The 62,375-nt window shown below is 38.6% G+C and overlaps 2 protein-coding genes and 1 pseudogene across 2 annotated transcripts; 1 reads left to right on the top strand and 2 right to left on the bottom strand.

The window, feature by feature from the left end:
- Positions 1-18,476: 18,476 nt before the first annotated feature.
- Positions 18,477-39,669, top strand: LOC111019831 (Tetratricopeptide repeat (TPR)-like superfamily protein). Its single transcript, XM_022296324.2, has 25 exons — positions 18,477-18,684; positions 18,788-18,861; positions 18,956-19,017; positions 19,664-19,756; positions 20,265-20,337; positions 20,436-20,744; positions 20,949-21,016; positions 21,144-21,275; positions 22,011-22,052; positions 22,140-22,664; positions 23,363-23,520; positions 25,290-25,809; positions 25,885-25,947; positions 26,045-26,146; positions 26,671-26,985; positions 27,581-27,673; positions 27,776-27,877; positions 28,237-28,341; positions 28,508-28,641; positions 29,211-29,394; positions 34,117-34,248; positions 34,453-34,565; positions 35,309-35,396; positions 36,339-38,630; positions 39,367-39,669. Exons 2-24 carry the CDS (start codon positions 18,798-18,800, stop codon positions 38,454-38,456), a joined length of 5,595 nt encoding a protein of 1,864 aa, XP_022152016.1. The 5' UTR covers positions 18,477-18,684; positions 18,788-18,797; the 3' UTR covers positions 38,457-38,630; positions 39,367-39,669.
- A 6,598-nt stretch (positions 39,670-46,267) lies between these two features.
- LOC148210053 (secreted RxLR effector protein 161 pseudogene) lies at positions 46,268-47,098 on the bottom strand (annotated as a pseudogene).
- A 5,325-nt stretch (positions 47,099-52,423) lies between these two features.
- On the bottom strand, positions 52,424-52,852 carry LOC148210052 (uncharacterized). The gene has a single exon (XM_088126236.1). It carries the CDS (start codon positions 52,850-52,852, stop codon positions 52,424-52,426), a length of 429 nt encoding a protein of 142 aa, XP_087982362.1.
- Positions 52,853-62,375: the final 9,523 nt, after the last annotated feature.

Genomic DNA, 62,375 nt, shown 5'->3' with positions numbered 1-62,375 from the left:
CCTGTACTCGCATCAACCAACCTACGTGGTTCCACACTATCCATCTATCAAGTAGTTGACAATAAAATGATGAAGAGAACTAAAATGATGGTTGGGAGCACCAAAATGACCTTCTACATGGCGTGAAAGAAATAGGTGAACAAGAGCTGAGGTATAAGAGATCCTCATCTCCCAATGAGGATCAATAGCATGATAAAGCCTCGGCCAAGCTCAAATCTTGTTAGAGACCAAGCATAGGTATAACACCTTGGAACCAGGCCACATGCATGCTCAGACCTTGACAAAAGACGGGTCGAGGAATATATCTGAAACTACGTATAACCACCATCGATCTAATTGTTACCGCGAAAATCATGCATCAATGAAAAGCAACAAGTAAGTGAGGGCCATAAATTTACGCATATAAATACAGAAACCCACTCCAATACACATGTAAGAAATTCTAATTGTTCATCTTTAAAGTGAATACTTCGAATGGTAAATGATTTGAACATCGAAGCCGTTTCTCTTCTCTATACAGGTTCCACGCATAGCTTATTAGCAAGTTCGCACATGTTCATAAAGTGATCAGAATTCGGTAAAAACAGTGATTAATAATGTTTAAGTTGGACAAATAAAGTACAAATTCAAAAGTTTAAATATCAAAATGGAATAAATCTAAAACTTAGAAACTAAAATAAAAATTTGAAAAAATTAGGAATCAAAATAAAATAATTTTTGAAAGTTCTTAGGAATATTGTCAATGGTGGTTGGGTAATCAATGACTCTTTTGGTTTGTTCATCTTTTTAGAATAGATACAGAATGGAGGAAAACCTAATACTAGTATATAAAAGACTACCGTGGGAAACTGTCTCCACTTATTTTTGACAAGTTATTTAGTTTTGTTTTATTGACTATTTTAGTTTATTTTAATTGTTCTTTTTTCATTTTCATTTTCTTCTTTATTTTTTATTGTTTTTATTTTATCTTTCTGTTCTTGTTTACTTTATTTGTATTAATTATATTTAATGTGAATTTTCAAGATCAATCCATTTCAGTCTCTAGATTTTTCAAATGTTTATTTTAATTTATGAACTTTTTAGTTTCCTTTATTTGGGTTTTTGAACTTTCAAAGTTCCAATTCTAGTCTTTAATTTTTTTTTAAAACAACTATTTTAGTCCTGAATGTTAGTTTGAATTTGACAGGTAGATATCATGACTTTGAATATATCTTGTTTATGCAAGGATATGCACAACAGTGTATTTTTTATTGCAGCTCGAACTCGGCCTCCGGACCGATCTGAATACTTGGGCGGACCTGCACAAAAAGGTGAGCACTCTGACGATCAAGTCAGTATAGGTCGGATTCCCAGTTTAGTTCGAGGTCAGAAAATCATCGTACCTGATCGTGGAGTGAAGTCCTCTACTTATGGGTGGTAGTCCCGCTAATCTTGCAACGGTTAGACCCGGTAATCTCGGGACCGTCGGTTACTCCCGGTAATCTCGGGACCGACGGTTACACCCGATAATCACGCCGCTGACAGTAGCTCACATCGGCCCCCACCGAGCTTCCCGGTAGGTCGGACCTCAGCCAGGTTCACCTCGGCCCTTATACTTAGCATCTGTCAACGCTAGTGGTGGTGATCTCGGCGGTCCGAGCTGGGCATGACTCATGAGTCATCTTGGAGCACCAATAGGGGTCCTCCACGTGTCCAGGGTATTCTCTTCCCCAAACATTGACCCCCTCTCTGTTTGGTCCGATCTCGACCTGGCAGAGAAGTTCATTCGACTTGCTTTGGACGCGTGGCGACTTCCTATTCGTGGGAAAATATAACCGTTGCGGTACATTTATCGTCGGGATATTCAAATATTCCGACGCTTCGGATCTTAGGGAGGATCCCAGCCGTTCGTTGATTACACGTGTACGGTGGGGAAATTTTTCCGACGGGCTATAAATGCCCCCAATCTTTCAGGTCATACCTTACGTTCCCTGAATTCTTGGAGTTCGATCTGAAGGCAGCTCGAACCCTTGGTAGGCCGGTCTCTTCCCTCACTTTCTCTTTCGAACGTAGTTGCCATGTCGTCCTCTTTTAGCAGCAACTTAGGATCCGATGAGGATTTAGCTCATAGGTTAGAGTCCGAGCTCGAGGAGATAGAAAACTTTAGATTCTCCAATGACGGGGAGGATAGTGACGCCTCCACCTCGGGTCAGGGTTTGGAATATCCTTCTAGGATACCTGAGCACTACCTCGGATCCCTTCGTAGGGGGTTCGCTATCCCTGAGAACATCCTCCTCAGGATTCTGGAGGAGGGGGAGAGAGCTGACAATCCTCCAGAGGGATGGGTCACTCTCTACTTCAAAATGTTTGAGTACGGCCTCAGACTTCCCCTTCACCCTTTCGTCCAAGAATTTCTCTTCCGGACTGGGTTGGCTCCGGCTCAAGTGGCCCCCAATGGGTGGGGTGTCATTTTCGCTTTGGCCATCCTTTTTTGGCTACGAGCTCGGGATAGTGAGGAGGCCGAGCTGTTGGACGTAGACCAGCTCCTTGCGTGCTTCGAAGCGAAAAAGATAGCTAAGAAGCCTGGTCGGTTCTATATGTGCGCAAGGAAAGGCGCAGACGGTATAGTTAAGGGGCCGACCTCTATCAAGGGATGGGTGAGGAAGTGGTTCTACGCTTCTGGGGAATGGCTTGCAAAGGACGAGTCAGGTCGTTCCTTCTTTGACGTCCCCACTAGGTTTGGGAACCTAGGTACGAAGTAGTTCTTGCTTTTTGTGATTTTCTTTTCTGTCATTCAGGTCTAACTCGGATTTTGTCTTCGTGCAGTTTCAATCTGACCAGTCCCCGAACTTACGCAAGCCTCCTTCGACACGTTGAAATTTTACAAGGAGCGTTTTCCGAGGGGTAGGAAGGTCGGAACCCTAGTGACCGACGAGCTGCTGCTTGAGTCCGGGCTGCTAGATTACAACCCTGCAGTTCGTCCCATTGAATCCTCAAGGCCGAACTCCGAAGTTGGTATGCCGAGCTTGCTTCCCCCCTTTTTCCTCTAACCTTGTGTTGACCCCTGCTTTTATTTTGCAGCCATGGTTTGCGGATTTGCAAGCAACGTGAAGCGCAAGTCCAAGGGCTGAGCCCATGCTCTTGAGGCCGCCCAGAGTTCGAAACCTGCCACCCCTGCCGTGGCAGAACCTGCCTTGGAAGATCCAGCCCCAGTGATCGAGCTAGAGTCTTCTGGGGGTCCCTCGAGGGAGAAGCGCCCTAGGGATCAGACCGAGGTGGCGAACGCCTTGCCCTTGGGCGAGGAGGTGAGGGAGGAAGTCCCTCTGAAGCGAAGGAGAAAGAAAAAGAAGACGACCTCCCCCTTGGAGGTCAGAGCTTGTGGGGTCTTGCCTGCGAGCTTCGCAGATCGGGTGGACGATCCTGAGGCCAGGATGGGCAGGACGTCTGATGTGACGGCACGGTTCAGAGTTGAGCCGTCAAGTTCCGGGGTGAGGAACCAGGTGTCCCGCATCTCGGCTGCGAGTTTGGACCGCTGCTTAAGGAGGGCGTCCAAATTTGTGAGCGACCCAGGGTCCGTTCTGCAGAGGACCATCGACTACGCCGCTGAGGTAAGACTAGTGTCTCCATTTTTGCTTAATTTACCTAACAGGTAGCTCGGTCTAACTTTCTTCTTTGTACCTTTTTCTCAAGCGTTTGTTGCTTCCATTCAATCGGCTCTGGTTGTAAAGGCCGAGCTGGATGGGAGGGAAGTTCTGGCAGCGAGGGAGAAAGAGGAGTTCTCTGCTGCCTTGGAGGCTGCTTCCTCCACCATGAAGGATGAGCTGCTGAAGGCTCACTCTGAGGTGGAAATTTTGAAGGCCGAGGTGGAGACCAAGGCCGAGCTGTTGAAGAAGGAAGAGGACAAACGCAAGGCTCAGCTCCGAGCTGCCCATGCTATCACCAGGGGCTTGGAGAAGGAGAAGTTCCAACTCCTGAAGGAGAACGACGACATGTTCCAGGCACTTGAAGCGAGGGATAAGGAGCTGAGGCATGCGACTGCCGAGCTGGAGACGGCGAAGGAGCGTCTCAGCAATGGAGTCCTATTGGAGGAATCGTTTAGGCAACATCCTGACTTCGATGGATTTGCCAAGGACTTCTCTGACGCGGGCTTCAAGTTCCTCATGAAGGGCATTGCTTCCGACATGCCTGACCTTCAGATCGATCTCAGTGGTCTGAAAAAGAGGTATGCCGAGCAGTGGGTGTCTGGGCCTAGCGGCACCCCTGGCCCCCAAGCGTTGGTGGATAAGTATGTCAGAGATCTGGACTCTGACGACTCCGATCTCGAAGAGGACCAGGTCGGCACCACACAGGAGGGCGCTCCTCAGGCGGGCTCTTAGGCGATCATCCTTCATGAGGCCTTTCTCTGTCTTTCTTCTCTTCTCTTTTGTTTGTAAGTGTCAGGGCAGAGCTGCAAGGTCTATAAGCCTTGGCTCTGCTTTCCATTCAATAAAGAGGCTCCCATTTGTTTTTACTTTGTTGTCGGCAACATCTTTCCTTTGCTTTTTCTTTGAACTGCAGCCAATGTCACCTCGCACCTCTTACTTTTGAGGTCGCGCCTTCAATCAAAATAATTTGAAAGTTTGAATTTGAATCTCTGTCTAGCATTCAATGCATTGCACCAACTCTGGATTTTTTTAACATCGCACCCTTAACTTAAAAACGTTAAAAGGCTAAAATCTTAAGTCCGTAGCTATTCTTCACATCGCTCCTCGTACCCTCAAGTTCGGAGGCTTGACCATTTTGAACTTTTCACATCGTCCCTTTACCGTGAAGGTTTGAATTGTAAGTTCATCAGTGGTTTTGGCATCGCACCTCGTACCCTTAGGTTTTGGAGGATTGAATTTTAACCGACTGTTGGAATGTGATCGCGTGGGAGTCTGTGGCCCCCATTCAATTTCTGGTCGAACTCGGAATCATGAAATTAAATCATCACATTTATTCCGATCATAATTCTTTTGAAACAGTGTTTACAGATCCATTGAAAATCCTTCTGGCATTTCAAGGATAATAACGCTTCAGGTGCTCCGCGTTCCACGGGTGCGCAAGGACGTCCCCTTTCAGATCGGCCAATACGTACGTCCCAGGTCGGACTATGCCCTTGACCTCAAACGGGCCCTCCCAGGCCGGATCAAGGGCACCCACATGGGTTTGGACCCTCCTTAAGACCAGATGTCCGACCTGAAAGGTCCGAGGTCGAACGCGGGCGTTGTAATGTCTGGCCATTCTGCCCTGATATTCCGCCAGGCGTAGCTGGGCCATTGCTCTTCTTTCTTCCAACAAGTCGAGGTTGAGGAGCAACTCTTCCTCATTTGTCGTAGGCTCGTAATGCTCTACTCTGTCAGATGGCATGCCGATCTCAACCGGGACTACAGCTTCTGAGCCGAAGGCCAGGGAGAACGGGGTCTCACCCGTCGATTCTCTTTGGGTGGTCCGGTACGACCATAGAACCTCTGGTAGCTCCTCGGCCCACCTGCCTTTCTTGGAGTCCAGTCTAAGTTTGATGCCTCGCTTGATGATCTTGTTGACTGCCTCCACCTGCCCATTTGCTTGCGGATGTGCGGGGGACGAGCTAAGGTGACTTATGCCGAGCTTGCTGCAAAAGTCTTTGAACTTGGCGTTGTCAAACTGCTTCCCATTGTCTGTCACAATGGCCTGCGGTATACCAAAGCGACATATGATATTTGTCCATACGAAGGACGTGACTCTGGATTCCGTTATGTGGGAGAGCGCCTCGGCCTCGGCCCACTTTGTGAAGTAATCCACAGCAACCACAGCGAACTTGGTCTGGCCCTTGCCCAAAGGGAAAGGACCAATGATATCTACCCCCACTGCGCGAATGGCCACGGGGCCGAGATGGGGGTGAGCAGCTCGGGAGGTTGGTGGATTATGGTTCCGTAGCGTTGGCAATTGTCGCAAGTTCTAACGAACTCCTTGGCGTCCTGGCTGAGGGTCGGCCAATAGTATCCTTGTCGGATCACTTTGGCTGACAGCGACCGGGCGCCTGAGTGATTGCCGCACACTCCTTCGTGGATTTCTCTGAGCACGTACAGGCCCTGTTCAGGGGTTAGGCATCTCAATAGAGGCAGGGAAAAGCCGCGTCGGTACAATACTCCACTTCGGACCACGAACCGAGCTGCTCGCCTTGCCAACTTTCTGTGCTCCTTGGGATCTTGTGGTGAGTTGCCCCTAATGAAGTCCGCAATCGGGTCCATCCATGAGGATTCTGGAGTGCCGATCTCCATCAGATCTGGCTCTGAGATCGATGGATTATCTAAGATCTCGACGGGGACCGACCTAGCCAGGTCGGTCTCGTACGCCGATGCTAACTTGGCCAAGGCGTAAGCATTAGAATTTTCTGTTCGGGGAACCCGACTTACTTCGTAAGTTCGAAACTGGGCGAGGTACGATCTGACCTTGCCCAAATACTTCTCCATTCGGGAGTCTTTGGCTTGGTACTCTTCCTTGACCTGGCTCACAACCAGCTGGGAGTCGCTGAAGACCTTAACACAAGAGGCCCCCAATGCTCTAGCGATTCGCAGGCCGGCAATAAATGCTTCATACTCAGCCTCGTTGTTAGAAGTCCGGAAGCCGAACCGCAAGGCATACTTAAATCGCTCGCCTCCTGGTCCGAGCAAGAGGACCCCGGCTCCACACCCCTTCTCATTAGAGGATCCGTCGACATAGATTGCCTACGGTAGGTCGGACTCGCTCAGCTCGGAAGGTGGTGTGAGCTCGACTATGAAATCTGCCGCTGCTTGTCCTTTCAACGCAGTTCTAGGTTCGAACTGGATGTCGTACTCACTTAGCTCCATTGCCCACTTCATCAGGCGTCCAAAAGCTTCTGGCTTATGGAAGATGCTTTTTAGGGGCAAGTTAGTGAGCACCACCACCGTATGGGCTTGGAAGTATGGTCTAAGCCGTCGGGCCGAGGTGACTAAAGCGAGAGCCAACTTCTCCATCTGAGGGTATCTAGTCTCAGCTTCGGTCATAGCCTTGCTTGTATAGTAGACCGGGTTTTGCCGCGCTTCCTCTTGCCTGATTAGGGCCGAGCTGACGGCACTGTCAGACACTGCTAAGTACAATTGGAGCTTGTCCCCCGGCATGGGCTTGGCGAGCAAAGGTGCCGAACAGAGGTAGCTCTTCAATTGCTGAAATGCTTGTTCGCACTCCGCTGTACATTCAAACGGCCCTTTCTTTCGTAGGACTTTGAAGAAAGGAAGGCACTTATCTGTCGATCTTGAAACAAACCGGTTCAGGGCCGCAATCCTGTCATTGAGGCACTGAAGCTGCTTCAGCGTCTTAGGTGCCTCCATCTCGATCACGGCTTTAATCTTTTCGGGGTTGGCCTCAATTCCCCGGTTGTTCACCATGAAGCCAAGGAATTTTCCCGAAGAGACTCCGAAGGCACATTTAGCTGGGTTGAGCTTCATTTGATATGCCCTCAGAACCTCGAAGGCTTCGGTCAGATCGGAGAGATGCGACTTAGACTGCTTACTCTTGACAAGCATGTCGTCCACGTACACTTCCATATTCCGGCCGATCTGCTTGGCGAACATTTTGTTCACCATTCTCTGGTAAGTCGCTCCTGCGTTCTTTAACCCGAAGGGCATGACCTTGTAACAGTACAGACCTTGGTCTATTATGAAAGCGGTATGACCTTGATCTAGGACATGCATCTTGATTTGGTTGTACCCAGAGTAGGCGTCCATGAAGGTGAGCAGTTCGTGCCCGGCCGTGGCGTCCACGAGCTGATCAATCCTCGACAGTGGGAAGCAATCTTTCGGGCATGCCTTATTTAAGTTCGAAAAATCTACGCACATTCTCCACTTTCCGTTAGATTTTTTAACTAATACAACATTGGAGAGCCACTCGGGATACGAAATTTCTCTTATGTATTCAGCTTTCAAAAGTTTGCTAACTTCCTCAACAATTACATCACTCCTCTCCTTGTTTATAGGTCTTCTTTTTTGTTTCACAGGTCGGAATGATGGATCTATGCTGAGGCGATGCGTCATAATTCGCGGGTCAATGCCAGACATGTCCTCATGGGACCACGCAAAGACGTCCGAGTTGGATCTGAGGAAACGGATTAGCTCCTCTCTGTCGGTGGCCCCCAACTTGGTTCCTATGCTTACCTGCTTCTCGGGACTAAGCAAAGGAACAAGCTCGAGCTCCTCAGTGGGTGCGGCAAACTCCCTCCTCGGCAGGTCGGCCTCGAACTCGAGCGTCCCATCCCTACCGGCCAGAGTTTCGAGGGCGCAGACCGAGGAACCTTTGAGTGCGGAGGCATAACACTCCCTCGAAGCGGTCTGTTCTCCTCGGACCGTGCCCACGCCATTGGGGGTGGAATACTTCAAAACTTGATGAAGTGTCGAGGGAATGGCCCGAAATGAGTGGATGATGGGTCTCCCAAAGATGGCGTTATAGGCCGATCTACCGTCAATTACCACGAACTCGGCCATTTGGGTGACCTGAGTTCGATCCTGCCCCAGCGTGACCGGCAAGTCGATGCAACCCTCTAGAATGACTGATTCTCCAGAGAACCCAACCAGCGGCGTCGGGCTTTTCTTCAATTATGACCTCGTCCATCCCAGGGCGAGGTAGGTCGGTAAGGACAGGATGTTAGCAGATGCGCCTCCGTCTACCAGCACCCTCCTGACCACCACATGATCAATCAAGGGAGCGATCACAAGTGCATCATTGTGGGGCAGGTGGACTTCCCCCAAGTCTGCACCGTCGAAGGTGATTGGGTGGGTCGGCCCCTGCTCCCTGATGATGCACACTTCGCGCCTGGCTGCACGAGCTAACTCCTTTCTTTTATGTCCGGACTGACCCCCGCTTGGCCCTCCGAAAATGGTATTGATGACTGCAGGTCGGTCAGTGCGCTGGGGCGGCGTCCTTGAACGCTTTCGCTCTTCCTTTTTCTCTGCCGAGCTGGTCCTGGGCTTTCCCACAAATTTCTTGAAGTAGCCATCTTAAATTAGATCCTCAATTTGGCGCTTCAACTCCCAGCAGTCCGACGTGTTGTGGCCGTGCTCCCGATGGAAGCGGCAATACTTGTCCTTGCTGCGCCTCTCCGGGGCTCCCCGAAGCTTCTCAGGACGCTTGAGTAGTTTTTCCATTCCAGACTCTTCGATGTTCGTTAGGATCTCGGAAATTGGAATCGTGGTCGGGGTGAAGCGTTCGTAAGGTCGGCTCCTGGTAGGTCCGTTCTCCGCCCTTCGATACCCAGCTCGGTCGCTGGAAAAGGATCCCTTGTCCTTGGACTTGAGATCTGCCCTTTCTATATCTTTTCCACTTCTGCCCCGGCCGATCTTTCGCTCCGGTCGGCCGGTTTTGGTTCGGAGGAGCTCCTGTCCATCGATGACCTTCTTCGCCTTCTGAAGCACCTCGGCGAAGGTGGCCGGGGCCTCCTCTCCAAGTTTCACCGTGAAGGCTTCGTCGGCTAGACCGGTGAGAAAGTAGCACATGGCCGAGTCATCGGAGCAGTGTGTGACCTTCAACTGCTCCTCCTGGAATCTGGTGACATATTCCCGCAGCGTCTCACCCTCCTTCTGTCTGATGGTGGCGAGATGGGTCGCTGTTTCTTTGTCATAATGCCGAGAAGAGAACTGGGCGAGGAACTCCCTTCTCAGCTGAGAGTAGGTCGAGATCGACCTGGCTGGCAGTCTCCGATACCACAATCGCGCGCTATCAGTAAGCGCGATCTGAAAGGCGCGGCATTTGATTGTGTCTGATGCCGCTTGGAAGTCCATGAGGCCTTCAAAGACCTCAACATAGTCCTTGGGGTCCCTCGACCCATCATAAGGCTTCACGGTAGGAGCTTTGAACTTCGGAGGGATCGGTGCTTCCAAAACGTCCGAGGTGAAGGGCGATTCTCCCAAGTCGCCATCGTTCAGTGAACCTTCTTTCTGCTCACATTTGGCTTTTAAGGCCTCCACCTGAGCATCGAGCTTGCCCCTCAGCTGGTCGAACTCCTCCCTTGTGATCACCCCTGCGGGAGTTGCTGGGTTGTGAGAGGATTCAGCCTGCTGGTTGGAGCTCCTGTGTGAGCGGGATGGTGACTGTCCTTTTCGGAGAGATGAGCCTCTCTTTTTGTTGAGATGCTCACGGAGGTCTCCCTTCTGGCGAGTGTGTCTCTCGCTCTCGTTGTCTTCGGGACGTTCCTCCTCGGCTGGGCCGAGGTGGGAACCCCTTTGCTCGCGTACGTCCACACGCGTCACTCGATTTTCAGATCGGGACCCTGCGCCTGCAGCTAGTATCATTTCGTTATACATTTCCTCCATGGACCGCATTTGTGTGCGCATTGCCTCCATTTCTCTCTGGAGTGCGTCAAAGTTCTCACTTGTTGGAGCCGGGGCTGGACCCTGGGTGCCCTTCTTAGAGGTCCCACCTCGGCCACGGGTGGCCTTGGATGTCCTCGGGTGCGCAGGCGGTAGAACAGGCGCGGTGATTAGTGCCGACCTGCGGAGGGGTTCTGTTGCTAGGCCGTCGTGACCTTGCCCCTCTACCGCTGCTGCTCCGACCTCCCTCTGGTGGGCATCGCTGGCAGCTAGGGTCCTTCGGTCTGCCGTATTGGTCGAGTTTGCGGGTTGAACCATTTTCGCTCGCATATTGGTTTAAAAGGATTGGGATGACTTAGATTGTCGTCCCCACAGACGACGCCAAATGTTTATGCAAGGATATGCACAACAGTGTATTTCTGATTGCAGCTCGAACTCGGCCTCCGGACCGATCTGAATACTTGGGCGGACCTGCACAAAAAGGTGAGCACTCCGACGATCAAGTCAGTATAGGTCGGATTCCCAGTTTAGTTCGAGGTCAGAAAATCATCGTACCTGATCGTGGAGTGAAGTCCTCTACTTATGGGTGGTAGTCCCGCTAATCTTGCTACGGTTAGACCCGGTAATCTCGGGACCGTCGGTTACTCCCGGTAATCTCGGGACCGACGGTTACACCCGATAATCACGCCGCTGACAGTAGCTCACATCGGCCCCCACCGAGCTTCCCGGTAGGTCGGACCTCGGCCAGGTTCACCTCGGCCCTTATACTTAGCATCTGTCAACGCTAGTGGTGGTGATCTCGGCGGTCCAAGCTGGGGATGACTCATGAGTCATCTTGGAGCACCAATAGGGGTCCTCCACGTGTCCATGGTATTCTCTTCCCCAAACATATCTGTTAATGTGCTGGAAATATATTTGAATCATACAAATTGGTTGAGACAAATATTAGATGAATGGATATTAGGTGGAAATTTAATGTAAAAGATAAAAATCATTATTTTTAAAATTTCATGGAATAGAATGGACATCTTGAGAAAATGGTTTTTTTCTAAAGTTATGTACAAAAATTGACATTTTAATTTTTAATCACAAAATGGAATAAAATCAAAAGTTCATATACTAAAATAAAATTTAAAAAAAAATTTGAATGCTTATTTTGTAATTATGAACAAAAATTAATATTTTAATACTTTAAAGGCAAAAATGAATAAAGTTGAAAGTTCGAACAAAAATTTGAATGGTGACTATGTTGTTTGGAAAACACTTCTAAAAATAGTTTTATAATTTTAAAATAAAATAGATTTCTGATGTTGAAAATTATATGGCTACATAGTTTCTAAAGACAATATCCAAAACATGAATGGCAGAAAACATAAATGGTATTTTGCTATTTTCACGTGTTTTTATATTGTTTTGTTAAGTTTACTATTCACATATAATAATTAATGATTTTTTAAATATAATTTGATTCCCACATTTATATTTTCAAAGTAATTATAATGAATAAATAAAAATCCAATAACAGACAATATTTTAAATTTCAATATCAATAAAAATGTTGAGGTCTCGGTTTTATGAAATATCAATAAAGATGTTGAGGTCTCAGTTTTATTAAATATATATTTCTAAAAAATGTGTAAAAAAATTTAATTAAAAAAAGAGCAGTTAAAATTTTTTGTTATTAAGATTATGTCTGTATCGGGGATATTTTTTTATATTTTGTCAATTTTTTATAATATAATGAAAATGTCATTCACCCACACGTTGATGTCAAACCATGAATATATAAATGGACAGTTGTAAATATGTCAAGAACATTTAGTAAAATTAGTAAAATAACAACCACATTTAGTTTTTTCAAGTATAGCACTTTAAAAAAAACAGATGTTTATGCAAAGATGTGCACAACAGTGTGTTCCTGATTGTAGCTCGAACTCGGCCTCCGTACCGACCTGAACACTTGGGCGAACCTGCACAAAAAGGTGAGCACTCCGACGATCAAGTCAGTATAGGTCGGATTCCAAGTTTAGTCCGAAGCCAGAAATCATCGTACCTGATCGGGGAGTGAGGTCCTCTACTTATGGGTGGCGGTCCCGCTAATCTCGCGACGGTTACATTCGGTAATCTCGGGACCGTCGGTTACACCCGGTGATCTCGGGACCGACGGTTACGCCTGATAATCACGCCGCAGACAGTCGCTCACATCGGCCCCTACCGAGCTCCCCGGTAGGTCAGACCTGGGCCAGGTTCACCTCGGCCCTCATACTTAGCTTTCGTCGGCGTTGGTGGCAGCCATCTCGGCTATCCGAGCTGGGCATGACTCATGGGCCATCTTGGAGCACCAATAGGGGTCCTCCACGTGTCCAGGGTATTTTCATCCCCAAACAACAGAGGTCCAATTTTAAAATGACAACTTTACCCGAATGATATACATCTATCATATATTTGTAATATATTTGTAATATATCAAACTACTGATACATGTATATGGCCAAAACGAGCATAGCTCAGCGGTAATTGACATATACTGATATACATCTAATATACTACTGATATAAGTGAAACTTTTTGCTATATTTGAAAATTTAAAAAGTAGTAATATATTTTGAAATACATGAAAGATTTTTGCTACCTAGTGTAATTTTCCATATATAAAAGTGTACACATATCAAAAAAAATTTTAATACTCTCACCATAAAATATATTTTATTTTTTAGTAATAGTTATTTTGAGTAATCTTAAATGAGCGTAGACCATATACCCCAACTAATTATAAATTCTGTTGTCAGACTTCTTACATTTCTAAAATCAAATCGTGGCTAGTAAATTTTCACTTGCATAAAATCATAAAATTTTCAATAAAGTTTTCTCGGAAAAACGGATCTAACACATCAGAGAAAGAAAATATTTACATTTCAAATATTTAATCCACAATGACAACAAAGTGTGCGTCATCACACGCTATTTCAGAAACTATTCTATTAATCAAAATCATATAAAATTTTAAAGTAATGTACGTCATAAAAAGAATCTGAAGATCTTCCTTTTGGTGGCCGACTTGAAGAGCTCCTCTAAGGGCCGACCTAAAGAGCTCTCTGAGAGCTAACCTGAAGGTCTTACCTGAAGAGCTCCCTGAGGGCCGACCTGAAGGCCTTCCCTAAAGGCCGATCTGAAGGTCTTCCCTGAATATCATTCAAGGGAGGAACGACCTTCCATACTTAGCCAAATTCCAGATGATAAGAGTATGAACTGGAACAGCTACTCCCAACATGCCGACCTTGGTCCCGACATGCTCAACCGCTGGTCGGATTCCTTGTCGGGTACCTCAACCTATAAATAGGACACTTCACTCTTCAGTTAGATATCGTATTCTAGCTCGGCCTTCATACTAAGGTCGGACTCAAAACTGAATTGAGCGTCGGAGTGTTTGTTCCCTTGTGCAGGTCTTTCCTCGCCAAGTGGCCTTCAGCTCATCCCAGTCAGCCGACGTTGACTCTTTGAGCTGGTCATCCCTTTCCAAGGATACTCAAGCTCTTCCCGCGGTCATACCTGGAGCAGGTCAAGCTCTCCCGACGGTCATACCTGGAGTAGGTCGAGCTCTTCCGCATGGCCAACCTTGGCCAGGTCATACCCCGTCACATTTTTTGCATAAACATTTGGCGCCATCTATGGGGAAGGACATTTGAAGTCATTCCTACCAAACAAAGCTATGACACGCACGAAACCATCCAATATCCACGTTTCAATGAAGATCTCTGAGATGTTTTCAAGGACCGAGCTAGGCGATCGACATGTAAACAATGATAGCTCAACCTCGCCTAGAGGAAGAGCTTCATCTCAACTCTACCCCACCTAGAGGAAGAACTTCATGTCAGATAACTCAACCTCGTCAAGAGGAAGAGTTTCATCTCAGCTCATCCCCGCCTTGTGGAAAAGCTTCATCTCAGCTAATCTCGGATAGAGGAAGAGCTGCCATCAGATAACCCAACCTCACCAAGAGGAAGAGTTTCATCTCAGCTCATCCCGGTTAGAGGAAGAGCTGCCATCAAATAACTCAACCTCGCCAAGAGGAAGAGTTTCATCTCAGCTCATCCCGGTTAGAGGAAGAGCTGTCATCAAATAACTCAACCTCGCCAAGAGGAAGAGTTTCATCTCAGCTCATCCCGGATAGAGGAAGAGCTGCCATCAGATAACTGAACCTTGCCAAGAGGAAGAATTTCGTCTCAACTCATCCCGGTTAGAGGAAGAGCTGCCATCAGATAACTGAACCTCGCCAAGAGGAATAGTTTCATCTCAGCTCATCTCGGTTAGAGGAAGAGCTGCCATCAGATAACTCATCCTCGCCAAGAGGAAGAATTTCATCCCAGTTCATCCCCTCCTTAGGGAAGAGCTCAATCTCAGCTCATTCCGACAAGAGGAAGAGCTTAATCTCAGCTCATTCCGACAAGAGGTAGAGCTCCATCTCAGCTCATTCCCACCTAGAGGAAGAGCTCCATTTCAGCTCATCCCCACCAAGAGGAAGAGCTTCATTTCAGCTCATTCCCGCCTAAAAGAAGAGCTTCATCTCAGCTCATCCCTAGCAAGAGAAAGAGCTGCCATCACCATAACTCAACCTCACCAAGAGGAAGAGCTCGATCTCAATTAATTCTCGCCTAGAGGAAGAGCTTCATCTTAGCGTAACTACACCTAGAGGAAGAGCTTCATTTCAGCTCATCCCCGCCAAGAGGAAGAACTTCATTTCAGCTCATCCCCGCCAAGAGGAAGAGCTTCATTTTAGCTTATTCCCGCCTAGAGGAAGAGCTTCATCTCAGCTCATCCCCGGCAAGAGCAAGAGCTGCCATCATCATAATTCAACCTCGCCAAGAGGAAGAGCTCGATCTCAACTCATTCCTGCCTAGAGGAAGAGCTTCATCTTAGCTCAACTTCGCCTAGAGGAAGAGCTTCGTCTCAACTCATCCTCGGCAAGAAAAAGAGTTGTCATCATCATAATTCAACTTCGCCAAGAGAAAGAGCTCCATCTCAGCTCATCCCCGACTAGAGGAAGAGTTGCCATCAGGCAGATCACCCTCATCCAAAGGAAGAACTTTGATTGTTTGATCATATTTGATCCACCATGGCAGATCCAACTTAGGAGCTGTCGACCTACATTCCAATGGGGGTCAAGTACTCCCACATGGCATAAGTGCCAAGGTACAATTAAAAACCAAATTCAAGCCTCTAAACTTCCGAGTTCGAGGTGAGATGTAGTCTTATAAAAGAAAATTCAAACCTCTGAACTTACGAGTTCGAGGTGCGATGTAATTCCATAAAAGAACATTCAAACCTCTAAACTTACGAGTTTGAGGTGCGATGTAATTTGATAAAAGAAAATGCAAACCTCTAAACTTATGAGTTCGAGGTGCGATGTAATTTGATAAAAGAAAATTCAAATCTCTAAATTTACGAGTTCGATGTGCGATGTACGAAAAATTACGACAAGTTCAAAATTACAAAGATGAGATTGAATTCACCCAATATAAAGTATGTAGGTCCTACTCCAACTCCTAAGCGCCTAGCTTAGGCCGAGCTTTTCAGCTCTTACTCCAACTCCTAAGCATCTAGCTTAGGCCGAGCTTCTCAGCTCCTACTCCAACCCTAAGCGCCAAGCTTAGGTTGAGCTTCTCAGCTCTTACTCCAACCCTAAACGCCAAGCTTAGGCTGAGCTTCTCAGCTCTTACTTCAAACTTTTGAGCGCCCAACTTAGGTCAATCTTCTTCAAATACCAAACTTAATCAACATGGCAAGTCTAAGTTGAGTTTCTCAAAGTTGGCTTAAGTTATGACCATAACATTGTGTTCGACGTCCGACCTACTATATATTGTTCGATGTCTGACATATGATCTACTTCAATTTTGAAAGATGGAAAGTCACCACTTCGGCAGATTTTCAAACCCAAGAAAAACTTCTCTGCCAGGTCGAACTCGGACCAGCTAGAGAGGGGGTCAATGTTTGGGGGTGAAAATCGTACAGCCACGTGGAAGACAGAAAAAGGTCCAACTTTGGAGGTCTTCCCTTTGGTGGTCTGACCTGGAGGTCTTCTTTTTGGTGGCCGACCTGAAGATCTTCCTTTTGGTGGTTGATCTGTAGTGGCCGACCTGAAGAGCTTCCCTAAGGGTCGACCTGAAGAGCTATTTGAGGGTCGACCTGAAGGTCTTGCCTGAAGAGCTCCCTGAGGGTCGACATGAAGGTCTTGTCTGAAGAACTCCCTGAGGGCCGACCTGAAGGTCTTGCCTAATGGCCGACCTGAGGCATTCCCTAAAGGCCGATTTGAAGGTCTTCCCTGAAGGTTATTCAAAGGAGGAATGACCTTCCATACTTAGCCAAATTCCAGATGACAAGAGTATGAACTGGAATAGCTACTCCCGACAGGTCGATCTTGGTCCCGACATACTCAACCGCTGGTCGGATTCCTTGTTGGGTACCTCAACCTATAAATAGAGCACTTCATTCTTCAGTCAGGTATCATATTCTAGCTCGACCTCCATACTAAGGTCGGACTCAAAACTGACTTGAGCGTCGGAGTGTTTGTTCCCTTGTGCAGGTCTTCCCTCGCCAAGTGGCTTTCAACTCATCCCAGTCAGTTGACCTTAACCCTTTGAGCTGGTCATCTGTTTCCAAGGATACTCAAGCTCTTCCTGCGGTCATACCTGGAGCAGGTCAAGCTCTCCCGACGGTCATATCTAGAGCAGGTCGAGCTCTTCCGCGTGGCCGACTTTCACCAGGTCATATCCCGTCACATTTTTTTGCATAAACAGAATTGACAGAATGTGGCAACAAACACTATGTTTAGATTAGATCAACGAACCAAAAAATAACTTAAAACTTATTCTTGACTTAATTCCTTGTACCATAAAATCTTTTTTGGCCCATTAACCTTGATTTTATCTCTGGACAAACTCTTCCTTATTCAATGTCATGTCAAATTAGCATTTATTAGTGAAATCAACATGCCACAATAACTTTCAAAGTAATCGTATTAACAACTTGTACCTTCTATTAAAAATAAAAATTGAAAACTTAACAACACAATTGAAGCTTTCTTAAAATTAAAAAATAGATATACGTAATAAGTCAACGTTGAGGGACTAAACCCATGATTTAACATTTATATGATGACCAGTTACTAGTTTAATTCTCAAATTTCTCCTTTCAGCTTAAGAAAACAACTATTTTTATTGATAGTATTATTATTGTTTATTTAGTAAGAGTTGGAGGGATGAAAACAGACATTTTAAAAGTTATTTTAGGACAAAATTGAGATTTAAACCTGAATTATTGGTTTAGAATTGAAACATAATTTAAATGTGTTGATTAGAAGACGATAATTGCACAACAGAGGTCGCATTTTGAAATTTGATTATTATTATTTATGGTTGGAAAATAAAATTTTCAAAAGACATTAGAGTTTTGATGGGTGATCTGACTTGTATTTTTTATTTTTAGTGTTTTTAAGATACGTATTTGATAATTTTGAAATTTAATATCAATTTTAAAATTTGTTCCATGATGTTTAGTAATATATTTATAAAGGTTACTAACTAAATATTTAATTCAATCTAAAATAATAAATATATTAACATTTTTTGTTATAAATTTGGTAGAATTATTATTTTATAATGGATAATATATTATATTTTACATGTTCTAATTTTAACAAACAAAAAAAAATCGAGTTTATAACATAAAATAATATATTATCAAAATTTTTATCTTTTTTAACGTAATTCTACATTTTAAAGTTTCAAATTCATACTAAAAAAGTTTCAAATTCAAAATCTAAAAAAACTGAATTTATTACATCAAAAATAGTTTTAAAAAACAAATCTACAAGTATATTCACTCACCCACCAAAACATCCTCCTCATTGCTGCTGGTCCAGTGGGGCCCACTCCTAATCCCATATCTTAATCTCTACCTTTCATATGGCAGCATCCATGCCTCACTTCTCCATCTCAATTTAAACCATTTATTTATTTTCATTTTTAATTTTATATATATATATATATATATATATATATTTCTTAATAGTAAAAATTTAGAAAAAAAAAGAAAAAGATAATTTAGAGACTACTACAGAAGCAGGTCACAAAATGCCAAGTTTCTCATTCTGACTCTTAAATCTCAACCCTTCCTTCCTTATCACACACTCCCTTTTCCCTCTCCATTTTCCCTCTATCTTCTTCTCCTCTATTTGTATTGTTTGAGAGCTTCGTTTCGAAACTCCTCTCCATTTTTTTCCGCTCTTCATTATCCAGTCCTCCCAAATCTCGCTCTCTCCAACTCTACACCGCTCTGAACCCCTTCTTCATTCTTCGTCTTCGTCGTCGTCTCGTTCGAGTAATTGGTAATGGATAATTCTTTGTTGTTGTTCTTCTTCTTTCTCCTCATTAATGGCTTACTCAATAGTAATAAACTTCTCCTCCTCCTTCTATGGCCTCTGTTCTCAGGTGGACAAAAATGGCCCCAAGAAACAGCCATGGCAAGCCCAAGGCAGACAAGAAGAAGAAGAAAGAAGAGAAGGGTAATCTCGTCATTTCACCTAACTTCATTCATTTCCTCTCCAGCCCAGAAATTATTGGCTTTTATTTTTTTAATTTCGGTTTTGTTTTTTGCAGTTCTTCCAGTTGTTATGGACATCTCTGTTCTCCTTCCTGATGAGACCCATGTTGTCCTAAAGGTTCTTTATTTATTTATTTTTAATTTGCGTTTTCTTTTTTCTTCTTCTTATGTAATTTCCATGTCTCATGTTCTTACCATCTTTTTTTTTAATACAAAAAATTATGTGAGGACCAGTTGAGTAACAAGATGCTTTAAACATTGAGCTTATAAAATATTATAGAATTATCTTTCTCAGTACTTTTCAAATGTTTATTAACTCCACTTTTAGCATGTTTTATTCCTAATCCTAATGGTTACAAATTTTATTTATTCGGTGGGATTTGATACATTATTTTACGAATTCAATGATTTCCGTATGATTTGCGAATATAATTCTTTTTTTTTTGACATATGCGAATATAATTCTTGGGAATTGCTACTTATTTAATTGTTATTATGTTGGGATATTTGTGAAGAGAATTATTAATGGCGAGTTGAAAATATTTATATATTGGTGATATTAAATTTAAATTCTCTTTTCTTTGTTAGCGTTATTCTTTTTTTTTAATTACTAGTGCTGACATTTTTTTTTTAAATTTTCGGTTACTGAAAAGTTACATCTCTTCTGTCCTTTTTCCACTTTTTTATTTATTTATTTTGAATACCATTTTTTTTAAATTAATGGGGAAAAATATAATTACTATATAACATTACTTTTAAAGCAGGGAATATCTACGGACAAAATAATTGACGTCCGTCGCCTATTGTCCGTCAAGACCGAGACTTGCAATATTACCAATTTCTCCCTTTCTCATGAGGTAATTTACATTATTTATTTCTTTTGGTTGTGAATATTTGTTCTTAATTTTGATCATTATAAAATGATATATATATATTTTCTAAAATTTGGGAGGAAAATAGATTATTTTTCATATTCAATCAGAAGAATAAGAATAATTCTTTAACCTTTCTATCAATTTGATTAAATTTGATTTATTATTTTACCTATTCAATAGTATTTCTATTTTTCAATTGAGTTTGCTTACTTAAAACCTATTTAATATTTTTTATGAGTTCATCGAACTATTCATACCAATCAATTAATATATTTTCAATTTTTGAAGAAAATTATCATTTCAATTGATTTTTTCGAGCATATGATAAACCATAATATTATCTCTAAAATTGATGGTTCGATTACCACTTCGACATTATCCGAGAGTTTTTGATAAAAAGTTTATTTAAAATTTAAAAATTCAAAACGTAGTAAGAGAATTAATCAGGGTGTTTTAGACATTTCACAATGTTACCCTTTTTATTCTAAAGGTAAGAGGGCCACGGTTGAAGGACTCGGTGGACGTTTCCGCACTGAAGCCGTGCACGCTGACGTTAGTCGAAGGTACGAAACGTCGCCGTTTTGGGAAACATTTCCCTTTTATTCCTTTATTTTGAATGTCTGATCTGATTCGTCCTTTGGATAACTGTCGCCGGCGACAGAGGACTACGATGAGGAGCTCGCGGCGGCGCACGTCCGGCGACTCCTCGACGTCGTGGCATGTACGACGTGTTTTGGATTGTCGGTGTCAGGGAAGGATCAGAACGGTGGTAAGCTCGACGGCGGTGGCCGGAATTCGTCGGCGCCGGATAAGAACGCCAAGAAGTCTCCGACGTCCGCCGCTTCTGCTAAGTCCGATGGTTCTGCAGCGAAGCACGACGAGGCGGAGGCCGAGATCAGCCATTCCTGTCCCAAGCTTGGAACGTTCTACGATTTCTTCTCTCTATCACACCTCACGCCTCCTCTCCAGTGTAACTTTTCTCTTCCTGTTATGCTCTTATCGTGTTTTGATTTTTGAAGTATGAAGAATTTCTGTCGAACTGAGTGATTTTCTACCAGGACTGGCAAATTCCTTTGTTCTTCTCTCTCTCTCTCTCTGAGTTTTCCTCCTCTTTTTCTGGTTGTCTGTTATTGATTGTTCCGTTTCCGAATGTTACTTGCCGGTGGTGCTGCAGTTGTTCGGAGAGTAAACAAGCAGCAAGTCGATGGGATTTCGCCTGATGATCATCTTTTTTCGCTTGAGGTAAGTAGCTATTTTCTTCTTAATTTCAGGAATTATGTCACTCCGTTCGCGATATTCGAAGGCATTATCCTTTTATTTTTATGCTGAATTGAGTAATTTGACTGTCAATTCTTTTTAAATTGTTCAGGCAAAGCTTTGCAACGGGAAGGTTGTGCGCGTAGAATCTTGCAGGAAGGGATTCTTTAGTGTTGGAAAACACCGGATTTTGAGTCACAACCTGGTTGATTTGTTACGCCAGCTTAGTAGAGCCTTCGATAACGTTAGCTTCTTTTATAATTTTCTCATATTCATAAAATTATCACTGCATTTTTGTAGCTGTTATTCTTTTCTCTTATTTTCTTGAAGAATCTGTATTGTGGGTTCTAGCATATCAGGATATGTGGGAAAAACGAATTATTCATTTCAGCTAAGACTAAGAGCTTAGGAAAGTTAAGTAAGTTGAGTTTAAAAACTATTTTTTGTTTTTATAAAACAGCAAGTTGTTTTTTAGTGAAGATATTTTTTGATTACTGTTCTTCACTTAATTTCTCACAAATGAGGAGTTTATAGAACACTTGAAGTTGTTTCTTCTCTGGAAACATGGGCGGCAAATAGTGATTTACTAGAACGGAGTAAGTTGAAATTATTTGTTAGCATACAAGAAACATCTTTTTGGAACTCTTATAATTTTACCAACATTTACATGCCTCAATAAGCACAAAACAATAGTCCTAAGATCAACCAACTCTACTGACAGACAATTCCATTACGAAGGAAGTTGGATAGGGTTCATTTGCCTTTTGTATTTTGAAATTTTGACTTTTGATAATAAATTTTATCATCTTGGTAAAAATTTTCTTTTATAGTCATGACATTTACTCTCATACTATGCCAAAGAGAACAACAAAATTTTACTGTATTGTAGAATTTCTGTTACCATGAAATTTATTTGTCTTTTTAATTTAAGATTTGGTAATACTGGTTGCACTTACATTTCAAATTTCTTATGTTTTAGGCATATAGTGATCTCATCAAAGCATTCTCAGAACGCAACAAGGTTGACCCTGATTCTTTTGGTTGGTAGTATGTACAACTTCTCGTTTTAAATTTATCTCTTGTAAATTACTTTCGTATTTCCTTGCAGTTTGGAAATCTTCCTTACGGCTTCAGAGCCAACACATGGCTTGTTCCTCCTGTGTCCGCACAGGTGCTTTCAGTTTTCCCTCCTCTTCCTGCCGAGGATGAAATTTGGGGGGGAAATGGAGGCGGTTTAGGAAGAGATGGTAAAAGTGACTTGATACCATGGGCCAGTGAGTTTCTATTTCTTGCATCTATGCCATGCAAGACAGCAGAAGAAAGACAGATTCGGGATAGAAAGGCTTTCCTTCTACACAGCCTTTTTGTAGATGTTGCCATTTTCAGAGCCATTAAAGCAATCCAGCATGTTATAGGAATGTCAAAGGTGCATCATTTAGTTTCAGAGGATAAAGTTTTTTTTACTGAGAGAGTAGGGGATTTAAAAATTACGGTCACAAAGGATGTTCCTGATGCAAGTTGTAAGGTAGATACGAAAATTGATGGAGTTCAAGCAATTGGAATGGACCAAAAGGACCTGGTGGAAAAGAATTTATTGAAGGGAATCACTGCCGATGAAAATACTGCTGCCCATGTAAGATGCTTTTCAATAAAACTTTTGCTCATTCAACAATGTCTGGGGGTTGGATTATTGTTATTATCATTATTTTTAGGTTTAAACTTTAAAATACTATTTTAGCCCCTCTTCTTTTGGCTTTGCTTCATTTTTGGTCCCTACACCCTCAAAATGTGTATTTTAGTCCCTGTATTTTCAACTTTTGTTTATTTTAGTTATTGTACTTCAACTTTTGTTTATTTTAGTTATTGTACTTTCAAGCCATCTATTTCTGGTCTTGTACTTTTAAAACATGACCAATTTGGTCTTTATTTGCAAAACTTTTATACATATTTTATACGCAAGGAAAACCCTTGAATACAAAATTATGGCTACATTTTAAGAAATTTAACGAGCGAAGTGTCCTTGATGAAATTACGGTTGAAAGAAATAAGATGAAAATGAAAATGAAGGGACCAAAATGATCACTTTTTAAAAGTATAGGGACAAAAAATGGACGTTTTGAAAGTATAGGAACTAAAATGAATAAAAGTTGCAACTATAAAAACCAAAATGAACATTTTAAAATTTCAGAGACCAAAAGAACCAAAGTCGCAAGTACATGGGCTAAAATAGTACTTAAACCTTATTTTTAACTTAATTGTTTTTGTTTCTAATTTAGTAGTTTATATGGCTTTCCTTCATAGTCGTTAAAGTAAGTTTTGTTATGGGTATAGGATACTGCAGTCCTAGGTGTCATAAATGTAAGATACTGTGGTTATATCTCCATTGTGAAAGTTGAGGGGAAAGAGAACGAGAAAGTCAGTTCTCAATATCAAAGCATTGAACTTCTTGACCAGCCCGAAGGTGGTGCCAATGCCCTTAACATTAATAGGTATAAATATCTCAACCATTTTAAGTGCTGTAGCAATTTCCTTCTATCATAATCCCTACATGCAGATTGTGTATATTTTACATGTTGCTTGTTGCAGTACTTTGATCTCTAGCTTTGGTTTTTGCATTCGGCTTGTAGAATATCGTTTAACTATCTTTATAACATTTTTTTTTAATCTAGATTTTGCTGAATGCCTTTCAAGTAAGCCTACTTTCAAATGCTCATAGATAAAGAGCACATTTGATTGAACTTATGGAATCTTTAAAAGTATCTTTAATTGGCTAGAAACACTTCTTATTTTTTAATAGTATATGGATGTGTTGAAAAGAATTTTTGAAAGTTTAAAATCTATCTTAATACTCTCTATTGCTTTCGGGAAAAGTTATTGCTGTTAACATTGTTGGCGGAGAAAATGTTTCTTTTAAACTAGTTGAGAAGCATCAAAAGATCACCTTTAACTTCCCATTCCTTCTGTTGAAACTTGAAAAACTAATATTCTGTGATTTTATTCATACCGGTCGTGAAGTACAGCCCTATTTTTAAAGAGAGGCTATAATGTTATGTGGTATAGGGACTAATGTTAACTAGCCAATACGGAAGATGTCAAAGAAAGGTAAATGACAGATCTACTCTCTATTGCTTTAGGGAAAAGTTGTTGCTGTTAACATTGTTGGTGGAGAAAATGTTTCTTTTAAACTAGTTTGAGAAGCATCAAAAGATCACCTTTAACTTCCCATTCCTTCTGTTGAAACTTGGAAAACTAATATTCTGTGATTTTATTCATACCCGTCGAGAAGTACAGCTCTATTTTTAAAGAGAGGCTATAATGTTATGTGGTATAGGGACTAATGTTAACTAGCCAATAAGGAAGATGTCAAAGAAAGGTAAATAACAGATCTACCTTTTAGTATACACAGGATGAATAAAACCAAGTAATTACAGAGATTTATAGGGTCTAGCGATGAAAAAGAGGATAGAAGTTTGGGCTAGAGAGATTGACGGATACACTTGACGAAAAAGGATAGGTATGTACTAGAATTGTTCCTCGTTGATTCAAAGATCCTTCTGCCATGGGTTGGTTTCAGATAGCACCGAAAACCTTCCCTTATATGTATTGAATAACTCTGATTCCTGTTGACACTTGAAAAACTAATTATTTTGTAATTTTATTCAAATCCATTTAAATACAACCTAGAACTTAAAAGAGAGGCCATATGTATATATGGTATTAGTAGTAAGGGTAAATAACCAGAGCGTAGGCCGGGTAATTACAGTGATTTACAGTGGACAAATGACAAAAAGGAGGAAAAAGAAGATAAAAAGTTGCAGGCCATAGGGATCGTTATGGGCTTGGGGACAAAAGATAAAGATGGCCTTTCAACAGCTTCCTAGTGCGATTGCACTCTTGGAGGATTGAATATTACTCAGTTACCCAGTTATGAAATTTCCATGATGAAGTTATCAATTTGGTATGTTAAATTTTAATACATTATGTGCAGCCTGCAGGACACTGACGTCCATGGCTGTTTGTTGCCTTTGTTAGTAAATTGCACCAGCATTTATGCCTTCTTTTTTCTTCTTATTTTGTTTGTATGTATTTTTAAACGTGCCAACACATGCTTACAAGATACTTCTACGTTAAAGTGTTCTTGGAAAATATGTATAGGCAGATACTACCTGTACTGAGAACATGTATCTGAACCTGATTCCTTGTTCCTACTTAGCAATTTTTATGTCACGGAGAGTTTGACCTGTATTTTTTCTTACAGTCTGAGATTATTACTTCACCAAACTACACCTTCAGAGCATAACAAATCTCTTACCCATTTGCAAAATATGGAACAAGAAGAACTTGGTGCAGCCCAAGCTTTTGTAGAGAAACTACTAAAAGACAGTCTTGCGAAGCTTGAAAAGGAGGAGATAAGATCCAATCATTTTGTTAGATGGGAACTTGGGGCCTGCTGGATTCAACATTTGCAAGATCAAAAAAACACAGAAAAAGATAAGAAACCATCCTCTGAAAAGGCCAAGAATGAAATGAAGGTGGAGGGACTTGGGACACCTCTGAAATCTCTCAAGAATAAGAAAAAGCAAGATGTGAAAACTTTAAAGATGCAGTCTGGAAATGATTCCGGTTCAGATGGCATGAATGGTGAAGTCAACAATGCTACCTCGTGTGAAGCTGAAAATGAAACAAATTCAAAAGAAAATGAAATAGCATTAAGGAGGAAGTTGTCTGAAGAGGCCTTTGATCGACTGAAAAGTCTGGACACTGGTTTGCATTGCAAGGTAATACTTCTTCAGAGGCTGTGGCATCTTCCATCATCTATCATACCTGAGCTAACTAATCACTTGTTATTTCAGTCAATGCAAGAACTAATTGACTTGTCCCAGAATTATTACGTGGAAGTTGCTCTTCCGAAACTGGTAATTTTACATTTATTAGTCACATACACTTTTCTTTCTCTTGCATATTAATATTGTCATGGTAATTCCCTTTTCTAGCATTTATCATGCTTTACAGGTGTCAGATTTTGGTTCTTTGGAACTTTCACCAGTTGATGGGCGTACTCTAACAGATTTCATGCACACTAGAGGTCTTCAGATGCGTTCTCTGGGTCATATTGTAAGTTCATTAATGTATCCATGCCTTTGCAACATTTTATTGTTTGTTTTCTTGCATTTATATCAACGAGCTGAAAACGATGGGAATTGAACATGCTGTGGGTTGTTTTGCTCTTACATCTTGCCAATCTTCAAACAAGCTCCCCCTTTCAGAATCTCTCTTCCATGATTTAGCAATTTACCATGTCACTCCTGTTGTTTTACTGGGCATGAATGAACAAGGTTTGGAAAAAAAACCCTTTTAGTTACAAAACATTGGTGCAGCATCTACACTATGAATTGGCATTGCTTGTCAGGCTCCTATCTCATTCTTTCAACTGGAAATGCTCCTCATATTTTCGCTTGAACTGAAAATTAATGGGATATATTAGAAAAAAAACTTGACTTTATATCTTAAGAGTATGGATATGAATTATTTTACCTTCATATATGTTCTTAATAATAATAAAGAGAATACTTATATCAGAAAAATGTGAAAGTTCCTCCACTGTATGATATTATATTTGAGTTCTGTTCCCTTTTTAGGTCAAGCTTTCAGAAAAACTCTCACATGTGCAATCACTTTGCATACATGAGATGATAGTGCGGGCTTTTAAGCATATTATTCGGGCTGTCATAGCTGCTGTTGACACAGACAAGATGGCTGTTTCTGTTGCTGCCACATTGAATTTGCTCCTTGGGGTTCCTGAAAGTGGAGAGCCACTGAGGTCCTGCAATGTTCATTCCCTTGTCTGGAGATGGCTGGAGCTATTCTTAATGAAGCGATATGAATGGGACATAAGCAGCTTCAACTACAGAGATTTAAGAAAATTTGCAATTTTGCGTGGCATGTGTCACAAGGTATTAAGGACCACATTTCGATTTCAAAATCCTATTCATGGTCTTTCATTCTGCAATGCTATATGGATTCATCTCTTTGGAATTTGATGTGACTATTATCATGTTAGCTCCCTCATGTATTAAGATTCAACATATCATTTTTGTTAATGAAAGAATATAAATCAGCCTATCTCAAAAGGAGCCAAATCAAAAACAACAAAGACAAAATATGAAAGATAGAATTACAAAGGGCTCCAACTTTTGAGGATATGAGACCATGAATAGTTGTAGAACTCTTTGTTCACATACTCCAAAAGAGACATATTAAACCTGATTATGGTCCACACCCCTCCAAGAATTCTCCATCCCTCGAAAAATTTTCCTCTTTTCTTGACCCAAATATTTCACAAAATAGTAGGGAAGGCTGCCCTCCACAAGGCTCCTCCCCAAGGATGGAACAACACCTTGAGTAAATGAGTATTGAGCAACACGAATTATTGCAAGCCAAATAGGAAGAAAGATTCAAGATACCACGTCAAGACAAAAAAGCATGTGCAGGTTATAATGTGATAATTGACTGTCAATTTCTAATTTTTTTTTTCCCTTAAAATTTTAGGTGGGCATTGAGCTGGTTCCACGAGACTTTGATATGGATTCTCCATTTCCATTCCAAAAGTCGGATGTTGTAAGCCTGGTCCCAGTGCATAAGGTGATAGAATGGACACCTTAACTTTAGGATACATTTTTTCAATATGGCTTTGGATTTAAAAATGATCAAGTTTAATTTGAATGCAATTCCGTCTTCTTTCAGCAAGCAGCATGTTCATCTGCAGATGGAAGGCAGCTCCTTGAATCTTCGAAAACAGCTTTAGATAAAGGAAAACTTGAAGATGCTGTAACCTATGGTACAAAGGTATGCCATTTACAATCGTGGTTTGGTGTTCTTTTTCTTGCTACCTTGAGGAGAGTCAAGTGACTAAGGACCTAACCATAAGTTCAAATCTCTTCAAGAGTAATTCTTTTGCCTTGTTTTTTTTTTTTTTAGTGTCTTTCGCAGTTTCGCCTTAAGAGAGTCTGCAACATGTGCAGTATTTGAGAACAAATAATTATTTTGCTTATGTTTTGCCTAAGAGAGTCTGTAACATGTGCAGTATGACAAAATCAAAGACTCTTCATGTGCACTACTTAGAGCCTTTATTTCACAAGTTGTAAATATGTTTAAATGCACGAACTAATTGAACTTCATGCTTGCTACCTCCTTTCCTACCTCAGGCTCTTGCAAAACTTGTTGCAGTTTGTGGTCCCTATCATCGAATGACAGCTGGAGCTTACAGTCTCCTTGCTGTAGTTTTATATCACACTGGCGATTTCAATCAGGTAGTTTATTCTCTTAAGTATTGTTATGCATCTTATTGGGCAATGTACATGACCTTCTATTTCTTCTTTCTTCTTTCTTATTTATTCATTTTCATGTTTTTTTCTTTTGTTTTTGGGGTAAGGAAAGTATTGAGGTGAAAGTTAATTCATTGGTTTTCCATTATAGGCTACTATTTACCAGCAAAAAGCCCTGGATATCAATGAGAGAGAATTGGGACTTGATCATCCAGATACAATGAAGAGTTATGGGGATTTAGCTGTTTTCTATTACAGACTTCAGCATACAGAGTTAGCTCTCAAGTATGCCTTCCTCACTACTACAGAGTTGCTAACTTAATGCTACGTTACAATATGTGTGTGTTTAGAGTGTTAAGATTTCTAAATATGATTTCTTATCAATAGTTGAATATTCTAATACATTTATAGAGTCACTCGCAAAAGTTCTCTCTCTCTCTCTCTCTCTCTCTCTCTCCTTCCAATCTATATTTGTCATTCATAGCCACGTTAGAATGAGTTAATAGTTTGGTGAACTGTTCTTGAGAGATCGTCATATTTGTGGTTTACATTACTTACAAAGTTGACCTTAACTTTTGAGTTTATATTGTTATCTTTTTATCTTTTACTTTATTTTGCTTATTTCACTCTTTCAAGAGTTTATTAAACATTTTTCATTAATTCAATGAGAAGTTTGTTTCTTGTTAAAGAAAAAAACATCACGTATCAAGTTGAAGTCTCAACTAAATATTTAAATGTTAATTAGGTAGGTCATCAATGGGGGTGTTTCTTTGTATACCCCATGAGTGTCATATAGGTTTGATTGTAACTTTTCAGCCTATCAATGAAAAATGTTTCTTGTTTCAATAAATTAGGTATGTAAAACGTGCTCTCTATCTTTTACATCTCACCTGTGGCCCCTCTCATCCAAATACTGCTGCAACATACATCAATGTGGCTATGATGGAGGAAGGGCTTGGAAATGTGCATGTTGCCCTCAGATATCTCCACAAAGCTCTCAAGTGTAACCAAAGATTACTTGGCCCAGATCACATTCAGGTTTTGCTTTGACCTTACTTATCCTAATTTTTTTTCACATTTTTATTATGAAAAAAAATTAATTTCTTGCCTTAGTGATAATCTGAAATGCAATTTTATATTATAATTTTTCTGCTTTATCGGCAATTGGCCATGACTGGAAAAGGACCATACTTTATTCACTCAAGTCTTTATTTGTGGTAAATTTGGCACAATGGTGTTGGTTTTTTTAACAACAGAATAACTAGATGAGAGAAGATTCTGTTACAGATTTTTTAGATCAGAAACAAAAAGAGGAATATTCAACAGGAAAAGGTAGGTCCCCCACCCAGTGGAGTGGTAAGCTACTTACAAAAGAAGGACCTTCCAATCTAAAATAATCTTCAAAGGACTATAATTACACAAAAAAAGAAAAAGATTTTATGGTTTCAGCACCGCCAAGAATTATTGTGCTGACTGCTGAACAATACTATAAACAACATCCATAACTGAATACTTGTATTCGAAAATTCTCTGAGTCCTCTCCTTCCAGAGTTGCCAAAAAAGGACTTTTGCTGGACAGTTGCATAAAATTTTCACCTCCAGCCCTCGAGGGCTTCCAAAAGCCAATCATCCACTTTTTTCAGAAGGCAAATCAAATACCCACTTTTCGAAGAATGAAAGATCGACCCCAATGAGTATACTCGCAATGCAAGATTAAGTGATCCAAAGATTCCCCCTCTTTAAAACAGACAGCAAACGGAAGGAGATAAGGCCCAAGGCCCAAGGCCCAAATTTCCTTTGAAGCTTCTAATAGGTATTTAGACTTCTGTAGGCTACTGTCAAAAGAAGAAATTTACATTCATAGGCACCTTGAATTTCAAAATCACCTTAATCAAAGGTGGAGTATCCGACGCTTTAAGGAATGCCAATTTCAAGGAAAATTGCCCTGGTGAGTCAACGGTCCAAGACACCCTACCCTCCCCTTCTCTAAACAAGTCAGTTTTCCTTAGGAGAGCCACCCAACTGCCTATTGCTCGATCAAAGAGTCTTCTTCTAATGTCCAAGTCCCAAGTCATTTGATGAACCACCCAACAATCGATTATGAAAGCTTCCTTTTTCGAGGAAATTGGATAGATATCCGGGAACCTTGGGCTAAAGGAACTGAGTCTGCCCAAGGATCGTCCCAAAAGTGAATTCTTTTACCATTAGCAACTTTGAAGTTTAAGAGAGAAAAAAGGGAACCATTACCCTTGGCAACGTTGAACCATGGTTTTATGAAGTCATGGCCTTCATGGGGATTAGAGGTCCATCCTGACGAGCTCCATGTATGGCAACAATAACTCTCTTCCATAAGGCCTCTTTCTCTTGCGTGAATCTCCATAACCCTTCCATCGTGAGGGTCTCATTGCTATTTCTGAAAGAACCTACCCCAAGGCCTCAATGGATAGCGGGCAGAGAGGCCCATTTCCAAGCAACGAAGTGAGGCCTCAGTTTATACTGTCCTCATTCCATATAAAGTCTCTAGCTTGTAACCATTTGAGGTTTTTGGTGTTAAGAAAGCTTGTAACAATTTGTTTTGGACTATATTGGTGGAGGCCCTTTTCCACCTCCCTTTCATGATAGAGGGGCATTCCTTGCATATTTCTTTCTTTGTGGTTTTATAGAATATCTAGCTTGAGACTTGAGAGGAATAGGAGGATCTTCGGTGATGTAGAAAGTAGGGGTGTTCACGGGTTGGGTTGAATCGGGTTAAGGGGTTTTTTTGGACCAACTCGAAAATTCGGGTTGTTCAAAACAGAGAACCGATAGAACCAAACTAAATAGCCAAACCCAACCCAACATTTTCGGGTTGGGTCATTGGGTTGGATTTTTTTTTTTCTCAAAGAAAACTGGATTGCTACTACACATCAATAAGGAAGACAGCGGAGATGGGGTGTAGAGACGGCAGCGCCGTCGGTTTGGGTGAAGCCGCCATCGGAAAATCGCCAATTAATTCCCTTTTCTTGTTTTTTGACAGGGGAAGCTAATTTCAATCAACTTCTACAATCTTTTTAACCCAGATTGAAAAATTATCTTTCGTCCATATTGGTCACCTATTTTTTTATCAGAAGAACCCAACAAGAAAGAAGTAGTGAAAAAGAAAAAAGAATATATACAACACAAAGAACCCATTTCTGAGAAACAAAATCCCCAAAAGATAAAAAAAAAAGAAAAGAAACATTACCTGTGTGTGATGAAATTGCATAAACAAATATGTGAGAGTCCTATTAAGAATATTAGTTTATTAGTATGAATGCGTAGTATGGTAATTAGTATGATAATTAGTTAGGGTGAGTTGTTATAAATAAGGGTAGTAGGGAGAGGAGAAGATCATCTTGGAGAATTGTATTTTGGTAAGGAACTTGAGAGAGTTCTTGGGAGAGAGATAGCCCTCTCGAAAGGCTATCAATTATTGTTAGGTTCTTGTATTCGGGTACCTAACTAAATCATGAAAAAAACACTCTTACACTATGAGCTTACATATTTAAATATACAACAAAACTTTAGCGCGCCCCATTAATGGCGAAAAGAACATGATGAAATTAAAGGGCAAGTTCATATATGTTAGAGAGGAAGAGGAAGGTGGGTGTAGAGACCGCGGCGACTAAGAGACGGGAGACGAGAGTGATGGGTGGCTAGCGGCTACTATCGGTGATGGGGAGATGAAAGATTGAGAGAGGAGAATGAGATTCGAGGGAGACGGCCGACGGCGAAGGCAATGAAGAGACGAAGATAGGAGGTTGAGATTTGAGAGAGATGGGAGAAAACTGAAATGGGGAGGCGGAGATTGAAGATTCTGGAAACCATAAAAATTAAGAAACATATATATATATGATTTTGGTTCGGTTCGAGCTGAACCGAATTTTGTTTAGTCGAACCCGTGAACCGAACCGAACCGTTCGGTTCGCATAAATTGTAACCCAACCCAAACCGTTGCTTTTTCTAACCCAACCCAAACCGACGGTTTGGGTTAGACTCTTCGGGTTCTTTGGGTTGTTGGTTTCTTGAACACCCCTAGTAGAAAGTCTGTGAGGAGGTTTGTGCCTTAGCTAGATTCAACTTCCATTGCAATTGTGGAGAGTTGCTCATCTAAGGTCTGCCCAAAGTGACAGAGCCCATATCATAATTTGCAGTAGTATGGGACCTGTGTTTGTGCAGCCCTTCCAAGAAAAAGGGAAACAAGTAGGATCTACCTCCTAGAAAAGGAATGCATTTAGTACAATCGAAAGATAAAAATGAATTAAAAATATCTAAGAACGAGAAGGGAATTGAAGAGGAAGGGAGGAGGAAGAATTTGAAGTACGGTCAAAATGAATCTCGTTTTATCCAACCTCGGCTCCATGTGGTTGGCTCGAAGGTCTTCTATGCCTTCAGTAGTACTGATCTCCCACCTTTGTTTAATGGATAAAAATCAATTTATATAGGCTAAAGGCCCTAAATTTGATTAAAGTAATCCTTAATCGCATCGGCTATACAATGTCCAACATCCTTTTTACATCTACGTGTGGCACAACGCTGGTGGATTTTTTTTAATACCTTTGCTTCACCATTCTTCCCCAATCTTCATAGTACCTCACCATTCTTCCCCAATCTTCATAGTACCTCCATAGTGGAATAAGAATACCTCAAAACATCTAAATTAGAAAACTAGCAAAATAAAATCTTATACTTGACTTTATAGAGATGTTTCGTGATTTTGTCAAGGAAGGAAACTTGAACATGTGTTTGAAATAAAATTTTATTTGCGTAGTATGGAAGAAGACACATGAGATAAAGATTCAAAAGTGTGAGACTTTGCGGTAATGGGTTCAAACTCCATGTGGCACCTACTTAGGGTATTAAAATCCTGTGAGTTTCTAGACAACTAAATGTTGTAGGATTAGATAGTTGTCTAGTGAGATTAATCGAGGTGGGTACTAAATGTTGTAGGATTAGGTAGTTGTCTAGTGAGATTAATCGAGGTGGGTACTAAATGTTGTAGAATTAGGTAGTTGTCTAGTGAGATTAATCGAGGTGGGTAAGTGGGCTCGACTCCAGTTTAGGAGGAGGATCATTGAGCAGCAATTGAAATCCATTCATGAATTTCAGTTGTGGAACCACGGTGTCGGGGTTCGAATCCCTCCTTGCCCAAAACCGGCCAAAAAGGATTGGGTACTGCAAAAGAAAAAATTGCAAAACTCGATCCAATTTATAAGTTACTTGGAGGGTTTCTCAACTAAATAATCTCCTAAATTAAAGGATGAAACATTTCCCTGACAAAGACATTGCCACTAAAATCGGGCAGCGCAACCTGTGAAGCATTCTATGGTGCCTTAGAAGATCCATGATGTACTTTTGCTATGAGGCAGTGGTTTACCTCGTGGCTGATGTTAGCGGTTTGGGAGTGGCCGTTCGGTCGCCTATGATACTAGGACCAATACGTCAAAATGGGTTCGGACTCTCATAGATATAAAACAAGAAACCACAATAAACAAGTTCTCGGAATTGCATGCACTAGTTTAGACCTTATATCAGCAGATGCATTTTTTATTCCAGAGGTTCCCCTTTATTTCTTACTTTCGGTCTGATAACTTAGTTGCTAGTCTGAAATATTGCATGGTTGATGAAAATTTTGATAATAAATTATTGGTTCATTAGAAGAATGAAAATTTTCTGGCTCACATTACTCTTGCATGTCATGAGGTATATCAAGCTCTGCTTTAATTTTCCTAATTTCTCCAGACAGCAGCAAGCTACCATGCTATAGCAATTGCACTCTCATTAATGGAAGCATACCCCTTAAGTGTTCAACATGAGCAGACGACCTTGCAGATTCTGCAAGCAAAGCTGGGCCCAGATGATCTACGCACGCAAGTAAGTTCTTGATATCTGGAGTCATATATGACCTTGTTGCCTTCTTTTTATTGGTAACAATTTGTACTCATTATCGTGTAAAATTATAAAAGGAGGTTAATCCCTCTTGACTTTTTCAAAGAATCCCTTTTTCCTCTGTTTCGTAAAAAATATTTGTTCTTGAAAAGTTTTCTATGGTCGTTCATTTTAGATTTAATCCTGCAGGATGCTGCTGCTTGGCTAGAATATTTTGAGTCCAAAGCTTTTGAACAACAGGAAGCTGCAAGGAATGGTACTCGAAAGCCTGATGCATCAATAGCTAGTAAAGGCCACTTAAGGTAAATAGTGCATTCTGATATTTGACCTGCAGGTCATTTTGACAAATAGTAAAACTGTGATGTTACTCTGTGCTCTATATTAGTTAATTAATTTTACAGGTGTACTATTGTGTTTTGTTTTGTTTTTTTTTTTTTTTCCTTTTGTTTCATCATTTATATCTGTGGATAATTCGAGCAAATGTATTCTGGATGGCTGAGATTGACAAGTACTTGTCTTTGTCGATTATGCAAAGTATTTTATTTGACCATTCATTTTTCTATGAACTTTTACCTATTTTATGGCAATAATCGTACCACACTTACAAGATAGATGCTGAGAAGATTAAGTTTTTGTAAGCTCATGTTGTGTTATGGAAAATTACACATGAACTGAATGTTTCATAGGCTTATCTTAATCTCTGATGTTTGTATCATGTACTAAATGCAAATACGCTTTCAATGCCTAGATTTTGTTATCTCATTATCAGTGTTCTCCTTTCTGTTTTATTTCTTTGCATCTAAAGGTACGTACTAGGAATTCTTCAGCAATTGAAAAGAATTATAGTTTTAGTTTATTTAATCCCCCCCCCCCCCCCCCCCCCCAATATAACATCGTCACTTGAGAATTAAAATTGGAAATTTTATATCTACCTTGTGTTCTCCCCTTTTGTGGGTTATTAAATACTTACTTTTCTTCTTTGTTCAGTTGTACATGTTAATATTACCCTAGAACTTATTGTTTGTTGCTTCCTTGAACATGGCAGTGTATCAGATTTGCTTGACTATATAAACCCCAGTCATGATGCCAAAGGAAGGGATGCAGCAGCAAAGAGGAAAAACTATATTGTGAAGGTAGTCGACTTGTGTAATGTTAATCATAGTGATGTTTGATTAGATAAGGAATCAATTAAGGTAACTTCATGTACTGTTAGTTTAAAAAATGGATGATTTTGGAAGTGGAAAATTTTGAGAAAATTTGGGATAGGAACATTTAGGGTCTGTTCGGTAATATTTTCTTTTTTCTTGTTTCTTGTTTTTTTATTTTGATTTCTCGTTTTTTCTTTTTCAATCAAGGAAAACATAATTGCATAAGGCAACTGTTTTTTGTTTCTTATTTATCTTATTTTTTAATTGAAAAAAGAAGCATAAACATATTTGATGACCATTTATTGTTGTTCTCTAAAATTTTAAATAATAATAGTAAAAATTTTATTATGAAAATTAAAATTTCAAATTAAATGTGTTATATTTATTTTGATATTAATTATGCATTTTATAAGTAAAAAATGATAAAGTAATGCTTTTATCTCTGTTTTGGAAAAAACTAGAAACATAGACAAAAAACAAGAAACTTGATTTTGTTGCTTCCAAAATTTCTACACAATTTTGGATTTGGAAACGTTTCTTAAAAATGAGATCCAAGAAACAAAAATAGTTATCAAAAAGACTAGAAACGAAAAACAAGAAACAAGAATGAGAAAAGTGCCTTTCTTACCTCAAAATTCAAAGATAAGTAGGATGGCAATTTTCTACTGGCTCTTCATATGATGCATGATTTTTCTCTTTGTACCATATATTCTAGTGAGCAGATTTTTCATTTTATTTTATTTTTCTCTGAGAAAAATTGTTTGTTTCAGCAGATATTAAATAGTCCTAAATCCTAATAGCCATATTTTAAGTTATAATCAATCAACAAACAGAGACAGTTTATTTGTTACATCAAGTTAACAACGCTGACAATCTCTTCCATATATAGTTTTGTTATTCATCTCATTGTTCTATTCTACCTTGCAGCTAAAGGGAAGATCTGACCAGAGTATGAGTTTGGCACATGGTGACGAATCTCCAAAAGAGACCTCAAAAGAGGTTTCTGATGAAGAAACACATGTACCTGGACCAGGATATGGTCCACGTACTGATGAGGAGACTAACACACGAGTTGAGGCCCAGCAGCCTGTTACTGAGGAAGCTGTTGAGGAAAGGCCAAAAACGGCTGATGATGTCATATCCGAACTCCATCCTGAAGGAGAAGATGGATGGCAAGCAGTTCAAAGACCAAGATCAGCTGGGTCATATGGGCGGCGACTGAAACAACGTCGAGCCACTTTCGGCAAGGTCTTTAGTTACCAGAAGATGAATATGGATGTTGACAGTGAATCTCATACACTGAAGAATAATAATCAGAACAGTCGATTATATGTTTTAAAGAAAAGAACAATATCCCATGGGAGCTATACAGATCATCATTCAATGAATTCCTATCAAGGTTCCAAATTTGGGAGGAGAACAGTCAAAACTCTGACTTACAGGGTTAAGTCAATTCCTTCATCTACAGAAACTGCTGCAGCAGTGGTGCCTGAAACTGGTGACAAGGTTCGCTCTGCAGTAGAACCTGCTAGATCCTCAACTCCAAATGATGGTAGCTCATTGAAGAATGCAATAGTCAGCCTTGGAAAATCACCTTCATACAAAGAAGTGGCTGTAGCTCCACCAGGTACTATTACCATGTTGCAGGTCAGGGTGCCTCAGAGTGGTATAAATGGTGCTGAGGAACTCAGAGTTGAGAAACATGAAGAAAGACCAAATGAAATGAAGGGAATTTCTGATAGTACTATTGATGAATCTCCAGTTTTCTTGAAAGAGGGAAAAATAGAGGAGAAAAATGATGAAACTCAAGCAGGAGGTGCTGTGGATAATAACCCTTCTCAAATGGTGTCTGAGACAATGGGAGGACTTCAATCCTGTGTTGTTGATGTGAGTGAAGTTGTGGAGGACAATGTACCTACCGATAGTATGTCCTATCCTGTTGGTTCTCCTGAAAATAGACCCTCTGTGGAGGATTTACCAAGCAGCTTTGAATCTGAAAATTTTGACTCCTCCCTTGAACAAGTTGAAGATTTGAAGGACAAGTCGTTGGTTTTAAGTTCTGGTGAAACTCGAGGACTCAATAATAAGAAATTATCTGCTTCTGCTGCTCCATTCAATCCATCGCCAGTTGTTATGCGTGCTGCACCTGTAGCCATGAACATAACAATTCCTGCCGGTCCCCGTGCCATTCAACCTATAACACCTTGGCCAGTAAACATGAATATTCACCCAGGGCCTCCTTCAGTATTGCCAACAATTAATCCATTATGCTCCTCTCCTCACCAACCTTACCCATCCCCACCACCAACTCCAGGCATGATGCAATCCATGCCCTTTATGTACCCTCCTTATTCCCAACCACAGGCGATACCAACTTACACTCAGCCTTTATCTGTACCTGGCTATTCCCAAGCAGTACCAACCAGTACATTTCCTGTTACCCCCAGTGCTTTTCATCCCAACCCTTTCACTTGGCCGTGCAATGTGAACACTAGCACATCAGACTGCGTTCCTGGCACAGTTTGGCCTGGTAGTCATCCACCAGAGTTTTCTGTCCTGTCACCTGTTGATCCAGTTAATGACTTCATTAAAGATCCAAATGTCAAATGCGATGATTCATCAAAAATTCTGCCAGCAGACATTGACAGCCCAGGAGAAGCTAAGAAAGAAAATAATACTCTGGCATCTAAGTGCATGGTTAGTGAAAATGGAGGTGCTGGGCTTGGTTTAGAAAGAGTGAAAGAAAATTGTCACCCGAATCCATGCATGGTTGAAAGTTCAATAATCGAACCCACACAAAAAGCCATTTCAAATGGAAATGTAGAAAGTAGTAGTGAAAAGGTTGATGGTGAGAAAACCTTCAGCATTTTGATAAGGGGAAGAAGAAATCGGAAACAGACTCTCAGAATGCCAATTAGTTTGCTAAATCGACCTTATGGCTCACAATCGTTCAAAGTAATTTATAACAGAGTAGTCAGAGGAAGTGATCTTCCTAAGTTTACCAGCTATCCAGCTAACAAAGAATGTACAGCTAGTGCAACATAGTTGTAGGCTGTGCCATTCTTACAATCAGATGGTTCAAAGATAGACAAGGATGTTGATCTTGTGTCCTGTTAGCAAATGGAGTAACCTGGAACTGGATGTCTTCTGGCTTCATGTTTCCTATCATCCCTGCCTTGTCACTTTCATGATTCAAACAAACTTCTGAGAAATATTGAGGTTTGTTTCCTTTAAGCAATCCGGCACAAACTTTTATCCTCATCTTTATACGTATACATATTATTGTTGTTATTATTATTATTATTTTTTTGGCAGAAACAGAATATTTTATTGATAGGAAGTTGATATTTTAGAGTTGAATTCCTTCATCAAGTTGAGTCATGCCTCCATTAAATGAAAGTAGTTAGTTATTTTTTGTCTCGCCCTTGTCTATCTCCGTACTATAAATCGTATTAGCATGGGGTCAAAGTTTTGGGTTTAATAGTTTCCTGTTCACAATAGTTGGTGTTCAGATGCTGGACTTTGTGCATATATCACAAGCATGAAGTTTAGAGCTACTATACTGTATTTGGCCTCCTATTTGGCAGACGCCCATAGGAGGAAAACTGCATCTATACTTGCTGCTATTATGTTTGTCAAGAACCAATACTGTTTTTAGCCTTCAAAATTATTTAATGGAGCATTCTGTATTTGACCAGACTTAAAAGCGATTGCAACCATACAATGCCATTAGTAATTTTATAATTTTTAGTTTGAGTCTGTAAGTTGTTAATTGGTTAGTAGTTGGGGGATCAGATAACAAGACTTGAACAAGAACAAAGACTCTTGTTGAGAACTCTTGAGAGTTTTAAACCCTTTTGATGCTAATTGTTAAAACTTTAATCTGCAGCAGTTTGAATTTGGTGCTTAGTTTGTGTAATTGCAGGCTGATTATACGATCTTCCTTGATGTGCAGGCATGATCAACATCTGGTGAATAATTAAGCAGCTCTTAAGGGGGAAATTGGATCACAGCTTTCAAAGATAAGTTGGTCTCTGGCTCTGGATAGTCATAGCAGTGATTTTGGTAGTGTAGTTTCAAAGTGTATACCACTGATTATTTCATTTATGTTTGACCCATCAACTTTTCTCTTTTTATTGCATGATCAAGTTGATTAGAACCTTTTTTTATGTTCTAATGATATAACAATGAGCCAAAGAATAAGGAACTGCTCCCATTAAAATCTTGAGCCTTTTAATAATGTTTGGTTTTTGAGTTATATTTTTATTTCTGTTATTGTCAGAGAGTAGCTGGTAGTTATTTCTAAGTGATCTTTGTGTTCCAAAGCTTACTAATTATAGTAACATTTGTTATTGAATTCTTCCACCTGAAATTAAATTTAGATGTGTTATATTATAGAATATTGAAGATATGGGACCATGTTGCAAATGGAGTTTCATATGTGAGAGTTATGAAACTTTACTTAGATAGTATTCATAATTACTTCTTAGATGTAATGTATTATTAAATCTTAGAAAGAAAAGTTCCTTTGGCAGAAAGATCTTAATAGAGGAATAATATAGTTGAATATTGCCTTGAAGGGAGAGTCCAGGTGGCAAGGACTTGCAGTCTCTTGTCATGCTCCCAAGCTCAAACTTTTCGATGAGCTTAATATAAAAAACTTTTGATATCTCCTGGGTCCGAGCCTTGGGGTGGGTGAGAGTGTCCCTAGGTATAGGAAAACGATGCTCCGACTCTCGGTTATAAAAAAAAAAATATAGTTGAATATCAAGTCCTGGTCAAGGAAAAAGTAGAATAAATTTCAACTTGAATCACTAAGGTCGGCAAACTGTTGGTTTCCTATTATGGTCACTACTTTTGTTAATAAATTTGTTATGTTATCTTTTGAATGAAATTTTTGAGTATCGATACTGTTATTTTCTTTCTTTACAACAATATTAGTATCTTCTTTACAACAATACTTAGATATTTATTGATTAATATCTATCTTCATGGTGGCCACCAAGAAAAATGTGACCGCATTTTATGTTTCAGAAAATAGAAAAGTATCTATTTTTGTGCCTTTCTTCCTCATAGTCAAAAATTTGATTGTGGTAAACAAAAAAAAGGTGTTGAGTGGTAAGTACGTAATTTTCTTTTTCTTTAATTGAGAGCTTTGGTGCAAGTGTATCCTTGGATAGTGTTCTTGGAATTTTTGTGGTGAACAAGTCACATGTGTCAAGTTATTAATCTTAGTCGAAAATTTCAATAAAATTATAAAGAGTGATGATAGTCGAAGATCATCTCACTCTGTGGTCTAACATTCCATTCCTTTAGTTGTAGGTGTTCTTTCGATTTTAATTTTATTGATGGTATGAAATTGTAAAAGATGGTATGAAATTGTAAAAGAGAGAAAAATTCAAAATCACTCTTTATTTTTGAACTTGCTACACCGTCGATGAAAAAGTTTCTAGCTGTCATGGGAAGAGAAAGAGAGCCGTTGGGCTCTAAAAAAAGGGAAAAACAGACACTTGTGAGGTGCCACCACATGTCGTTAATCCAACCATTGATCATACTTCGATCAAAATTCAAACATTTGATGAAACCTTGCACCAAAGTTTATATACAAGCACTGCACTAAATAATTTTCTTTGATCAATCTCAACCACTCATTTAAAATCTAATCAACTCTCAACCATAGTTTATGAAAATTAAAATAGAAACGCCCTAAATAAAATTAATAATATAGGCAATTAAAAAAATATTATGCTTGTATCTTTATATCTTTATGCTCTGGAATATTGAGAGTTATACACCAAAAATTAATAATTTCTTTATGACGACAAACCACTAAATAAAATAACTAAAATTTAGGTCAGCCAAGGTAGCACATGTGATCAAGAAATAAGATTAATATGAAATCAAATGTGTCACTATAAATTTCATTACAAGAGCGTGGAGTGAAAAGGAAACCTTCAACATGACCTGGAGTGAAAAGGAAACCTTCAACATGACCTCTCTTCTTACCGTCTATAAAATTTAGAGTTCATTTGCCACATGCTCATCATTATTAAGGAACTTTCTAGGAATCAAGGAATCGACCTCAGTCCTCAGCCCATATCGTATAAAGACTAGCTTCATATGTCCTCTAAATACCTTCAATCAGAGCCATCACTTTTGCGAGCTCCACAAAACATGCGATGGTTAGAAAGGATTCCACCACTAACATTGTATCGCCGTGCGAATCTCTAACAATCGATCCTAAACCCAAATTTTCAGCTACTATAGAAACATCAGAGTTAAGTTTAAGGCAATGTGGGAGTGCGGGTCAACAGCATTGAGCTGTAGAAGAAACATCAAAAGTTGATAAAGTTGTTCGTTGATTCGAACGAGAACATGCAGATTCGAGCACAGAGTGTGTAAGTTCCTCTTGCCGGTGACAGAAAGATATGTATTATGATGCCTCCATAGTGCCAACGCAATCAAAACAAGAAGACGTAAATCAGTAGGATTCAAAACCTACGCAACCCTGCCAAACAAAAATGGTATATGTATTAGAGTATATTTAATCATAAATCATGGATACACAACTTTGTACTTCCCTTGCACGCCATAACACATGAATTTTGTCTTCAATATCACAAGAGTACTCTCTTTTTCTCCCTAAAAAACTCAAGAAGAAAGACCCATGAAACTTTTCATTCTCTCCCTTTGTACAATTTTTCTGCCCATGGTAAAGAGAGATTGAAGAAAAAGTATCCCACCCTGAACCTAAAACTAATTAATGGCTAAAGGAATAATGGGTCAAGCAAAAATAATGGGCTGACAGTACTTCTTTTAGACAAAAACTGTACAAATGTTGCCCACGTGTCATTTGCATCACAAATCACCCTCCTGACACAAAGCTAAATTTAAATTGTCGAGAAAAAGCCTAAGACATTGATTGGGACCACGAACCATCGACATTTTTATCCGATGAATACCTTCAGTAGGCTACACAAATAACTCAATCGGACTCTTGAGACCACATTTGTGAGCATGCCTGCCAGATTATCCAAGGAAAGAATATTTTCAAACTTCACCTTTCTTTGATGCTGTACTGGCTCTAAATTTAACATTTATATGTTTCAATTGATCATGAAACATATGATTATTTGATAAAACAATCGCACTCTGATTGTCACAGTATATACATGGTTGAATAATAATCCCAAACATATCACCAATTAATCCGGATAACCATATTGCCTCCTTCACATAATCTGTCAAGACAATATATTCAGACTTCGTAGTTGACAATGCTACAACTGACTGAAAGTTAGATTTATAATTTATGGTATTCCCAAATAATGTAAACACATCATCTGAAGTTGATTTCTAATTTATGGTATTCCCAAATTATGTAAACACATAACCTGAAGTTGACCTTCATTTATCAAGGTCTTTAGCAAAGTCAACATCTAAAAAACCATTTAAAGTGTTTGAACTATCCTCGATTTTTTAATATATCAAACCATGTCCTTGACTGAATTTTATATATCTTAAAACTCATTTAATAGTCTCCCAATGAAGTTTACCAGACATACTCATGAAGCAACTAATAACACTAACTTCATATGCAATATTAGGATCAGAACAAATCATTCGATACATTAAACTCTCAATTTCATTCGAATAAGGGATATGAAACATGCCTTGTATTTCAGTTTCAGTGTTTGGGGACTGCTCTTTTTGACAACTTAAAATGCTAAGTAAGAGGAATTTTAACACCTTTTGCTCCACCCATGTTGAAGCACTTCACTACTTTATCAAGATAATCTCACTTGTTTAAAAACAACAAATTGCTAGCACGATCCCTTTGAATTTTCATCTAAAAAATCTTATCCGTAGGGCAAAGATCCTTCATTTTAAATTCTTAACGAAGCAAAAGTTTTAAATTAGCAATTTGAGAAGACTATTAGAAGCTATGAGCGTAACATCTACCTAAAGCAAGAGATATACAAATACATCCTTGGATATTATTTTTATGTAAACACAACTATCAAAATCACTTCTACGAAAATTGCTTCTTATCACGAAAGCTGTTTAAGATTACAAACATAGAAGTGTTTAAGATTACAAACATCATGCTCTTTACTTGGTATTACATAACATGGGGGCTGACGTATATAAATCTTTTTTTCCAAGTCTCTGTAAAGAAAAGTGGTGGTAAGTCCATATGTTCTAATTCAAGATTAAACTTGTTAACTAACGCAATAAAAACTTGAATTGATGCATGCCTTACTACTGCAGAAATATTTCATTATAATCAATGTCATATTGTTGTGTGTAACCTCAAGTCTAGTTTTATATCTAGGGTTCTCCCACTTAACAACAAGTTTGATCCTGCCAACGACAATCAACTAATTCTTGATCTGCAAGTTTATCAACCAATACCCAAGTTTCTTCCTTGTATAGTGAAGACATTTCTTTATCCATAGAAGGTCCTAGGTCCTTGTAATTTAGTGAATGGTAAATTCGAAAGTATATTTTTCTTCAATAGAAGGTCCTATTATACTATGATACAATGATAAAAGAAGGAAATAATAAACTAGAGAAGGTAAGTTGACTACCTCCTAAGATTAAGGGAAATAATACACATAATTAGGGATTTACAACTCAACTAATATATAACAGCAAAAACTCAAGGTAAATTCTAACACTCCCCCTAGCTGGTAGGTAAATATTTTCCATTCCCAGTTTGTTAATGAAATTGTGGAATTGAGTGTTCATCAGCCCTTTAGTCAGCACATCAGCAATTTGATTATTTGTTAAAATGAAGGGCATGCAAATAAGACCATTATCCAACTTTTCTTTTATAAAGTGTCTGTCGACTTCTATGTGCTTCGTTCTATCATGTTGTACCGGATTGTGAGCAATATTAATGGCAGATTTGTTGTTACAATAGAGCTTCATAGGAGCCTCCCATGAGATCTTCAAGTCCTCTAATGTAATTTTGATCCAGACTAATTCGCCAGATTCCTAGAACCATTGCTTGAAATTCAACTTCAGAGCTTGATCTAGCTACCACATTTTATTTTTTTACTTCTCCATGTGACAAGGTTCCCTCCAAGAAAGGTACAATAACCGGTTGTTGATCTTCTAATATCAATTGAACCTGCATAATCTGCGTCAACATAAGCTTCAAGAGTCAGTTTGCTTTCTCTTTTGAAAAGTAGTCCTTCTCCCATAGTTCGTTTTAGGTAGTGGAGTATTATGTTCACTACATGAAGGTGAGTTTCTTTTGGATTGTGCATGAACTGGCTTACTATTCCAAAAGCATAAGCAATGTCAGGTCGGGTATGAGATAAATATATAAGACGTCTTACAAGTATTTGATACGACTCTTTGTTAACTGGGCTATCTTTTATAGCATTACAAAGCTTATGATTAGGTCCCATTGGGGTGTCAGCAGGCTTACTTCCTAATTTTCCAGTTTATCTTAACAGATCCAATATATATTTGTGCTGAGATATGAATTTTCCTTTATGGGAGTGAGCTACTTCTATGCCTAAAAAAAATATTTCAATCTCCCTAGATCTTTAATATCAAATTCTTTAGTGAGATATTCTTTAAGACGTCTCCTTTCTTCTATTTCATTTCCGGTAACTACAATGTCATCCATATACACAATTAGGGCAGTCACTCCCCCTGAGTTTGAGTGTTTAATTAATAGGGTGTGATCTCCTTGACTTTGTTGATAACCGATTTTTAACGTAGCCTTTGAAAACCTCCCAAAACCAAGCTCTAGGGGATTGCTTCAGACCATAAAGAGCTTTCTTTAACTTACAGACTTTATTACGGTCCTGTTCAAATCCTACAGGTAGATCCATATAAACTTCTTCCTCAAGTTTCCCAGGGAGAAAAGTACTTTTAACATCATAATTTTGTATTTCCCATCCACAAGTAGCAGCAAGAGAAAAAAGGATTCTTATAGTATTCATCTTAGCCACAGGAGCGAAGGTTTCGAGATAATCTGTTCCATAAGTTTAAGTGAATCTCTTGGTACTAATCTAGCTTTGTATCTTTCTAATGATCTATTAGCTTTATACTTAACAGTGAAAATCTATCTACATCCTATTGGTTTTTTTCCCTATTGGCAAGTCAACAATATCCCATGTTTCATTTTTAAGGAGGGCATCCATTTCATGCTTCATTGTCTCTCTTCATTCTTTATATTTGCAAACCTTAGTACAAGTTTCAGGGATATTAACATTTTGTAAATGAGTCAGAAAAACACTATGACTAGTTGACACATTATTATAAGATAAAAAGTTAGATATAGGGTAAAGATATTTTTCATTACACTTACGAACGTCCTTCCGAATGGATTTTTCACAAACCTCATCAGTAGATCTATCATTGATATCATCGGGTTCTGATTCTAGCACAGCTTGGTCATGGAGAGGATTGTGTCTTCTTGAATATATCTATAAGAGACTATCACCTTCACTTATGGACTCGTGACTGTAGGAGGTGAAGAAGTGACATCGGATGGATCTGGACATGGGTAGTTGCCTGGTTGACCAGAGGATAGGAGCTCATGAGAAAACTATAGAAATTGATATTGATCTTCAACTTCCTGTTCAATTTTGTTTGTTACTAAATTCATCCCCTGAAGAAGTTAAATAATATATACTATTCTCATCAAATGTCACATCTATAGAAACAAAAATTCTTTGAGAGGGAGGGTGATAACTCTCAATTATAAGAAAAATAATTCTCTTGTATATTCTTTCAAAAGATTGATACAAGACTATAAATAGTTGTCACAAAGAAGAAACTAAAACAAAATTCTTGCCTATTAGGATAAGGAAAACATTTACCTACTAGAACAAGAAAACCCTAATCTAAATACAATAGGAAAAATAATTTAACACTCCCCCTCAAGCTGGTGAATGAATATTCTCCATTCCCAGCTTGTTAACCAAATGCTCAAAGTTGTTGTTGTTCAATTCTTTTGTAAGAATATCTGCTATTTGATTATTTGTTGGTAAAAATGGAGCGCATATGAGGCCGCTGTCTAATTTCTCTTTTATGAAGTGTCTATCGACTTCAACATGCTTGGTTCTATCATGTTGAACTGGATTATGTGCAATACTGATGGCAGACTTATTATCACAATAAAGTTTCATAGGCCCTTTCCATGGAACCTTCAAATCTTCTAAAATAATCTTTATCCAGAGTAATTCACAAATGCCCAATGCCATTGCTCTGAATTCTGCTTCTGAACTTGATCTTGCAATTACATTCTGCTTTTTACTTCTCCATGTTACTAAGTTTCCACCTAAGAAAGTACAATAGCCAGAAGTTGATTTCCTATCGTCTATCGATCCTGCGTAATCTGCATCTATATAAACTTCTAGATTGAGTTTATCATTTTTCTTAAATAGTAATCCTCTCCCAATAGTGTTCTTTAAATAGTGAAGTATACGATACACTGCTTGAAGGTGGACTTCTTTTGGACTATGCATAAATTGACTCACCACTCCTACAGCATATGCAATATCTGGTCTTGTATGAGAAAGATATATTAATTTTCCAACTAACCTTTGATAAGTTTCCTTATTTACTGAAGGACTCTCTTCAGTTGCACATAATCTATGATTTTGATCAATCGGCGTTGCCATTGGTTTGCTACCAAGCTTTCCCATTTCAGACAGTAAGTCAATCACATATTTCTGTTGTGATAAGAATATGTCCTTTTTAGAATAAGCTACTTCTATCCCAAGAAAATATTTCAGTCTTCCCAGTTCTTTAACTTCAAATTCTTGGATTAAACAATTTCTTAGTTTATCTTGCTCATTATTATCATTGCCAGTAACAATAATATCATCCACATAAACAATCAATGCTGTTACTCCCCCTGAAGCAGAATGTTTTATAAACAATGTATGATCTCCCTGACTTTGTTTATAACCCATTTTCCTCATAACCTGAGAAAATCTACCAAACCATGCCCTAGGAGATTGCTTTAATCCATACAATGCCTTTCTCAATTTACACACTTTATTTCCTGCTTGCTCATACCCTGGTGGAATCTCCATATAAATTTCCTCTTCTAGATCACCATGTAAAAAAGCATTTTTTATATCATATTGTAACATGTCCCATCCATGGTTGACAGCAAGGGATAGAAGTATTCGTACCGTGTTCATCTTGGCAACAGGTGCAAATGTTTCAAGATAATCAACTCCATATGTTTAAGTATATCCTTTAGCAACTAACCGTGCTTTGTACCTCTCAAGTGTTCCATCAGCTTTATACTTCACAGTGTATATCCATCGACAACCTACTGCTTTCTTATCTTTAGGCATATTAACCAACTCCCATGTTCTATTTTTCTCCAAGGCCTGCATTTCAAGATTCATTGCTTGTCTCCATTCTTCATGTTGTATTGCTTCCATATATGTTTTTGGAATATTTACCTGAGTAAGGTTCACCATAAAGCTTCTATACTGACTTGAGAGCTTGTCATATGATACAAAGTGAGATAATGGATATTGAGTACAAGTTCGTTTTCCCTTCCTTAAAGCAATAGGCAAATCCATATCATTAGTAGATACTATAGTGTCAGGTTCATTACTGATATTTTTCTCGTCAATTTCAGTTCCAGAGATATGTTCAGACTCTTGGACTTGCTTATCTTTTTCAGTGTTCTTTCTCGAATAAACCTGTAATGGCATAGTAGTAGGGGGAGTGGATGTCTCTAATGAGGTGTCTAAAGATGAAGAGGATTGACTAGGGTCCATGTTAGTAGGGTTTGGTGCATGTGATGGCAAAGGGTTTGAAGGGTTTGAAGGAAAGGTGAGGTTAGGAATAGGTAAATTCTTATCTTCCAACAATATGTCTTCCCCCCGAAGATAAGGTGATGTAAAGAAGCTGGTATCTTCATAAAAAGTGACATCGGCGGAGATGAAATACTTTTTAGAAGAAGGATGGTAGCATTTATATCCCTTTTGAGTGTTCGAGTATCCAACAAAAATACATTTGAGTGCTCGTGGATCAAGTTTACCTCTTTGATGACTATGAACATGAACAAAAGCTACACAACCAAACACTCGAGGAATCAAGTTATTTGTCGTACGGAAATCAGGATAAATTTTTGATAAGATATTCATGGGAGTTTTTTGATCTAAAGAAGCAGATGGTAGCCCATTGATTAAGTAAGTGGCTGTCAGTACAGCTTCCCCCCAGAAGGATTTAGGAACATTTCTTTGGAAAAGAAGGGTACGGGTCACAGAAAGGATGTGACCAATTTTTCTTTCGGCAACCCCATTTTGTTGAGGAGTTTCCACACAAGACGACTCATGAATGACTCCATGTTTTGAAAGAACGATGTTAATGTTTGGTTGAAGTAGTCTCGAGCATTGTCAGACCTTAATCGTTTGGGTTTGATTCCAAATTGATTTTCGATCATATGGAAGAATGTTTGAATGGTAGAACCAGCATCAGATTTTTGTTTTAGAAGATAAACCCACGAAACCCTAGTGCAATCATCGATGAATACAATAAACCAGCGTAATTTGGAAGTATTTGGCACGTTGGAGGGACCCCAAACATGACTATGAATAAGAGAGAAAGGAGCTAAAGTTGTACCTGAAAAGGCTGTGGAACATGTACCTTGATTAAGATTCTTTTTTAAGGTTTCCAAAAAACTCCTTAGCGTTTCAATCTCATCTGTGTTTAGTTTTCCTTTTTTAGAAACTCTTCTGTCACAACGCCTTTCTGACTTGATGAAATATGAGCTTGACTATTTCCTATATTTGGATTACCTTTATTTGACCAATTCTTGGGATTCGAATTCTGATAGTTTTCAGGTCTTCCATGTAGCTTCCAACATTTATCCTTGGTGTGCCCTGGTTTCTTGCAATAAGTGCATACTACACAGTCTTTATTTCCTGTTTTTCCTACATCCCAATTGTTAGCTCCTATACGTTGCTCTTCATTAGTCATTTTAGTACCTCCTGTTTTCATGACCGATCCTTCTGTCTGTGGTTCCAGCATAATACTACAGCGAGATTCTTCACTTCTAATAATGCCAATAACTTCATTCAGAGATGAGAGATCTTTGCCCAAAATTTGTATTCGAACAGCATCAAATTCTACATTGAGACCAGCAAGAAACGTATAAATTCGATCTTTTTCAACAAACTTTTTTAGAGTAGCAGCATCATCAGTACATTTCATATCAATGCATTGATAATGATCCAGTTCTTGCCACAAACTTTGAAGAATTGTAGAATATTCTGTCACTGTTCGATTACTTTGTTTTGTTCCAAAGATACGAGTTTTGATATCAAATATTTGTGCATCATCTTTTACTTTGGAATAAGTTTGCTTCATTGTTTCCCATATGTCCTTTGCAGTCTTAAGAAACATACATGTATCACTAACAGTAGGAGTCACTGAATTCCATAACCAAGACATGATCATTGAATCTTCTTCATCCCATGCATCGAACTTTGGATCTTTCGATTTAGGTCCTTCCCCAATCATGTGGTTCAATTTTCCTTTTCCTTTCAAGAAAGTTCGAATAAGTTGAGACCATTTTAAATAATTTTTTCCATCGAATCTATAACTAGGATGGATGTATTGTAGGTCTCCTGTGGAAGATTTATTAGTTTCTTCCATGATAGTTTCTTTGGAAGTTTTGGTGGAATCCGTAGACTTTGATTAGAGAAAAGTTAAGCAAATAACTTGAGATAGATGGAGTAAACCTCCTGAACCGGACCAAATCAAGTAGAACCGGACCAAAAATGACTGAACCGAGGCTAAGCTGAACAGATGTTAGAAGCTGAACCAAGCCGACCTAGAAATCGTGAACCAATCCAACAAATGTTTAGATTTCCCTTTTAAAACCCTAGCAGCCACCCTTTACGACAACAACCCTAACAGCCATGCGAATCAGCAAACGGCGGCGGTCGGCGGCTGTCGACGGCGATGATCGAAGGCGGTGGCGGCGGCGGTGGTCGGAGTCGGCGGCGGCGGTGATCGGACAGTGGGTTGGGTACAATGAACACTTGCAAAAAGTGTTCAAAACTTCAAACCCTAATGGCTAAAATCCTAATGGACACAAAACCCTAATTCCCACAAAAATTTTAGAGGAAACTTGGCTCTGATACCATCTCAATTATAAGAAAAATAATTCTCTTGTATATTCTTTCAAAGGATTGATACAAGACTATAAATAGTTGTCACAAAGAAGAAACTAAAACAAAATTCTTGCCTATTAAGATAAGGAAAACACTTACCTACTAGAACAAGAAAATCCTAATCTAAATACAATAGGAAAAATAATTTAACAATAACATTTATACCTTTTTGAGTGGGAGAATAACCTAAAAATATGCATTTAAGAGCTCTAGGATCCAACTTACCATGTTGATGAAAATGAATGTGCACATAGGCTATGCACCCAAAAATTCTATGTGTCAAGTTGTTATTAATTCTAGTATCTGGAAAGAACTTTGAACGGTTTCCAATGGAGTAAGAAAATTCAAGATTCTAGTAGCAAGTCTATTAATAAGGTGGACATCGGTTAAAACGGCTTCTCCCCAATAATTTTTTGGAACATTCTTATGAAGCAAATGAGCACGAGTAACAACTAAAATATGCCTAATTCTCCTTTTTGCTAATCCATTTTGTTGAGGAGTACTAACACACGAAGATTCATGGATATTGTCATTATTTTGAAAAAAGGATATGAAGGTTTGGTTAAAATAGTCTTTTGCATTATCTGATCGGACTCTCTTAAATCCTATCCCAAATTGAGTTTTAACCCTATGAAAGAAATTCTGCAAAATAGTTTGAGCATTAGATTTGTTCTTTAAAAGATAAAACCATGCAACTCAGTACAATCATCAATAAACACAATAAACCATTTACTACCAGAGATACTAGCCATTGTAGATGGCCCCCAAATATCACTATGTACAAGAGAAAAAGGAGTAGGCATGCATGAATTACTAATAGGAAATGGAACTCTCTTATGTTTGGCGAATTCACAAATATCACAATGAAAGCTAGAAATATCAATACCTTTAAAAAGTTGAAACATACTCTGAAGAATAGTAAATGAAGGATGACCTAATCCATAATGTTGTAACCAAACTTTATCAGCGGAAGCAAAAATTAATTTATAATTTAAAGAGATAGATTGGTCACTATTAGTATCAACATCAACTGTTTCCTATAAGTAATATAATCCATTTCTTTCTTTAGGAAGCCCAATCATCTTTTCACTGACTTGGTCCTGAAACATACACTGAGAGTCAGAAAATACAAGTTTACAATTTAAATCTCATAGGAGCCTTTTAACAGAGATCAAATTAAATGTCAACTTTGGAACATGTAGAACATTTTTAAGAATCAAATTGGAATTAATTTTAACATCTCCTTGTCCTGCTACAGTTATCATAGTGTTATCTATAGTCGAAACTTTCATATTACTAGGACAAGGACTATAAGTAATAAAAGCATCACTAGTTCAAGTCATGTGATCAGTTGCTCTTGAATCTATTATCCATGGTTCTATACTAGATGTAAGAGTTTGAAGAGTCATACTTGAAACTGCGACTGAGCATGTACCTGGGTTTTCTTTGGGCTTTTCCAAACTATTTAGGAGGTTTTTCAACTTTTCTATTTCATCTCGGTTGAATGCAAATTTGTGTACTTGATCCATCTTCTCAGCTCCTTGTGCGGTATTATGAACTTAGGCTTGTTCTCTTCCCATTTGTCCTCTTTTAGTTGTCCAATTTCTTCCACCACTATTTGGACTATTTGTTGGTTTTCATGCAATTTCAAACACTTGTCTTCAGTATGTCTTGACTTTTTACAATAAGTGCAAAAAACACTATCTTTTTCTCCATGGCTACTACCTCTATGTCAATTTGATTTGGTATCATTGAAACCATTTAGATTGTTAGAGCCAAACAAAATATTACTTTTACCTGCTACCATTGTTGATCTATCTATTGTTTGAGATTCAAGCATCACTTTTTGTCTACTTTCTCACTTCTGATAATCCCTATAACTTCATTCAAGGTTGGTAATTCTTTGCCAAGTATCTGTACTCTAACGGCATCAAGATCAACGTTAAAACCAACAAGAAAGGTATAAATTCTATCTTTCTCAACAGACCTTTTATGTGTGGTAGCATCTTCACTATCTTTCATCGTAATGTATTGATAGTGATCTAGTTTCTGCCAAAGGTTTTGCAATAAAGTTGCATATTCTGTAACAGAATGGGTACCTTGTCTAGTAGATGAAATCCGAATCTTAATGTCATAGGTTTGGGCCGCATCTTGTGCCTTAGAGGAGGTTTGCTTAATCATGTCCCAATTCTCCTTGGCCGAAGTTAGGAACATACATGTGTCACTAATGACAGGAACCATTGAACTCCATAACCATGACAATACCATAGCATCAGCTTCCTCCCATGCCTCAAATTTTGGGTCCCCCACTTTTGGTCAGGTTCCCATAATGTGGTTGATTTTTCCTTTTTCTTTCATAAAAGTCCTAACAAATTGAGACCATTTCAAGTAATTTTTTCCATCCAAATGGTAGCTAGGTTGAATATTTTGTAAATCTCCATAATTGTTGGAAACAACCATTTTAGCACTAGTATTTTCATGGGTCTTTGATGACTCAATGCTCTTGGACATGGTCATGAGAAAAAAAAGGTTAGAAACTTCAAAGAAGAATGTCAGAATAAGGAGAAAATCAGAAACTTCAATAAGATTAGAAACAAAATTGCTAGATGGAATTTGGAAGGAAAACCAACAAATATGGTGCAAGCAAAATTCGTGAACACAAACGACAAACTATGCAAGCAAAATCCGACGAATCACAAACAGCTAACGAAGCAACGAAGATGCAGCAAACGACGACGTGAATCGGTGAAAGGCCAACGTGATCCAAGGTGCCAAAAAAATAATCGAAGGCGGCAGACGCGATCGAAGGTAAAAAAAAAAAACAGATGAATCCGTGATTTTCTAAGTGCCGATCAAAGGTCACCAGCCTAAACGAAGAAAGTCGCCACGTAGGATGCACTGATCAACGACAACATCTAAAGGTGTGGCGAGATCCAGCGATGGCTAGGATTTCTGAAACATGGAGAGATTTGGCGAAATCAGCGACAACTAGGGTTTCTGAAATTAGTGAATGGTAAATTCAAAAGTATATTTTTCTTTAATAGAAGGTCCTATGTATACTATGATAGACTGATAAAAGAAGGAAAGAATAAACTAGAGAAGGTAAGTTGACTACCTCTTAAGATTAAGGGAAATAATACACATAATTAGGGATTTACAACTCAACTATTATATTACAGTAAAAACTCAAGGTAAATTCTAATAGCTTTCAACCACAAATATTTTCCTCACTGTTAATAGCCTCTTCAAGAATTTATTTCTACATCAGTTAAATTTTCTTCACAATTTAAAGCATACATGGTAATATCAGCTTCATATCTCAAAGGAGGTCGAATTACACGTTTTTCTCTATCTTTAGTTAATTGATAATTAGTAATTGAACTATGTTGATGGTCATTCTGCTACTTTTGAGTAACATGAGTTTCTGTATGCTCAATCAATCACAGCAAGATCCGAAGAAGGAAAATTTTCAGCATACTGAGTAGTTGAACCACCACAGTCTGAAGTTTTTACATCATCTAAAGTTTCAGAAGTTAAGTAACTGAAGTTCCAGAGGAAGTTTCTCCACTAATTTCTCCTTATAATGTACTTGTTGTTCAGTCAAATTTCAAAAGAAGAATAGTCAAAATCCTCTCCTCTTTTGTAACCTTGGCAAAACAAGTATTTTTAGGGTATTTCCTCTTCATGGAAACAAAAATTTTAATTCATGATACACTTTCCTTCACCCGGTTCTAGCAACCACAACTTATACCCTTTTATACCTAAAGAGTAGCCTAAGAGCATACATCATTTAGCTTTTGGAGCTAGCTTATCCTACTTGACGTGAACGAACACTAAACAACCAAACACACACGTATTCCAACTTGGGGGATTTAACTATCCAAATTTCTTAAGGAGTCTTCATTTACAGTGTCGAACATGGGCATCTATTAATAACATAAATAGCAATATTATGGCTTCTTCCCAAAAAAGCCTTTGTTAAATTCGCATTAGACAACATACACCTTACCCGTTCGAGAATGGTTGTATTAAACGTCTCAGCTTAACCAATTGCTGAGGTGTATAAGCCATTGTCAAATGTCTCTTAATTTCAGATTTACTGCACATGCGATTAAAATTCTCATTTAAGAATTCTAATCCTTTTTCCATTCGAATAACTTTAATCTTCCTTCTTGTCTGGTTTTCAAAGAGTTTTTTTCCAATCTTGAAACACTTTAAAAGCTTCACTTTTATGTCTTAAAGAAGTGAACCCACACCTTGTGTGAATAGTCATCAACCATAGTCAAAAAAATATTTAGCACCTCTATGTGAAGCAACGTGAGCTGGTCCCATAAATCTAAGTAAATATAATCCCTAATTCTCCCAATTTTATGTTCAGCTCAATTAAATCTAACTACCGCTTTCTTAAAAACACAGTGATCACAAAAAGAAAGATCACAAATTTTTTTCCCTAACAATCCTTGTCTTTTAAGTAATGACCCAACCTTTTATTCCATAAGACTATCCTTTGTGACTTTGAATTACTGATTGCATTTATAAAGTCTATGGTAGATCCTCCTTGAAGAAAATATAACCCATTCTTGAGAACTCCTTTCAATTTCAGCATCGAACCTTTATAAACTTTAAGAACACTCGCTTCTAACATGTAACAATAATCGACCTTATCCAAAGTGCCAAGGGAGATGAGACTTTTCTCGAGTTTAGGTATATGGCTCATTGAAGTACTGTTGGATCTTAGCAAACTCTTTTGCGGAAATCGTAATTAAATTCTTAGGATCATCAATTGTGTATGAAACATGTGTAGGCTGAGTACGCTAACCTTTATTCAATAACTTCCTACAATCATGCTTGTATGACCTGACTTATGGCAATAATAACATATAACTAGTAGCAATGGCATCATTTTGGATGTTAGCACGAATTTCTTCTTGGCAACAACCTCACAAATAAGACAAAAATTCATAAACTAGAAACAAACCAAACAGGACCAAAGCGAACCAAGACGAGACTGAATAGAAGCGAATCAAATTAGGACAAAACAGAAAAGTAGGAAATCGGCAAAAACACAATAGTAGTGAACATAACCGAAACCAAACCAAACCAGGGTGAATGTAATACAACAAACCGAACCAAACTCAAACCGACCTTAGTAAATTTATAAATTGAGAAACCCTAGCAGCTGCAAATGAAACACACGACAAAAAGGGGGGCCGTGGCAATTTACGGCGACTAACGAAAAAGTGCAGCGACTAACAACGACTGGCAGTGACTGACAGCGAAGCGTGGTGACGGAAGGCAAAGCACGGTGAGCAAGGAAGTACGGACATGCAAATCTGAAGTGAGTGTACGCTCTGACACACTTCCGACACGTGTCAAAAAATGCCCAATTTTTTTTTTAATTTTTGACACGTTAGCAACATGTTCCGACACATGGGCAACACGCGGGTGACACTTTTTCACCCAATTCATTATTTTTCCCTTAGTCTTTTGGGCTTTTAATCCATTGCCCATTTAAAACAACTTTTTTGGGATTAGTACATGACTATTTAAATATCCTAATTACGATGGAATGTATGAAATTTACAATTTTGTCATGAAACAAATTTATTTAAGATGATACCCATCACCTAAATTACAAAACTATCCTTTTGTATATACACATTAATATTAATTGATTTTTAAATTCCATAATTCATTAATTGGAATGTTATATTTTGAATCCCATGATATTTGTTTAATGATACTCTCCAAAAGAAGCTAAAATACCAAAACATCCAAAAATATCCCAGAATCCCTCAAATTCGAAAACCTCCAAAAATATCCCCAAATTCCCCAAATTCAAAAACCCCCAAATTCGAAAAATAGTGACGGTTCGTGTTCTTCTCCATTCGTCGGGATTATTCTTCCGACTGCTTGCGCCTTCTTCGACGATTCACCTTGATTTCGTCTACTCCTCCATTCGTCTGCTTCGTCTGTCTCAGAGGCTTCGTATCCATCGCAGAGTTGTCCGTTCCCGTCGTCTAGCAGTCCATTTCCGTTTTACCATCGTTCCGTTTCTGTCCGTTCCTTCGTCTCTAGTCCCCACCTCCGTTTTTCTCCTTTGCCGGAGCAGTTCGTCTCCATTTATCCCGATCGAAAAGTTTGCATTCCAATATATCCTAATATATCCTAATGTTGAAAACCTTGTTTTTTTGTTTGTACTGTTAAACCCTTTTCTTATACTGTTTTTTTTTTTTTTGTATATATTCCAATATATCCTAATGTTCATTCCATACCCAAGTAGTATCTAATAGTTGTATATATAAGGTTATATGGGAATATATCTTATAGTGAGTTTGATCTTAGCATACAAAGCATCATAACAAATTTGTGCATTTTCCTTTTTGTGTGTAAGGATATATGCGGATATATCTTATATTGGGATATATGGGGGAAAAAGTGCTCGAACGGAGAGGAACCTGTTGAATCAAATCTGAAATGCATCCGGCAGTGGCTTCCAACAACCGGTGGGAATTTACACACGAAGATAGATGAAATTGGATATTTTTTCCATTAGTAATAATGGTAAATCATGGGAATAAATCTTTTTTGAAGGAGTGAATCAACTGATTAGTATTGAAATTTTGTATGTGGCCCACTATAATTAAAGGAATATGATTACACTTTAGGGATTCAAATCTTTTAAATTTCAAAAAAAAAATAACTATAATAAAAGTAAATGTAATAAATAAGGACAAAATTGGTATTATAAAAAAAAATCCTACATGCAGAAATCTAAAAGTGTAAAATTTGAAAACTTTAGATATTTGTGAAATTAAGTTTAGAAAACAGATCTCCGAAGACATTATCTCAACTTTTTTTAAATAAAGGGTTTGTACACAAATAGCATATTTTAAGATTCAAATTACACAATTAGCTTAAATTTTAAACAATTTACATATGTAAAGATTGACCCATTATAGGTGGAATCCATTAGGAAAATTACTCATATGTCATTTATAATATATTTTACATATATATAAAAAATAAAACCAAACATGGAATGAATTTGCAAATTTGCGCGGTTTTCTTACTTGTATTTTTAGATCCCTAAAATCTCTTTAATGAAATCCTTTTTTTTTCTGAAATCTCTAAATCTCTAATTTGAAGTCCTAAATTCTCTCCAACACAACCACAACCACAACGAATACCGATGGCAATCTCGAATCATTTTTCCGACGATTTTGCAACTTTTTCCTGTAGAAGACCAGATTCTTACCATACACCACCAACGTCTCATACCCTTATAACCGTCATTGTTGTTTTCCACCGTTTATTTTTTTTTTCACTGTTGAAGTTTCTGATTTCGATCGAGTCTGTGTTCGTCAGTCCTTTGCTGAAACAGTCAACAGTCCTACCACCATCACTGTGATCAACTAGTTGGTGACTTACAGTGAATTAAATGTAGCTCAACATGTCGACATATCGAGCGATATGTCGAAAATCGTTTTCCCCCTTATCGACGATATACAAAATATCATCAATATATCAAGAAAATATCGACATTTTGGCAATATATGCCGATATCTCGTTAAATAAAAAAAATTACTTAAACGCCGAGCCCATCCACGATCTCGTCGATAATTCATCCGTAAAGAAATAAGGGGTGAGGGAGGGGATTTTATAGGAGGACTCCCCCTTCCCACCTCCTTATCTTTTCGATGTGGGATGGAGCATGGGAGAGCTTGTGCAATTGCGCTTTAGGTGCTTTTTTTCTTTCTTTATTTCTTATAGTAATAATATTATTATTATTATTTCAATTTATTTCTTTATTTTCATTTTTACTATTGACCCATCGAATTTTTGTTCCTGTTGATTTTTTTTAACCTTAGACCTATTTTCTTTCCAAATCTAATTACAAATTTTCAAACATATGATTCAATTTCTAATAACTCAATTTAATCATCATATGTATATGTGTATATATATATATATCAATATTTTCTATCTTGTTCAATTATGTAACTAAGACTAGATTTGGTTTATAAATTATTAATAAAACATAATTAAGCAACATTGAACTTCAATTTACTAATTCAAATTATTTTCATCAATCTTCGTTATCTTGTTCTGACATTTCTATCGACATCAACATTTTCATAAATAAGTTACTCATATTTTTACATATAATGGATAAAAAGTGATCAATTATAATTAATGATTTCGAGGCGCACCCAAGCGCTCGCCTCAAGCGAGAGGTGAGGCGATTTCACCTAGGTGCGCCTTGTAAGGTGGCCAAACGAGTGCCTTGAACTGGGCGCTCGCCTTGGAGTGCCTCAATGCGCCTTTTAGCGCTTCTCGCCTGAGGCAAGGCGATCGTTTCGTCGAAGCGAGGCAATCTGTCTTATTTTTTTTTTATAATTTTTTATTAAAAATATGTTTAGAAATCCTCCCTCCCTCACAAATTATCCCTCCAAACCCTAACTTCTCAATTTTCATTCTCTCTGCCTCTAAACTCACCCTCAATCTCCGACCATCTCTGTCGTTGCTATCTCCAATCATCGCTGTCGTCTCCGATCATCGCAGCCACAGCCTCCTCCTCCGACTTTCGAAGGTTTCTTTCTTTTTTTTTATTCTTTTATCTTATTCCTTTTCATATCTTTCATTTCACACAAATTCTTTCTTGAATCTTCACTGTGGCTGTTCTTCACTGTGGTTGTTTTTTTCATATTACATATTTCCTTCAATTATAATAGAATGACAAAAAGTGGAAACAAACGTAAGCATCCCGGTTGGCAATACGTCATATTGGCGATGATCCAAAAGATACAAACACTTGCAAATGCATGTTTTGTGGAAATTTTTCTTAAGGTAGCATTTGTCGAGCAACACAACATTTGGTTGAGGGAAATAGAAATGTAAAAGCATGTTTGAAATGACCAACTAATGTGAGAGATGAATTGAAGGAGTATCAAACAAGATCAAAAGCAAGAAGGGAAGAGAATAATGCCCTCCCAAGGTATGAGAATTTAACTTTGATTGAAGAAGATAACGAAGATGGGATGGAAGTAGTTGGTGGTAGTGGTAGTAGATCAACATCAGCTTCAACGAACAAGCAAATAAGAACAAACACAACAAGTGATAATGCGAGTAGTATGGGTGGGAGATGAAGAGGAAGTGGTGGAGGAAGTTGTAGTAGCTCCTATAATCAATCACAATTAAAACCACCGAGATCAAAGGGGCAAATGGATAAATATGTTTTTCAATATCCTGGTAAAGTTGTTGATGATAGAAATAGATTGAAGAGGTAAAAGAAATAAACTATTTTTTAAAAATATGATAAAGAGAGGAGGGATATTGTAGTGCAATTGATCATGCATTGGATATATCAAGCACGTATTCCTCTAAATACTGTTCACTAAAGAAGTTTTAAAGTGATGCTAGAAGCGGTGGGGCAATTTAGTTCTAGTTTGTTACCTCCTACTTATCATGAAGCTCGAGTAACGTACTTGAAAAAATAGGTACAGTACACAAAAAATCTAATGGGCGATCATGAGGCAGAATGGAAAAGAAATGGTTGTTCGTTGATGTCAGATGGGTGGACTGATAGGAGGGATATAGGACACTCATCAACTTTTTAGTTCATGCATCTGTTGGAACGATGTTTTTGGAATCCATCAATGTATCTTCCTGCATCAAAACTGAAGGAAAAAAATTTCAACTTTTAGATGGCATGGTAGAGAACCTTGGACAAGAAAATGTTGTCCAAGTTGTGACAGATTATGCCTCAAACTACGTCCTAGTTGGAAAGCTTTTAGAAGCAAAACAACCTCATCTATATTGGACACCATACGTTGCTCATTGTTTAGATTTAATTTTGGAGGATATTAGAAAGATTGATCAGGTTCAAAGGTGTCTTAGAAAGCCCGTGGCACTTAGTGGTTTTATTTACAACCACTTGTATGCGCTAAAAATGATGAGGGAATTTACTAATCAACATCAATTGGTAAGACCAATAGTGACTCGCTTTGCAACCTCATTTTTAGGAAGATGTTTATTTCTGAGAAATGATCCACCTCTAAATGGGCGAAGGACCCAAAGGGGAAGAGAGCAGCTGAAACTGTTATGATGTTATCCTTTTCGAATTTAGGGATCGGACCCTTTATTTCTTGTGTTGAGGTTAGTCGATGGTGATAAACCGGCTATGGGTTATATTTACGAAGCTCTGGATAGTGCAAAAAAGGCGATTAAGAGTGGTTTCAATGTAAATGAGGTGAAGTATAGATCGATTTGGGAGATTGTTGATAAAAGGTGGGATTGACAACTTCATCAACCTTTATTTGAATCCACTCTTTTCTATGACAACAAAGAGAGAATTATGCAAGACCTTGAGGTCATGGACGGTTTGATTAAAGTTGTGGAACGATTGATACCATCTAGTGAAGACCAAGCTCAATGTACAATCGAATTAGAATTGTACAATGAAGCAAAAGGAATGTTTGGAAGTGGTGTAGCAGTAAGGATGAGGAATCTTAAGACACCTTTTAATGACATTATTTATTACTTTTAGTTTTAATAGACATATTTAAGTTTAATATGTGCACAACTGCATGATGGTCTCTTTATGACATTAATGCTCCAATTTTACGAAAGTTAGCAATGGGAGTCCTTAGTTTAACGCGCAATGCTTCTAGCTGTGAGCGAATATGAAGTGTTTTTGAAGATATAAGTGAAAATAATTTGATTTTTCCATCGTTAGTTGAAGATTTAAAATCCACTTTTGATTCTAAATTCCTTAGTAATTTTGTAGATTCATTCCAAGAGGAGGAATAGGTTATAGCAAAAGCGTCATAATGACTTGGTTTATGTAAAATATAACCAAGCACTTAAAGAACATTATACTCTACAAGACCAACTTGCTCCGATTTATTTGGATCATATTGATGAAAGTAATGAATGGTTGATTGTAACACTCGAAGAATAAAATATTCAAGATGAAAACTAGTTGGTCTTTGATGATGAATGAAAACTAGTTGGTCTTTGATGATGATGACCTCACATGAGGAGATGTAGCCGAGGCTAGTGGTGTTGGAGAGCCCACAAGGCAAACTAAATCTACATCAACAAGATCAAAACGAAAGTCACCTGCTACTCCCACTCCCACAACTTCTAGACTTCAAAAATCAGTGCCAGTAGTGGTTAGTGGTGATGATGATGTCACTAAAGAAGAATAAACGAAAAAGGAAGATTGTGAGGACGTCCAAGATGAAGAGAATTTAGATTTAGATGGGATGATGATCTTTGATCACTTGCATTTACTTTTAAAATCAAATCATTTAAATAAAATCAAAAAAAGTAATAAAATCAAAACTTTTTCATCATCTTCTTTTCTTTTTTTGATTATTACTTTTGTTTTATTTCTTCCCCTCTCCTTATTCACTTTCTCTCAATTTTTGCTCTATCGCTATTTTCTCCACAATTTTCTTCTTTGACTCCTACCGCATTTGAAGGAGGAGGTAAGAATTGGAGTTTGCTTGCAAAATGGTAAGTTTCCATGTTCTTGCCGAATAAAGTAAGTTAATGTACTTCGTCACATATTTTTTGTACCTACCTATGTTCCAAGTACAACTTTAATTCTTTCGACATCATTTTTGGAATATATTTCTTATCTTGTTTTATTTCATCTTGTTTTTTGTTTTCCCCATTGCCAATTTCATATTATGGTTGCTTGAATTATTTGTAAGATGCGATTTTATTGATTATATTTCTAACATGTTCATTTAGATTATGTGTATGATATTTGGCAAATGTA

This window comes from Momordica charantia (genome assembly GCF_013281855.1).
Source record: "Momordica charantia cultivar OHB3-1 chromosome 7 unlocalized genomic scaffold, Mcharantia_2.0 BLBB01000007.1, whole genome shotgun sequence".
Classification (NCBI taxonomy): Eukaryota; Viridiplantae; Streptophyta; class Magnoliopsida; order Cucurbitales; family Cucurbitaceae; genus Momordica; species Momordica charantia.
The sequence above is the reverse complement of the archived record's forward strand: the minus strand, read 5'-3'. Positions and strand labels throughout refer to the sequence as shown.

Excerpts from the sequence above, each read along its gene's own strand:
- LOC148210052 (XM_088126236.1), bottom strand. The coding sequence starts at position 52,852 with ATGGTATTGTCATGGTTATGGAGTTCAATGGTTCCTGTCATTAGTGAC.
- LOC111019831 (XM_022296324.2), top strand. The coding sequence starts at position 18,798 with ATGGCCCCAAGAAACAGCCATGGCAAGCCCAAGGCAGACAAGAAGAAG. Across the intron at positions 25,810-25,884 it reads ACACTGGTTTGCATTGCAAG|TCAATGCAAGAACTAATTGA; the intron begins GTAATACTTCTT and ends TTGTTATTTCAG. Across the intron at positions 34,566-35,308 it reads GCTAGTAAAGGCCACTTAAG|TGTATCAGATTTGCTTGACT; the intron begins GTAAATAGTGCA and ends TGAACATGGCAG.